This window comes from Meriones unguiculatus, chromosome 1 (genome assembly GCF_030254825.1).
Source record: "Meriones unguiculatus strain TT.TT164.6M chromosome 1, Bangor_MerUng_6.1, whole genome shotgun sequence".
Classification (NCBI taxonomy): domain Eukaryota; kingdom Metazoa; phylum Chordata; class Mammalia; order Rodentia; family Muridae; genus Meriones; species Meriones unguiculatus.
In genome coordinates this window covers 197885792-197957880 of record NC_083349.1, presented here as the reverse complement: position 1 = coordinate 197957880, position 72089 = coordinate 197885792, and the positions used below count along the sequence as shown (strand labels likewise).

General features: G+C 39.9%; 2 protein-coding genes and 1 pseudogene across 2 annotated transcripts; all 3 read left to right on the top strand.

Moving 5' to 3' along the window:
• The first annotated feature begins 8055 nt into the window (after positions 1-8055).
• LOC110544518 (vomeronasal type-1 receptor 4-like) lies at positions 8056-8983 on the top strand (annotated as a pseudogene).
• Positions 8984-21249: 12266 nt separating this feature from the next.
• Positions 21250-22179, top strand: LOC132655076 (vomeronasal type-1 receptor 4-like). The gene has a single exon (XM_060386267.1). The coding sequence runs from the start codon at positions 21250-21252 to the stop codon at positions 22177-22179; it is 930 nt and encodes a 309-aa protein (XP_060242250.1).
• A 25910-nt stretch (positions 22180-48089) lies between these two features.
• LOC110563184 (vomeronasal type-1 receptor 4-like) lies at positions 48090-49016 on the top strand. Its single transcript, XM_021660173.2, has one exon. The coding sequence runs from the start codon at positions 48099-48101 to the stop codon at positions 49014-49016; it is 918 nt and encodes a 305-aa protein (XP_021515848.2). The 5' UTR covers positions 48090-48098.
• The last annotated feature ends 23073 nt before the right edge of the window (positions 49017-72089 follow it).

Genomic DNA, 72089 nt, shown 5'->3' with positions numbered 1-72089 from the left:
AGGGAGGGTGGTATTGGGAGGGGATGAGGGAGGTAATTACATGGGGGAAACAGAGTGAATAAAGTGTAATTAATAAAAAAAAATTTAAAAAGATATTTAAATTAAGAATAAAAAAAACAAACATAAACAGAAAATTCTAAACAAAGGAATCTCTCATGTCCAAGAGACACTACAACCCACAGACCCAAAGGTGTTAAGTAATAAGGAGGGCCCAATGGAGGATGCTTGAGTCTCACTCAGAAGGACAAAAAAAGTAGGCATTAGAGGTAGATGGAGGGAACTGGGTAAAATAAGGGATACAGTCGGGAGCAGAGCAAGGAGAATAGAAGAGTGAGGAGAATAGAAGAGAGAAGAGGGCCAGGTGAGAGAGTAGAAATCAGAGCTGGGGGAATATGTGGAATGTGCCAGAAACCTGTGGCAGGGTAGGATATGGAAAAGTATATGGGCCACCAAAGCTGAGGCTCCTATAATGCAGCAATATGAAGCCTGATGTGGTTACCTACCATGGCCATTCAGGACTACAAGTGGAGGGATAAGGACATCAACCAAACTAAAATTCCTTTGATCCAAAATTTCTCCTGCCTACAAGATATGCAGGGACAAAGATGGAACAAAGATTGAGCCAACCAAGACAAGCCTTACTTGAGACCCATTCCTTGGGAAAGAACCAATCTCTGACACCATTAATGTTACTATGATATGCTTGTAGACAGGAGCCTAGCATAACTTCTCTGAGAGGCTTCACCCAGCAGCTGATGGAAACAGTTTCAGAGACCCACATCCAAACACTAGACAGAACTTGAAGAGTTCCATGAAAGAGTTGGGGGAAAGACTGAGAAAGCTGGAGGTGTCAAGGACTCCACAACAATACTACAGAGTCAACTATCCTGGGCCAATGGGAGATCACAGAGAGTGAACCACCAAACAAATAACATGCATGGACTGCTCCTAGGCCCCATGCATATATGTAGCAGATGTGCAGCTTGGTCTTCAAGTGAGTTCCTCAACAAATGGAGTGAGGGCCCGTCAGACTTTAATTCCAGCCTTTGGTTCCTGTTCCCCTAACTGGATTGCCCTGTTTGGCTTCAAGAGGAGAGGGTACTTCTAGTTCTGCAGCAACTTAATGTTCGAGGGCAGTTTGGTACCCATGGAGGATCTCTCACTTCTCTGAGAAGGAGAGGGCAAAATGGGAAGGGGGTGTGTGAGAGGGGACTGGAAGGAGAGGAATGGGGGTTGGAATCAGCATGTAATGTGTATAAATAAATAAATTAATGGAAAAAAATCAGGTACAGAGGTAAACGAAGAATTCTCAACAGATGATTCTTTAATGGTCAAGAAGCACATAAATAAGTGTTCAAAATCCAGAGTCATCAGGGAAATGCAAATTAAATCTACTCTGAGATTCCATCTTATGACCGTCAGAATGACTACGATCAAAAACTGAGACTCATTGCCAAACTTTGGAGAGTGTGCAGAGAATCTTATAAAAAGAAGGGGGAGTTGAAAGACCTGGAGGGGACAGGAGCCTATAAGGAGAGCAACAGAACCAAGAAATCTGGGCCAGTCTGAGACTGATACCTCAACCAAGAACCATGCATGGAGATAAACTAAAACCCCTGCAGAGATGGAGTCCATGCAGCTCAGTGTCCAAGTGGAGTTCCCTAGTAAGGGGAACAAGAGCTGTCTTTGACATGAACTCAGTGGCTGGCTCTTTGATCACCTCCCCCTGAGGGGGGCAGCCTTGCCAGGCCACAAAGGAAGACAATGCTGCCAGTCTTGATGAGACCTGATAGGCTAGGGTCAAAGGGAAGGGGAGGAGGACCTCTCCTATCTGTGGACGGGGGGAGGAGCATGGGAAGAGAAGAGGAAAAGGACTACAGCTGGGATACAAGGTGAATAAATTTTAACAAATAAAAATAATTAATTAATTAAAAACTAAAGTCACAGCACTTTTTGGCAAGTATGTGAAGAACGAGGAACACTCCTCCATTGCTGGTGGTAGTGCAAACTTAAACTATTTTGGAAATCAATCTGGCATTTTCTCAGAAAATTGAAAATAATTCTAAGTCAAGACCTAGCTATACCACTTCTGAACATATATCCAAAAGATGCTTCACAAAACTGTAAGGATGGTTGATCAATTATATTGATAGAAGCTTTATATAATAGCCAGAAACTGGACACAACATAGATGTCCTTTAGCCTAAGAATGGTTAAAGAAAATGTGATACATTTACACAATGTAATATTTCTCTGCCATTAAAAACAGGACATCATGAAATTTGCAGGCAAAAGAATTGAACTAGAAATATAATCCTTAGTTTGGTAATGCAAACTCAGGAAGATGAACATGGTATGTATTCACTCATAAATGGATATTAATCATAAAGAACAAGATAATCATGTTAAAATCCACAGACCCCAAGAAGCTAAGAAACAATGAAGGGGCACATGAATCTCATTGAGAAAGAGAAATAGATTAAATGTTAGGGGTGGTTGGTAAGTTGAGACTGGTTTGGGGAAGGGGTGGGGATGGCAAGAGGAGAGATGAGGTGGGGTGAAGATGGAGGCAGAGTACTAGAAGAGACAACTGGATAGAGTAGGCATTTCAAGGATGAGCTTGAAACCTAGGACAATGGAAACTCCCAAGAATCTATGACGTTGACCCTAGCTAAGACTTACAGCAGTGGGGGATATTTAACCTGATCTGGCCATCTTCTGTAACTTGGCAAGATTTAACATTTAATTTATTTCTCCTTTTCAGTGAGATTCATGTGCTCCTCTTTAACTTTCATCAGTGAGGCTTTACCCAGGATGGACCCACAGCTAAACATTAAGAGGCAATTACACAATCCTGAGTAACAGGGGAAGCAGGATTGAAGGAACAAGGGAGGTCAAGGACACTACAAGAAAACCAACAGAATCAACTAACCTTGGTTCATAGGGGCTCATAGAATCTGAACTCCAACCAGAGAGCATACATGGTATGGACCTAGGCCCTCTGCACATGTGCAACAGTTGAGGAACTGGGTCTTCATGTGGAACTCCTAAAGTAGGACCAGGGGCTGTCTCAGACTACATTTTTTACTTTGGGTCCCTTTCACTTAACTGGGGTGCTTTGTCTATGCTCAGTAGGAATTACCCATGAAACAGTTTTAATAGGTCTTTAGTATTTTTTAACTTCCTACATGTTCTCTTCTCTCTACTGTCTTTCTATCCCCTAATTATAATTGTCCTCATGTTCCATTTTCCTCTTTAATTTTGAAATGACTGTGTTCTAGTGAAAGGTTCTTATCCTTATGTCTTTTACTTAACTACTGGATTTTATATAGGTATTAAAACACACATAATTCAAGATTCAAAGCTAATGCCTACAAACCAGAGAAATAAGCAATATTTGTTTTAAGTTTTGCTTTATCATAGGCAGAATGATTGCTTTTCAGTGATCAATTTACCTGCAAACTTCATCATATCATTTTTCTTGAGAGATGAATAAATGGTATAAATGTACCCCATTATCATAATCCATTCATCACCTGATGGACATTTTGGGAGGTTGGTCTAGGCTGTGTATGCAAATAATAAATTCTGAACATCAGTTTCTGGTTGCTGCCCAGATGAGTGCATTTTCACATACATTGATCTTTGTTGTGTAAATTTTGATCCCCAACATTCTCTGATTGGTTAAAATAAAGAAAGGCTGGAGCCTGTAACTGGGCAGAAATAGCAGTAGGTGGAGCTTTGGTTCCTGAGTTGGAGGGTCTCAGCAGGGACTATGATGTGGAAAGCAGAGAAAAAGGAGAAGGAAGAAGATAGAGAAAGAGGACATGGCTTGATTTGCCAGATACAGCACAGAAAGGAAGACTTATTGAAAAGTAACCTCGGGTGCGAGGCTGAGAAATAGCAAAATATCATACAAGTTTGATATCTGTGCAGCTCTTGTGCTTCAAAGCTCACAAAATAAATAACAGTCTCTCTTGCTCAAATATTTAGGGAGCAAGCTTTGTAAAAAAATTAATTTCTTATTAATATTAATTTTTGATACAGACATTTAATGCACCAGCAATGAACATGGGTGGTTTTCTATATTAGTTATTGATTACTCAATCCATATTTTTGAACATCTTTACCTACATTTACAGAATTGATTCTTTACATATAAAATTCTATTCAAAATAGCACAAGCTGTTATACTTTTTATTATTATTTTTATTTTTATTAATTACACTTTATTCACTTTGTATCCTCCCATAAGCCCCTCCCGCCTCCCCTCTCAATCCTACCCTCCCATCCCCTTCTTCACGCATGCCCCTCCCCAAGTCCACTGATAGGGGAGGTTCTCCTCTCCTTCCTTCTGAACTTAGTCTATCAGATCTCATCAGGAGTGGCTGCATTGTCGTCTTCTGTGGCCTGGTAAGGCTGCTCCCCGCTCAGGGGGAGGTGATCAAAGAGCAGGCCAATCAGATTATGTCAGAGGCAGTCCCTCTTCCCATTACTATGGAACCCACTTGGACACTAAAATGCCATGGGCTACATCTGTGCAGGGGTTCTAGGTTATCTCCATGCATGGTACTTGGTTGGAGTATGGGTCTCTGGGATGATCCCTGTGTTCAAATTTCTGGTTCTGTTGCTCTCCTTGTGGAGTTCCTGTCCTCTCCAGATCTTACTATTTCCCAATTCTTACATAATATTCCATGCACATTGCCCAACAATTGGTCATAAGTTTCATCATCTGCTTTAATAACAAACGGTGCTGGTCTAACTGGATGACTACATGTAGAAAAATGAAAATAGATCCATACTTATCACCCTGCACAAAACTAAAGTCCAAGTGGATTAAAGACCTAAACATAAAGCCAGACACATTAAATCGGTAAGAAGAAAAAGTGGGGAATACCCTAGAACTCATTGGTACAGGGGACAACTTCTTGAAGCAAACACCAACAGCACAGGCTCTAAGAGCAACAATCAATAAATGGGACCTCATGAAATTGAAAAGCTTCTGTAAAGCAAAGGACACCGTCATTAAAATAAAACGACTGCCTACAGATTGGGAAAGAATCTTCACCAACCCTTTTTCTATTAGAAGGCTGATATCCAGTATATATAAAGAACTAAAGAAGCTGAAAAGCAGCAAACCAAGTAATCCACTTAAAAATGGGGAACAGAGCTAAACAGAGAATTCTCTGTAGAGGAATATCAAATGGCAGAGAAACACTTAAAGAAATGCTCAATATCATTAGCCATCAGGGAAATGCAAATTAAAACAACCCTGAGATTTCACCTTACACCCATCAGAATGGCCAAGATGAAAAACAAGTGACAATACCTGCTGGAGAGGCTGTGGAGAAAGGGGAACCCTCCTCTACTGCTGGTGGGAATGTAAACTTGTATAACCACTCTGGAAATCTATCTGTCGCTTTCTTAGACAACTAGGAATAGTGCTTCCTTGTACCCGAATCAGGTGGGGGGATCAGGTGGTGGAATCAGGTGGGGAGATCAGGTGGGGGGTGGTTCCCAGTCTCAGAAAGCAATCTATCCAGGTGGTCAAAGCTAATTGCAGCCTCCGGCGCCAACATCCCTCCTGACTACGTGCCTGGGATTCTTGGTCTCCGGCACTTCCTCAAGACCCTACCACTACCAAGAGCCATACCACTCCTAGGTATATATCCAAAAGAGGCTCAAGTACACAATAAGGACATTTGCTCAAGCATGTTTGTAGCAGCTTTATTTGTAATAGCCAGAAGCTGGAAACACCCCAATGCCCCTCAACTGAAGAATGGATGCAGAAATTGTGGTACATCTACACAATGGAATATTACTCAGCAATGAAAAATAAGAAATTTATGAAATTTGCAGGTAAATGGTGGGAACTGGAAAGGATCATCCCGAGTGAGCTGTCCCAGATGCAGAAACAAACACATAGTATATACTCACTTATATAGACATGTAACATAGGATAAACCTACTAAAATCTGTACATCTAAAGAAACTAATCAAGAGAAAGGACCCTGACTAAAATTCTCAATCCCCATCCCAAAAGGCAAAGAGGACGGACATCAGAAGAAGAAGAAAACAGGAAACAAGCTAGAAATCTGCCACGGAGAGCTTCTGAAAGGCTCTGCCTTGCAGACTATCAAAGCTGTTATCCTTTTAATAAGACTCCATGGTTATCTCAGAAATGTAGTCATAATTTATCTCAAAACACATGGGCACTGGAATAAGACAAGGACTCATGGATGAAACACTGGTTTTGGTTGTGTGATTTGTCAGATTAAAATATTTCATCCCACATGGGAAAATACAAGACTTGATATCACAGGTTAATGAGCTTTTGTGGAAGGATTTGATATCAATATGATTTCACAAGAATGAAAGCATAAGCTCTACTGCACCCCCTGGAAATTCACCTAACAAGTCCCTTGAATTCCCCTCCAGTGAACCTCTTCACATATGATGACAGCACCAATTTATAACTTAGATTCTCCCAAAGAAAATATGGAAAACTTCTAACTACTGTACAGCTACTCATTAAGATCTAACAAACTGTTGGGCATCATCATGAATTATCAGGAAGTGAAAATGATGATTTTCTCTAGGGATAAATGATTTTCTTTTCATTAGAGTGTTCCAACATCCCCATACAGACATTGTCAATAACACCACAGAGGACATAGTAATGGACTCTCTGAGGAATGCTAGGTCCACACAGTGTACCTTTATGATCTCTGAAATCTGGACACATTCAGTGCTCTGCACAGCACTTCACGGACAATATGAGACAGGTAGGAATTTCTTTGGATCTTTTTTAGGAAGCAGATGCCCAGAGAAGGTTTTCAAAGGCAGAGGAAGCGAGAGCTGTGTTTCTGCAGTAACTGTTCAGGAGCTGGACTTCATCCTTGTGAGCAACCCCATCCTTGCTATGCCTGGGCAGGTGAGATTCCTTCAACTGTAGATTTCTGCTGAAGTTCTCTTCTGCCTTCTACAATACACAATGTATTCTGAAGCCAACATTAATCATTGCAATGCTTTCATTTTTGTTTCCACAGTTTACCTAACTACATCAATGTTTTAATTATTCTAAGAAATGTCTATTTCATGGCTCAGTACTCTTCTGAAAATGTCTTTTAATGTAACAACTGTATGTGAAATTACCAGTTTTACCTGTGGATGGACCTGATTGTTCCTATGAAAAACAAACGAACAACTAAGTTGCATACTAAACATGAGCTTTTATTGAGTTTCAAATAACCTTCTTATGCTTATATGATGCTGTTTGTGGCTTGGGTAGATGAAACCAGGAAATGAGTCAGGTAGGTGCCCAGCAGTTTTCTTTTAAAACATTTAAAGTTCAGAAACTCATGAAAGAATGATATCTTTCAGTTCTTCAGATATTTTTGAACATAGATGATATTTGCATAAATAACACTTCATCTGTTTGAACAAAACACTAGTGACTTTTTCAGAAATAGTTTGTATTCCATTACTATGATGTGTAGTCTAAATGTATATCAAAATTAGATTGTTTATTTTGGGGAACATTCTTCAGTAATATTGTTTTATATAAAAAGTATAAATTTAAATTTGTATTATATTTTTTAAAGTTATGCTTATTTCATTTCAGGCATGCAGTGAGACAAAGTAGAATGGAGGGCATTTAATCCATAACAGTCTCTCAAAAAATATTTCTTTTCATAGTTTTACAACATGAGGAAAGACTGAATTCTCATAAAGTAAAAATATTCTCCTATGTATAAATATCATGTATAAGTATGCTATGCCTATAGTGTGATAAAATGTGTGTCATATTGTTGAGCAACAAAGATAAAGTTGCATCACACACAGAGTTTCATCATGAGGCAAGAGAACGTAAAATAAGTGTAAAGTTGATATTTTGGATTCATGTCCATGCAGTGTTTTCCACTTGTATCTCTTGTAGGGTGATAAAGTAGTGTTGCACTTCTTGGGAAAAGAAAAGACTCCAAATCACTGGAAAAGAGAATTGAGAACACTCTAGAGAAAATACCATCGAACCTTACTACATGGTTCAATGAAGCCTTGGCCATGTTGTCTCAGAATGATGCCCTCAAAACCAGGGAGGAGGTGGTTCTTCAGATCCTTTTGCTTTGCCAGGTTGGGGTTGGGACTGTGGCCAACTTTCTTCTGTTTGTGAAGAATTTCTCTCCAGTCTTGAATCACTCTCAACTGAGGCCCATACACGTCATTCTGGCCAACTTAGCTGTGGCCTGTGCCTTGATTCTCTTCCTCTTGGGATTCTTAAAAATTATGTCTGTTTTTGTTCCAAGACAGCCCCCGTCTGACCTCACATGTAAACTTGTCTACTTCTTATACCTGGTTGTCAGAGGCACAAACTTGTGCTCAACCTGTGTTTTGAGCACCTATCAGTTTGTCACTGTTGTTCCTGGTAACTGGGTTAGAGAGATACTCAGAGAAAGATCTCCCAAGATGGTGAGTTATTCTTGTTACAGTTGTTGGTTGTTCAGTGTCATAAATAATGTCTACATTCCAATGAAAGTCACTGGTCCACAGAAGAAAGTCAATGACTCTGACTCTAAAAGCAAGAGGGTCTGCTCCACCTCTGGTTTCAGGATAGGCATGGGCTTCTTGCGTTTTGCTTATGACATCATATTCATCAGTTTCATGGTCTGGACCAGTGTCTCCATGGTGATTCTTCTGAAAAGACACCACCAGAGACTGCAGCACATCCACACCTCCAGTCTGGACAACAGAGGCAATGCTGAGACCAGAGCCTCTCACACCATCCTGATGGTTGAAGCTCACATTTGTGAGCTTTTACCCTCTAGACTGTATCTGTACTTTCCTTCATATTTCCTTTGTGGACTCTCTTCTTTGGTTGAGGGAGGTCAAAGAGGTTTTAGCTGCAAGCTTCCTCACCATTTCTCCATTACTGTTGATCTTTAGGAATCCTAAGGATTCTTGTTTTGTGCTCTCCAGATGCTAAAAATCACAGTCCAAATGAAAAGAGAGAAAATAGCATTGGTAATATTCTATTAGCCATCAATATTCTATTCTATAAGATTATGTTAAATATCTTTCTTTATGAACCATGCATGGTCGCTCACTTCTGGTATCTCAGCACAGTGGATGTTGTGTGTGGGGGGTAGATTACCATGAACTCTAAAGCACCTCATACTAGACAGGGATGTCCACCTGACTGTGAGGCACAGAAACTGGCTTGTTCCTACCTGATCCTCGAGGAAAAAAATAGGAAAAAAGAAGGAAGCCTATCATCACAAAAATCAAATCATTTTAGGATGTAAGTGCTGTATTCTTGATGTGTTAGAGGATCAAATACACACCAAAAGTACAAAGTCTTGAAAATATTTTCCTTCTACTACTGAATGCTTTCAAACAAAATCATTGTAATTATTTGGAAGATTTCTAATATTTTTCCCTCACATGCATGAGACTAATAACCCATATGTAATTGGGAATTGGAAGATAGAAATTTTAGTTGTAAACAGAGAAGTGTGCTTGTCTGAGAGCAGCATAAGGTTTGTGAACAATAAATGTTGCTATCCTCTGTCTTGTGCCTTATGTCCACATATGTTACTCCCTAATGTTGGCATGTTTACTAGGAAAAATATCATGCAATGACAGATAGCTTCCAGTATATCTAGGTTCATTGACTTTGCCAAAGTCTTCCTGTACTTTAGAATAACGGCAAAGGCATGAGTTTTTATGTTTCATCATTGAAAATAAAAACTAACCCAAAGTTTTCCTTAGACCTATTTGTCTTTACCTATTTAGTCTGCCTTCCTCCTGACTGAATTTTTGTATCATCTTATTTGCGCACAAAATAGAACTTCCAATACTATAATTTTAATTGATGATATTTGTGTTTTTTTTCATATTTGATGAGCATCTTAGTTATTTTTATGGGTGTAAGATGGAATCTCAGATTCGTTTTCATTTGCATTTCCATGATGCCTATTAATGTTGAGTATTTCTTTCAAAAATTTATGAATTAATTCATTTATTTGTTCAGTACAATAGATCTATTTTGTATCCCAGTTGTAGGCCTTTCCCTCCTCTCTTTTCAGTCCTACCCACCCTCCCTCTTCTCCCTTTATGCTTCTCCCCTAGTCTACTGATAGAGGAGGACCTTCTCCCCTTCTATCTGACCCTAGCCTATCAGTTCTCTACAGGCCTTGTTGCACCTCTTCCTCTGTAGCCTGGCAAGGCTGTACCCCCTATGTAGGTGATAAAACAGCTGGGCACTGAGTTCTCATCAGAGTCTGCTCCTGATCTATTAGATTTCATTAGACAAGCCTTTGACATATGGGTTTTAGTATGTTTAGGAGAATGAAATAAAAATACAAAGAAAATCCAATATTCCCTACTTTTAGATAATGTTATCAATATGATTCTGTACTTAAGAAGCTATAAATACTCCTGAAAAATTCTTACCTATGATAAACTTAGTTATGTAATATCAAAAATATCACTCATATCAGTAGAAATGTTATTACTATAAAAATATTATTACCAATGAGAAGTGAGGGTGAGTGTGTGGGTGTGAGATAAGGACACATACACACAGAGAGAAAGAGGAGAAAGGTTAAAGAGAGAATGAGAGACAGTGAGAGAGAGTATCTAATGAAGTGGTTCTTAAATGATGTGTCCAAATGAAGTGTCCAAATATTGTGACCCTTTAATACAGTCGGCCTTAAGCCATAGCCTGTGTTTGTTATTTTCTTAAATGATCATGCTGTCAAATTGCCTTCTAGCTACAATGATTACAGTTACAGACCTATGCAGCTCTCAGCCTTGATCAGAGAAACATCTTTTTGCTCTGTGGCTAATGTCAGTGAAGAAAGGCATAACAACTCCTAGTGCTGAGAGGATGAGGCCATGAGTTCTCACGCTTAAATGTGATATGTGTTCCATATCACATATCCATATGTGTTCTCCTCACCCATGATCCAAAACACATTTTAAAATAAAGGTTATGTTTGCACTATTTATCAGTGCATTGAAGTAGTAGTGGACATTATATGCTTCTCAAATTACTCAACTTAGTAATGCTGGTATAATAAATCTGTAGTATGTACTCTTCTATACGTGTGAAGAAAATACACAAGAGAACAATTTGATGGGAAATTTATTTTTGCACACACTTGAATGCATGCTGAGGAGCAAACTGTTGCATGACAAGGTCCTTGTTTTTACATTATTACCACAATATTTTAATGCTATCATTAAAGGTAACATATTACATTATACAATGTGTTCTTGCTGCTTCCTGTAATAACTGTGGCACCATGTCTTTACTTTTACTGCTGGCTCGCTAGATATTCTTTTCACATTTGATTACTTCCTCTGCCTGTATGTGAAAATAGGGCAGAATAAATAGCAATGTAAAGTTAGGAAATAACTTGAGGACAACTAAGATCAATATCAATATCATCTCATGTTTAAAGGTCAATGATTTCTAGAGTGTTATATCCTAATGGTGAATATACCATTTACTTGAATCATGGAGCAGAGAGAAATAGGTGGAGGTCACCATGAAGCTTCCTCCTACAGGGTAGTTTTCTCAGAGTGTTGGATGTAATCATAAATTTTACCAAGTTTGAACTCTGAGAACTATAAAATTCCACAAGCCTGGTGAAATAGTGTCATGAACATCATGGGGTTAACCAACCACTTCATGACTGAGCTGAAGGCCCAATTCACAAGATGGAACCCATGCCTGGCACAAATATCAGGAAAAATAAGACTCTCCGGCTAAAGACTACATAGACCCCTTAGAAGAAATTGATATTATTTCAATGCTAAACGGATTTAGTAATAAAGTGTTTCTTATGCTCTTAGAGTTACATCAGGGATTACTGTATCTATCAATCCTTGTCAGGGAAGCTTCTATAGTGATTAGCACCGAGACTTACAATTATTCAAAGTGCTGAGAATGAGAGAGTGTGGAAGACCAGCTAAAAATGGGACATCTATGTCACACCTTTCCTTTCAGTGACTCAGTGATCATCATGGCAGTAGGAACAGAAAGTGTATAAGAACCAGATGTGGTAGATAATTCCAAGGAAACAGATTCTGTACAGACAGAAAAGGACACTTGCATATATGAATTCACTTGTTATATCACTATCACAAAGCTTTCAAAAGATCAAGTTAAAAAAATTCCAGCACCTTGGAGGGAATCAGGAGGTCCCACTTCTGGCAGAAGACTTATTGGCCAGAGGATGTGTCAGATATCTATAAGGACTCAACAGTTACAATGCCACCCATGTTTCCACAGATAACCCTGCACTAAGCACATAGTAGCATCACTAAGTAGACTCAGGGTTTGTTTTGTTTTGTTTGTCTTTATTTTAGGAAACATGTGAAAATACGACGGGGCAGTGGTGGGGGGATAAGAAATGAGCTGGTAAAGAGATAATAGGGGGTGACTAAAACAGTTATAAATGTATGAGATATTCAGAGAGCATTTAATTAGCAAATGTTCTAAATTCTCTTTTTAGTTTTCATTTTTTATATTAATTGCAGATTATTCACTTTGTATCCCTGCGGTAAGCCCATAGCTCATTCCCTCCCAATTCTACTCTCCTTCCCTCATCAACTCCCATTCCCCTCTCCAAGTCCACTGATAGGGAAGGTTCTCCTACCCTTCCATCTGACACTAGCTTATCAGTTCTCATCAGAACTGGCTACATTGTCATCTTCTGTGGCCTGGCAAGGGTTCTTGTTCCCCCCTCATTCGGAGGTGGTCAAAGAGCCTGCCACTGAGTTCATGTCAGAGCCAGTTCCTATTCCCCTTACTAGGGAACCCACTTGGACACTGAGCTGCCATGGGCTACATCTGAGAAGGGATTCAAGGTTATATCCATGAGTGGTCCCAGAGATGGCTCAGTGGTTAAGAGGATTGTTTTTTCTTTCAGAGGTACCGAATTCACTTCCCAGAAACCACATGGTGCCTCACAACCATCTGTACTGGGGTCTGATGCCCTCTTTGGGCATGTAGGTGAACACATAAATAGAGCACTCATAGTCATAAAATTCTTCTTAAAAGAACTAAGTTGACTTTTGTTTGAAGAAGTCAGCAAAGTCTGGGTCCAATGAGACATGGAGACTTCTGGGAATTTCTCATGAAAATGATCTCAAAGTTTCCGAGAGGTTCTTTAGCAGATACAGTCAGCCAACAGGCATCATGAAAACTTAACACTGTTTCTAAATGCATTTCCCCTTTGGAGACATTCAAGGGAAACTCCTAAGGATCATTATTAATTCACAATTGGAAAGAGTTTTCTAAATGAATTTCTCTCCCCAAAAGAATGCTGTCTGTCACTACAGAAAACATTAATTTGGATGAAATGAAAATTGATTCTGGAGGGAGGTGAGCTCATGAATTCACAAACCTTTATCTCAGTCTTAAGCTGCCTCACTCTCTCACAGTGCCGGTAATTATGAAGCCGGGATCTGTACACTGAGCTCACCATGTTGCAGAGGCAAGAAGTCAGGTGGGTACTTTATATTTACAAAACTAGCAATGAAAAGTGGCCAGAGTAAGTACTCATGTCTGGTAAAGGGGATATGGGAAAGAAACTGATTCATGGAAGAGACAGAGAAGGCAGAAGTAGAATTCCATACATAAGAGGTGAATTGGAAAGACAGAAGGGTTCTAACCTTGTACTAGTCACTGTTTTTCTTCTGTGATATAAGTCCCTGAGTGAGGGTGAATGTGGTTAACACCAGGGTGTTACAGCCCATCTGTGAAGATGCTGAAGGATGTTGGTGATAATTCTCCTTACCTTACTTGATGTGTTGCAGGTATTATAATTTATTACTATTACTATTATTATTATTATTATTCATGATGAAATCAGCACAGTTTCACATAATAGTAAATATATTAGAAATAAAAGAAACACAAAATCATGGGAGGTGAAGTATGTGATTATATTTCTAAGGTAAAATGTATTCTTAAGTATCAAGATATTTATACATCATACAGGTGTAACTGTGTCTGTTTGGAATGATATTTGGCACAATAACTGCTCGAAACCCTCTTCTTTAACTCAGGAAAGTAACAAAGAAAACTTGAAGTATGAGTATCAGGCCAAGTCCAAATGTTCTTGAGTTATCTCTCTAGGTTTGGTCATGCTCCAAGCATAAGCATAACCTGATGCACACCTTCTCTCAGTGTTTACTGTATTTGCTAACAGAATCCAGGGTCTTGTGCATGGAGGTACAGGGCTCTACTCCTCTTCCATGTTTGTCTTCACACTTAGTTCTTTATTTCACTTTGGAAGATATTTGGACTTTCACATTTTTCAGATTACTTTTTATGTATCTCACTTGTGTCTCCTTTTTATAAGTTCATCAACAGAAGTTTCAATTATACATAGAATAGAAATGAGACATTTTAGTAATGTTCTTGTCATGCTAGTTCTGCATGTTAGTATTTTATGCTGCAGTTTTTACAGATGATGGTGTCAGTAAATCATGTGTAGTTACGACTACAGCCTTTTCCCCTCAATGATAACAATGCATATTTCTGTGACATCATAAGCATCGGATTGATCTTGATCTTGTGAAATGGAAGTGGGAGGTGAGTCATCTTACTGCCATGTCAGACCATCCCAAGACACTGCTTTTTATTACAGTCTCCTCAAACTCCTTATTTGCATTTGTCATTGGCCTGAAGTAATCCTTTATGTCAAAATGAAAACTAATTTTTCAAAAGATTTATTTATTATCTGTTTTGATATTCTGTGCATGAATGTTTTCTTGCATTTATATATGCACACTATGAGAACGCATTGCCTGCAAAGGGCAGATGAGGAAGTGTGAAGGCCCTGGAAGTAGAGATACGGGCAATGTTAGCCACATGTGGGTGCTAGGAACCATATGTAGGTCCCCTGCAATAACAACACGTGTTTTTATTTGTTTGTTTGTTTGTTTGTTTTTTACCACTGAGACATTTCTTTTTTTTTAATTTGAATTTATTTGAGCTAAGACATCATCTTGCCTTGTCCTCACTCATACCTCAACAATTCTTGTTCCCAAGGCTTCAAACTCAAAACCAAATTATAGCACTGGCAAGTTGTGGGACATCTCATTTTCCATAGTTATCTGAGCCAATTCCAATAATTCATATATATATATATATATATATATATACACATACACATATACATATATTCTATGTATACATGCATATTCTTCCCAATTCTGCTTCTCTAAACAATTATAACTAACACATAGCATTTGTGTTATAACATCACCATCTAGTTCTGGAACATTCTCATCGCTCCAAAAGAAAAACTCTATAATTTTTAAGCAGTCACTCCTCACTCCTTCCTCTACTCAGCCCATGCCAATTACTAATATCATTTCATAAAACTCCACAGATTTTTCTATCATAAACAGGGGCTGGAGAGATGGCTCAGAGGTTAAGAGCACTGGCTGCTCTTCCAGAGGTCCTGAGTTCAATTCCCAGCAACCACATGGTGGCTCACAACCATCTATAATGAGACATTTCTCTAGTGTCTCCAAGTGAATACTCTGTACAGTTCAAAGTATATAATAAATACAAAAATGTGAACAAAATGTCAAGTGGGGAACACAACCTGCATAAGAGCCTCAAATATGTTGGAAAACATTCCTCCTGGCTTTGTGAGCAGACTAAGGTGACTTGTATCACACTAGCCATGTGCAAGAACTTCCATTATCCCGCTGGTAATAGATAGCTTGTGAGGTTAAAGAGTTTGTGTCTCTAAGTTCATGTCTTGATAGTGGAAGTGAAGCTACTGTCTACATCAGACATTATGAAGATTAAAGAAGATGACAAACTGATAGAACAGCTGTGACTCATAAATTGTTACCGCTGTAGGCCGTTTATATTTTTAATTAATAAAAAATGCAACTGCCATTTCTTATGAATTTCTGGACGCAAGAGGAGTGAGTACATAAGAGTCAGTGTGTAATAACATATATGCACACAAATGTATAACAACAATTGAAAACTGTAGTCTGAGGCAAGTATTTGAGAAGGTGTGTATGTGTGGATTTTGGAAAGAGTTGCGTGGAACAAAGGTGCATTGTTGTGATTATATTTTAATTTAAAAATTAAAGAGATGGAACTATATATTATTAAAAATACTTTGTGTAACACAAATACATTTTAATTATATAACATGTTTCTCATATTATTTAAATATTAAATAGAATATTGGAAAATAAAAGTGTGTTTATTGGTGTGTAGAGTTATGTTTACTGCACTTAGCCGGTGTGACCTTTTTTACAATATTTACACCGGCATTCACAGACATTGCAAGGGCATGACATTTTGGTTTAACAGCCATTGAAGCAGGACATTCTCCCCAAGCATGGTTGGATACCATAAAAAGCTAAAATGATACGCTCAGGATGCGAGGCTAAGCACTGCACTCAGGGTCAGCCGCTTTGGACCCAGAGAAGAGCATGTCTGATTGCATGCGGGTTGATGCCCCAGGTCCCGCCTCTGAGAAAAAGGTATCGGACGGGTCTGATGCTCTTTGGGTGGATGACACCTAAATGAACATCAGTACAAAGTCCCTATTTATTTCTAATATCAGAGATCAGACCTCTACTCTTGCCTGATGCGTCTAAAACAAAAAGGGGGAACTGTAGAGAGCTGTGGAATGCTATGCCTTAAAGATGGAGCTGGTTTCCGCCTTCCACCTTCCCGATGGTGAGTGCTCTCTGTCATGAACAATTCCACATTTGGCTAAGGCTGAGGATCTGGCTTGCTTCCATGTATGTGGACCTATCTGCATTGCCCCCGTGGCACGCCTGGGTTGGCTACCCAGAGGCTATTTAAGCTGTGGGCTGGCTTTCCCCGGGGTCCGAGGATTGTTCAATGTTCCTGAATAAACTGCATTGAAAAAAAAAAAGAAGTAATAATTTTCAAAATATTCATTGCAATTATACATGCAATGAAATGGAGTGTAAAAGTTTAAAAACAAGAAAGAAATGTGGCTTGCTCTACTTTTACATAATATACTTGACAATCTTTTGAAATTATTTTCTTCTCTCTGTTCTTTAAACTTTGCCTATTACTCTCTGTTGACAAAGAAAAGTAAAATAAATAAAACTTAATCCAACTTGAAAAAAAAAAAAAAAAAAAAAAGGACATCCAGATCTGGCATATTCACCATTGTATTACTTCATTTTATATTTTGTTTTGTTTTCTTATATTTTATTTGCTTACATTGTAAAGTTTTTTTTTTTTTTTTTTTTTTTTTTTTTTTTTTTTTTTTTTCAATGCAGTTTATTCAGGAACATTGAACAATCCTCGGACCCCGGGGAAAGCCAGCCCACAGCTTAAATAGCCTCTGGGTAGCCAACCCAGGCGTGCCACGGGGGCAATGCAGATAGGTCCACATACATGGAAGCAAGCCAGATCCTCGGCCTTAGCCAAATGTGGAGTTGTTCGTGACAGAGAGCACTCACCATCGGGAAGGTGGGAGGCGGAAACCAGCTCCATCTTTAAGGCATAGCATTCCGCAGCTCTCTACAGTTCCCCCTTTTTGTTTTAGACGCATCAGGCAAGAGTAGAGGTCTGATCTCTGATATTAGAAATAAATTGGGACTTTGTACAGATGTTCATTTAGGTGTCATCCACCCGAAGAGCATCAGACCGTCCGATACCTTTTTCTCAGAGGCGGGACCTGGGGCATCAACCCGCATGCAATCAGACATGCTCTTCTCTGGGTCCAAAGCGGCTGACCCTGAGTGCAGTGCTTAGCCTCGCATCCTGAGCGTATCATTTTAGCTTTTTATGGTATCCAACCATGCTTGGGGAGAATGTCCTGCTTCAATGGCTGTAAAGGCCTGAATGATCATGGCTGCATCACACTGTTGTGAGACTCTAATCTTGCATATATACCACAGGCAAACCAAGGAGACCAACACCAGAAGGCCTGCTAACACTCCCATGCCCGCCCATTCCTTCAGATGATTCATGGCTGCAGCAATCCATGTTGATAATCCTCTGGCTAGTCCTGCGTCCACTCTGGTAGAATTTACTGTGACAATGGCCACTCTCAGCTGCTCCATCATAGTATCGAATTCTCCAGTCCAATTACCTAAAATATAGCTCGACAATTGTTTAGACAGATTTGCAGCGCAGGAAAAATTCTCATGTTGTATGCTAGTGACACAAAGTCCAGCACACTTTCATTGGCAGCCAGGTTGAGCGATTTGCCATAGGGTATCAATTTGCTCCTGCAAGAGGTCAATCCTCTGATTGAACACCATCAAGCTTCCTTTTAGTTGAGCATTAATTCCTTTATGTACAACTAAACTAAGGCATGAGCTACATTGGCTAAATGATTATTCAGGGTTTGAGCAGTCTGCCCAGTATGACTCATGGCTAATGCCCTGGTGGTAGCTCCAACAGCCGTCAATGAGATGGTAGTAACAATGGTGGCTGTAGTTCCAAGATCCCTTTTCTGTCTGAAGAGAGTCATAGCGTGAGGGGCATCAATGGGCATAGGCACCCAGTGAGGCATGCGAGTAACCAGGGCATACCTAACTTTACTAGCATTCCAGCATTGGGCAAAAAAGCAAGTATCATTACCACAATTACTTGGCTCTATCTGGCTAATAATGAATAAAAATGGGGGATATAGACAAACAGGTGTGGGCTTATAGGAAATATTATGAGAAGCCTTAACTCCTCGTTGGAACATCCTGCGTCAGTTCTAGAACTAGCAGTGGTGGTGTCCGAGGTCTGAGTAGGTTCAGGAGACCATTGCCCCCAGGGGCGAGACGTGCTCCATGCCAATTGACTAACTCCATGTTTTCCTCCAATTTTGAAAGTCATTTAAGGTTCTTAAATTACTTTTTTCCCTTTTTTTCTTAAATTTTTCATCAATTACACTTTATTCATTCTGCATCCCCCCATAAGCCCCTCCCTCCTCCCATCCCAATCCCACCCTCCCTCCTCCCTCTGCTTGCATGCCACTCCCCAAGTCCACTAATAGGGGAGGTTCTCCTCTCCTTTCTGATCTTAGTCTGTCAGTTCACATCAAAAGTGGCTGCATTGTCCTCTACTGTGGCCTGGTAAGGCTGCTCCCCCCCCCCCCAGAGGGAGGTGATCAAAGAGCAGGCCAATCAGATTATGTCAGAGGCAGTCCCTCTTCACATTACTATGTAACCCAATTGGACTCTGAACTGCCCTGGGCTACATCTGTGCAGGGGTTCTAGGTTATCTCCATGAATAGTCCTTGGTTGGAGTATGAGTCTATGGGAAGTTCCCTATGTTCAAATTTCTGTATATGTCTTTCTAAACTTGTAATATGTTACTTAACAGAGTAGATTCTCTTTCTGCCGCACTCATTCCTTATAGTGGTTTACCGTGCCAATCTACAGGGAAGCAGTGTGTAGCTATCTGTAAGTCTTATGGTCTCATCTGATCTACCCACTGTGCTTAAACTTCTTCAGATCCCAGGAATCACTGACAAGCATTTCCCAGTCCTTGACAGTCTGCCTGTGTGTCACTTCATGGATGATTAGTTTTAGGGACAATAATTCCATTCCTTAACCATGCTTGGTTTATCCTGTGGCTAACTCGACTTCTACAAGGGGATCTCAGCCAACTTCAGAAAAGGTTTCCAGACACATTCTCTGACAGGAATAGAAATCATGTCCTGAGGATTTATCTGTTGCACTGCACTGATGTGCTACCAAACACACTGCATTCTTCCCTGCAATATTTACCCTGAGCTTCTGACTGGTGTGTGATTACTCCAGAAAATCTTCCAATAGACACAGTAAACATTTCTGTAGTATCTAGCATTCATGAGACATTACCCGTCTCCTCACTGTTCCTGCTGGTGTTATTTTGCTTATTTTTATTCTTTTGTGCATTAGGTGAGATTACATCACACCAGATGTTTCCATTCCCCAACAATTTTGGCCTTAGTGTACATCCATGTATGTGTTTGTGTGTGTGTGTTTCTCTGTGTGTGTTTGTATTAATGTGTGTGATTTTTCAAAATAGCTAGGTCTTAACTGATTTTGTTTAAGTTGTCACATGAACCAATATTCTAACACATTTTGTGCTTTTAATACATTTTTCTTATGTAAGACTGTTGTGGGAAGGGCCCCAAGTCCACCAAACCCAACAAAAGTCAACATTTTTATATTGCTTTTATCAGGTGGTGACTGCCAAGAAAAATACTTCCCACACATCAGGCTGCAATGCATTTTATGTGGAATTTTTAGATGTGAACAACCCAGAAAATCTACATAACACCTGACAGATGGCAGGGGAAAGCAAAGAAAGCACAGTTTTACAGAATATGAAATCATGCAGTTTATGGGACATTTTGAGCCCCACCATCTAGGATGGATTTAGGGACATTCCTACAGGACATTTTATTGAGGGGGGTAAAAGCAGAGGTTCAATTCTGTGTTGAACCAAAGATGTCTCCAAGTGAGAAAAGACAGAATACCTGTTATGAGTCTATAGATATATTGTTAGTGATGTCACACATTTCTCATTGCTTATCTTTGCATTTTAGATGGGCCATGAATTAATAATTGCTTCATTAAAGAAAACAGACCATGATCCACTGAATATATTGGTAACACAATTTGGACTTGATATTTTAAAAATTTTTCTTCTTATTTTCTCTTGGGGAAGCTACAAGAGGGTGCCAGGAAGATGAGAAAGTGAATGTAATCAGGGTGTATTATGGGAAACTCCTAAATCATCAATAAAAACAATATGTTGACAAAGAATTGCTTTATTTTTACTTTTATGCTTCTCATTGAAGTTGATTTCTTTTACAATATAAATAACAAATTTCAGTATATTTTGAAGGTTTTACATTATATTTGTTTGTTTATATTGTCTGTCACTTTTACTTGTTTCTCATGGACCAACATTACATCAACCTGAGTGCAGTCTATTTGAGGAAACTTGATGGCTTTCCTTCTGTCAGTATATGCATTGTGAGGTATTGAGAAATGTTAGAGGATCAAACATAGAAAGTAACTAATCCTGTCTAAATGTTTAGAATGAGGCTTTATTATGTGGTCAGTGATGGACTTGTACTCCTGAGTTTAAAAGAGTCCTATCTTTAGCCTCTTTTTAATTCAATAGGTAATAACATCTTTTTTTTTTTAACCAGGCTAGAATCAATTTCTAGTATTCATTTGACTAGAGAAATAAGGGGATATCTTCTAGTAGAAATTGTGATGAATCAAAGAATGGACTTCTGGAATCTGGCAATCAGAATTATTTTCTTATCACAAACTACAACTGGAATTTTTGGAAATTTCTCTCTTTTGTTCTACTATCTAATTCTATACCATAAAGAATGCATACTAAAGCCCACAGATTTGATTCTCATGCACCTAATGGCAGCCAATGCCTTGATTGTTCTCACTGCAGGAGTACCCGAAACAATAGCAGTTTGGGGCTTGAAGCAGTTCTTGAATAACTTTGGGTGTGAGCTCCTATTGTACATTCAAAGATTTGGGAGAAGTATGTCCATTTGTACCACCTGCCTCTTGAGTCTCTTTCAAGTGATGACCATCAGTCCCAGAAAATCCTGTTGGCAGGATCATAAAGTGAAAGCTGTAAAGTACATTGGCTGTTCCATTTTCCTCATCTGGGTATTGTACATCTTGATACATTTTATTTTCCTTCTGTACCCATTTATGAAAATGAAAAACACAAATGTGACAAGAATACGTGATTTTGGATACTGCTTGGTTGCAGAGGATGAAAAAATAACTGATTTACTCTATGCAGCATTGGTGATGTGCCCTGAATTTTTCTTTTCTGTGCTCATTGCCTGGTCCAGTGGCTTCATGATTGTCATTCTGTACAGACACAAACAGAGGGTTCAACACATCAGGAGCTCTCATGGTTCCAGCAGAAAATGCCCTGAGTTCAGAGCCACCCAGAACATCCTGACCCTTTTGTCTACCTTTCTGGCTTTTTATACTCTCTCCTCCATCTTAAGAGGATGCATTGCTCTTTTGTATAATCACAGTTGGTGGCTGATGAACATCAGTCGTCTCATTTCTCTGGGTTTTCCATCTTTTGGACCTTTTGTTCTTATGAATCATTACTCCAATGTGGTCTGGATAAGAAATAAAAGTCACTTAATATTATTTTAAGTGATATATTTTATTCTCGTGCACCTAATGGCAGCCAATGCCTTTATTTTTCTCACTGCAGAAGTGACCCAAACAATAGCAGTTTGGGGATTGAAGCAGTTCTTGAATAACATTGGGTGTGAGCTCAAAGATGTATTTTGGTTGGACTTTCAGTTTCAGAAAAGACCCCTGGGCACAGATTTTTAGGTTCTGTTTCTCTCCTTGTGGAGCTCCCATCCCCTCTAAGTCTTCCTATCGCCCCCTTCTTTCGTAAGATTACCTGCACTCTACCCAAAGTTTGGTTATGAGTCTCAGCATCTGCTTTGATACACTGCTGTGTAGAGTCTTTCAGAGGCCCTCTGCGGAAGGCTCCTGTCCTGTTTCCAGTTTTCTCCTTACAATATTCAACCATTTGTATTTCTGAGTGAGGACTGATCATCTTACCCAAAGTCATCCTTCTTCCTTAGCTTCTTTAAGTGTACAGATTTTGGTATGTTTATCCTATATTATATGTTTAATATCCACTTATAAGTGAGTGTATACCGTGTGTATCTTTATGCTTCTGGAATACCTCATTCAAGATGATATTTTCTAGATCCACCATTTTCATGTAAATTTCATGATTTCCTTGTTTTTCTTTTCTTTTTTTTCTGAGTATTTTCTCATTGTGTAAATGAACCCCAATTTCTGTGTCCATTCCTCAGTTTAGGGACATCATAGTTGTTTCCAGTTTTTGGCTATTAGGAATAAAGCCACTAGAAACATGATTGTGCAAATGTCCTTATTGTGTACTTGAGCATATTTTAGATATATGCCTCATAGTGGTATATTATATATGCCTCATAGTGGATATTAATGAATCACTATTCCTAATTGTCTGAAAGTTAGGATTTGATTTCTGAAGTGGTTGTACAAGTTTTCATTCCCACCAGCCATGGAGGATGGTTCCCCTTTCTCCACAACCTCTCCAGCATGTGTTGTCACTTGAATTTTTGATCTTAGCCATTATGATGGGTGTAAATTGAAATCTCGGTGTTTTTGATTTGCATTTCCATGCTGACTAAGGACTGTGAGCATTTCTTTAAGTATTTCTCTGCCACTCTATATTCCTCTACAGAGAATTCTCTGTTTAGCTCTGTACCCCATTTTTAACTGGATTACTTGATTTATAGCTTTTTAACTTCTTTATATATTCTGGATATGAGCCCTCTGTCAGATACATGCTTGGTGAAGATCCTTTCCTTGTCTGTAGGCTGTCGTTTTGTTCTGACACTGTACTCTCCAGGCTCAGGAGTCTCAGTGCCTGGTGCGCCCAGCTTGTATGGCAGGTCTTCTGTTGTTTGGTGGGTATATAGCATATTATCTGTCGCTGAGGGTTTGGGTGGGCCATACAGTCAGTGGCTGAGAGGCCCTGCAGAGGTGGTGTGGCGGCCAGCAGACCTGGACCCTGGGAGGATGGCGCCATGGATCTGAGACGCCAAGACTAGTACAGCTGCTTGTTGCCCCTAAGTGGCTAGAAGTGACGCCTCAGCTTCTACAGATCCCAGACACTTTACTCCGGGCTGAGAATCTAGGTGAGTAGGCTGTGCCCAGGAGGAGGAGGAGGGTTGTCCAAGAAAGGGGTGTGCCGGGAGATCAAAGGATTGTTTCTCTCCTTTCACAAAAAAGTCTGCGGGTGACCTGAGACCAAAGTTCTCACCTTGTGGGATGTTCCCTGTCGTTTAGAAAGCCTAACCGTTATTTCCCTCGTTCCGGAAGTCCTTCCACTCACCAACTCATGCATTCAGCATTTCCACCACTCAGAAACTGTGTGTGCTAGTCACCATCTTGGCTCCACCCTCCCTTTATTTTTATATTTCATATTTTCATGGTGTCCTTGATTTCTTGGATGTTTGGGGTTTGTAACTTTTCCAATTTTACTTTCTTTGAGAGAAGTATCAATTTCTGCAAGTGTGTCTTCAGCATCTGAGATTCTCTCATCCATTACTTGTATTCTATTGCTGATACTTAACTCTGTGGTTCCTGATCTTTTCTCTAAGTTCTCCTTATCCAGGGTTTTTTTCTGTTTGTGTTTTCTTTATTGATTTTCATTCTGTTTTCATGCCTTGTGACATTTCCTTCATCCGTTTGAATATTGATTCTTGCCTTTCCATGATGGCCTTTATTTTGTTGTTGTTTTTCATTTCCTCTGTATATGACACTAATTGTGCCTGTTCTGGTGCCTCTATTTGTTTGGCTGTATTTCCCCATATTTCTTTGAGAGCTTTGTTTGTTTCTTCTTTATTTGCCTCCATTTGTGTATCTATTTTCTTTGAGATATTTGTTAATTTCCTCTTTATGTGTCTCTAATAATGAGATAAGCACAGCTTTAAAATCATTTTCCATGTTTCTGAAAATCGAAATATCCATTGATTTTGGAGGTTGCTGGTGAAACCATGATATCCTGATGTTTGTTGGATATGTTCTTCCACCAACCTCTGGCCATTTGCTTCTCCGTTACCTCCACTGTTTGTTCCTGGAGTTTGTACTTCATACTGGGTCCATCTTTCTCTGGTATCTGGAGCATTCTTCAGGTAAATGAGAGAGGTCCACTGGTTTGATATTGTGCATTGGTATTTCAGCATTATCTAAGGGAGGAAGCTCGCAGCCGGGGGTGTACAAGTGTGGGCGAGCAAGTGTGTGTGCGAGTGTGTGGAAGTGTGCCTTGAAGGACAGGGTGCTAGAGAATGTATATGCCTGGAATGTGGGGCAGGGAGGTGTGCAGGCGCAGGAAGGGATTCAGGCACTGGTGTTATTTGTGGGGTGTAGGTTCCCTGAATACCTCACTGACCTACAGGTCTGTTATACTGTTCTTCTGGTATTCAGATCTGTCTGGGCTCAAGGTATTTCTTGCCTAGACTCCACTTGTAGACCAACAGAACAGGGCCTGCAATGTTGTGAATGCTGTCCCCCAAATCCCTATGTTGCCCACAGTTGGGCTGTTGGTGGGAGGGTTTCAGTGTCTGGATCCCTAGCACAGAGGGACCCAAGATCTGGGGCTCTGCATGCACTCACTTGAAGGTGCACTCACTCTCTAGTAGGCCTAATTGGAAGGCAGGGGGGTTCCCCCCTGTTCTCTATTCTCAGATTTGGGTAAGCAGGGGCAAGCGAAATTGTAGGAGATCTGTCAGATCAGCGGTGCTGCAGCTGCAGAACTGGGAGGCTGGTATAGTGGCCAGCTGGGAGTCCAGCCGCAGCTCCATAACAGGAGGCAGGTGCAGATGCCTGCCGGGAGGCCCTGGGGAGTCCATACAGCTGCCTACTGACCTGGGTGGCTTGGAGCAGCTGGGTGGCCTATACAGCTGGCTGCCTGCCACTGAGAGACAGGGAGGCCTGTACAGTTGCTGAGTGGGAGGTGCTCTGGAGCCCATAAAGTTGCTTGGGGAAACAAGGCCTGGGATGCAGCTAGTCACTGAGGGACTGTGAGGCCCACCTTCTCTGTCTCAGATACCAAGCAGAGACTTCTGTGCTAGGGGCAGCGAGCACTGTGGGCCACCTCCACTGAGGAGGGAGGCCCAACAAGGGGAAGTGCAGGCAGATTGAGTATTTGCCACTCTCATTCCCTGAAGAAGTCTGCAGGTGACCTGGATCCAAATGATCTCAGCTCACAGCTTGTCTCCTCTTGCTGAAGAAGCCTCAGTGTTAATATTCTGGCTTCAGATGACCCTCCACTCACCAATTTTGGTATTTCAGATCTTCTCCCTCTCAGATATGGTGTGTGCTGGTAGCTGCCATCTTGGATCCACCTCTATCTTGTAGATTATCTTCGAAGTATTATCATTTAACTTACCATGCTTTCATGCCACAGAAAACTTAATGGAAATAGAAGAAGCACAGAAACCTGGGAAATACAAGATGTGACTATGTTTCTAAAGTTAGAAGTACTCATAAGTGACACTTTATCTAGGATCTTGTTGTAGAAGCAACAATATGTTTTGAATGCCCATTGGTTCAATAAATAGTTTGAGGCCACTACCTCTTTATCTTTAGAAAGCAGCATGAAATAGAAGTTAATAGTAGTTAAAAAAAAAAGAAGAAGAAGACCCCCTAATGACATTCTGCTATACACATAGTCTTGCTCATTCATCATCAGAGACGCTTTTTCTTATAGCAAAGAGAAATAAAAACAGATATCCAAACCCAAATATTATTCACAAATAAACAATCTTAGAACTTTGGTCCTAAATCGGATATCTCAATCAAATGCCTCCTCTAAGAGTGCTGGGAAACTTACAGAAGAAGAGATGTAAAGAGTATAAAGTCAGCAAACCAAGTAATCCAATTAAAAAATGGGGAACAGAGCTAAACAGAGAATTCTCGACAGAGGAATATCGAATGGCAGAGAAACACTTAAAGAAATGCTCATCCTCATTAGCCATCAGGGAAATGCAAATCAAAACGACCATGAGATATCACCTTACACCCATCAGAATGGCCAAGATGAAAAACTCAAGTGACAACACATGCTGGAGAGGTTGTGGAGAAAGGGGAACCCTCTTCCACTGCTGGTGGGAATGTAAACTGGCACAACCACTCTAGAAAGCTATCTGGCACTTTCTAAGACAATTAGGAATAGTGCTTCCTCAAGACCCAGCTATACCACTGCTAGGTATATACCCAAAGTTTGCTCAAGTACACAAAAGGGATACTTGCTCAACCATGTTTATAGCAGCTTTATTTGTAATAGCCAGAACCTAGAAACAACCCAGATGTCCATCAACGAAAGAATGGGTACAGAAATTGTGGTATTTCTGCACAATGAAATACTACTCAGCAATCAAAAAGGAGGAAATCATGAAATTTGCAGGCAAATGGTGGGATCTAGAAAAGATCATTCTGAGTGAAATATCCCAGAAGGAGAAAGAAAAACATGGGATATACTCACTTATATAGACCTATAAGATATGATAAACATAAGGAAATCTATACACCTAAAAAAGATAATCAAGAGAGCAGACATGGGGTAAGATGATCAATCCTCGTTTAGAAAGACAGATGGGATGTGCATTGAACGTATGACAGGAGTCTATTGAGCGCATCTGAAAGACTCTAACTAGCAGTGTTTTCAAAGCAAAGACTCATGACCAAACCTTTGGCAGAGTACAGGGAATCATAAGAAAGAAGGGGAGTTAGTCTGATGAGGAAAGGATAGGAGCTCCACAAGGACCCAATATATCTGGGCACAGGGTCTTTTCTGAGACTGACATTCAACCAAGGACCATGTATGGATATAACCTAGAACCTCCGCTCAGATGTAGCCTGTGGTAGCTCAGTAACCAATTGGTTTCCCAAAGTGAGGGGAACAAAGACTATTTCTAACAGGAACTCAATGACTAGCTCTCTGGCCTTTCAACCCCCAAGGGAGGAGCAGTCCTGTTAGGCTACAGAGGAGGGCTTTGCAGCCAGTCCTGAAGATACCTGCTAAAACAGGATTAGATGAATGGGAAGGAGGTCCCCCCCTATCAGTGGACTTGAGGGAGGGAGGGAGGGGCTGGGAGGGAATGAGGGATCAGGACACAGCTGGGATATAGAATTAATAAAATGAAACTGATAAGAAAAAAATAAAATTAAAAAAAGAAATTCAGTAAAAATCAAAACAAAACAAACCAACCAACCAAACAAAAAAAGAGTATAAAGTCTTGTCGGAATGGAGTACTCCAAGAGAATATCAAAACTCATATGAATTCACACAGCTGAGAGCAGCAAACACAGAGCCCAATAAGACCTGCCCCAAAGCCTCTGCAGATGTGCCTTGGGATCCAGCTGAGTGATTTGTGGGATTTCCCAGTGGGGGAATGAGTGAATCTCAAATTCTAATGTTTTTTTCTAAGATTGTTTTCTTTCTTATTGTCTGGTTCAACTCCAATATGTTAGTTTTTTAGTTTTTTCTTATCTTATTTTATTTTAATTATCCTTTAGAGGTCTGTTTGTTTTCTAATGGAAGACAGAGCATGAGTATTCCCAAAATGAAGGGGAGTTGGGCAGAACTGGAAGAAGTAGAAGGAGGGGAAGCCATAATCAAGATGTATTATGTGACAAAATATATCTATTTTCAAATAATTTCAAATATACATAAACATAGACATTTAATGCAAGTCTTATCAAAGTTTTGCAGTCATAATTTACAGGTTGGAAAAAAAACTCTCAGAATTAATGTGAAACCCCCTAATACAACAAATGGTTAGAAAATACAGGAAGGGCAAGATCAGCCACATTCAGGGTGCTGTGGAGATAAAATTTCATGTCTCTGAAGAATGAAAATGAAGAAGATATCAGAAGAAGGAAAGATCTCTCATGCTCATGGAATCATAGGATTAACATAATAAAAATGGCTATCCTACCAAAAGCAATCTACAGATTCAATGACATTCCCACTAAAGCATCAACACAATTCTTTTAGTATGTTTATCTTATATTATACAGGTAATATCTGCATATATAGGAGTATATATTATGTGTATCTTTCTGGTTCTGAGTTACCTCACTCAAGATGCTCTTTTCTAGGTCCATCCATTTGCCTGCAAATTTCATGATTTCTTTGTTTTTAATTGCTGAGTAGCATTACATTGTGTAAATGTACCACAATTTCTGTATTCAACGTTGAATACAGAAAGACCAATTCTTAACTTCATATGAAAAAGCAAATAAAACAAAATAAAAAACAGAATATCTAAAATAATCCTGTACAATAAAAGATCTTTTGGTGGTATCTCCATCTCTGATATCAAGCTGTACTGTAGAGCAAGAGTAACAAAAACCTGTATGGTACTGGCATAGAAGCAGACTGGTAAATCAATGGGATCAAATTAAAGACCCAGAAATGAACTCAGACACCACAAACATCTGATTTTTGAAAAAGAAGTCAAAACCATACATTGTTAAAAACAGCATCTTCAACGAATGGTCCTGGTCTGACTGGATGTCTATATGAAGAAAAAATACAAACAGAATCATATTTATCACCCTGCACAAAAGCAAAATCCAAGTAGATCAAAGACCTCAAAATAAAACTACTCCTGATGAGATCTGATAGACTAGGATAAAGAAGAAGGAGAGGAAGACCTCCCCTATCAGTGGACTTGGGGAGGGGAATGGATGGAGAAGAGGGAGGGAAGGTGGGATTGGGAGGGGAGGAGGTTCATGGGGGGATACAAAGTGAATAAAGTGTAATTAATAAAAATTAAAAGAAAAAAGAAAAAAAACTTAGGCTCTATCATCAACATCAATAAACTGGACCTCATAAAACTGAAAAATTTAGAGAAGCACAGGACACTGTCAACAGAACAAAATGACAGTCTACAGACTGGGAAAAGATATTCATCAATCTGTCTGTGGGTTAATATACAGAAAATATAAAGAACTCAAGAAATTAAACATGAACATACCAAACAATTGAATTAAAAAGATATTCCACTATACAAAAAATTGCACAAACATGTTCATAGCAGCTTTATTCATAATAGCCAGAATCTGGTAACAACCCAGATGTCCCTCATCCGAAGACTGAATACAGAAATTGTGGTGTATTTATACAATAGACTACTACTCAGCAATTAAAAACAAAGAAATCATGAAATATGCAGGCAAATGGATGGACCTCGAAAGAGCATCTGGAGTGAGGTAACTAAGAACCAGAAAGACATTCATAGTATATTCTCCTATATATACAGATATATAAAACAGATTGCCTGTTTTATATAGGGTAAACATACTAAAATTTATCTACCTAAAGAAGTTAAACAAGGAGTATCCTAGAAGGGACACATAATTCTTATTCAGAATGGCAAACAGGATAGATATAGGAAATGATGGAAGAGAGGGAATAGGATGGGTGCCTACCACAGATATGCTCTATGTGAATACACTAAGCAGGGAATCTAAGCAGATGCAGATACTCACAGAAAAACTTTGGGCACAGTGCAGGGAGTCTCTTGGAAGAAGGAAGAGATAGAAAGATCCAAAGGAACAGGAGCTCCATAAGGAGATCAACAAAATCCAAAAATCTAAGCCTAGGTGCCTTGAAGAAACTGATACATCAACCAAGGATCATGCAAAGAACAGATGTAGACCCCCCTTCTGAGATGTAGCAGCTCAGTCTCCATGTGTGTTCCTTAGTAAGGGGATCAGAGACAGCATTTGAAATGAACTAGCTTGCCTGATCTTTGATCACTTCCACTTGGCTGGGTGGCTTTACCAGGCCACAGTGAAAGGGGGATCCCAGAGATCTTGATGAGAATTAGATAGGCTAGGATCAGAGAGTAGGGGAGGAGGATCTCCTCCTATTAGTGAACTAGGGGAAGTGGATAGAGGGAAAAGGAAGGGAGAGTAAGTCCAGGAGGAGATGAGGTATCTTTACTATAAGTAAAGATACAAAGGAATAAATTGTAAAAAGTAGTAAAATACAATAAAAGAAAAAAATTAATGAATGGATAATAAAAGAAAAAGAAAAAAGAAATAAAGAAAATCTGAGAAAGATGGAGCATCTGGACAAAGCAAGAAGTTCACAACACTTGTCCTCAAATTAAACTACAAAGTTATAGTGATAAAAAGTTAGTCATTGTCAACACAAATATGTCACACACACACACACACACACACACACACACACGTCAAATGCATGATAAAGAACAGAGAACCTGGACATAAATTGTTAGCAGTATGGCAACTTAATTTATGAAAAAATCGAAGCAGTAACTTTTTTAAAAATTTCAAGTAAAAAGAACGCATGTCCAGTTTGAGTCACAGCACAAATCTTTTTTTTTCTTTTCCATAATTTTATTTTTCTCATTAGTTACATTTTGTAATTCTGTATCCCAGCTGTATCCCTCATTCCCTCCCCAATCCCACCCTCCCTCCCTCATCTCCTCCCTGCCCCTTTCCAAGTCCACTAGTAGGGGAGGACCTCCTCCCCTTTCATATGACTCCCTTTTGTCAGGTATTTTCAAGACTGGCTGCAAAGTCCTCCTTTGTGGCCTTACAGTACTGCTCCTCCCTTGGGAGGTGGGGAGGTCAAAGAGCCAGTCATTGAGTTCCTGTTAGTAATAGTACTTGTTCCCCTTACTATGGGAAACCAATTGATTACTGAGCTATCACGGGTCACATCTGAGCAGAGGTTCTAGGTTTTATCCTCTCATGGACTTTAGTTGAGTGTCCATCTCAGAAAAGACCCTGTGCCCAGATACGTTTGGTCCTTGCGGAGCTCCTATCCTTTCCACATCAAACTCCCCTTCTTTCATATGATTCCCTGCACTCTGCCGAAGGTTTGGTTTTGAGTCTTAGTATCTATTTTGGAGCACTGCTAGGTAGAGTCTTTCAGATGCTTTCTGTGGTAGACTCCTGTCATACGTTCAATGCATATCCCATTTATCTTTCTAAATGAGGATAGATCATCATACCCCGTGTCCGCTTTCTTGATTATCTTCTTTAGGTATACAGATTTCATTGTGTTTATCCTATCTTTTAGGTCTATATAAGCGAGTATATTCCATGTTTGTCTTTCTCCTTCTGGGATACTTCACTCAGAATGATCTTTTCTAGATCCCACCATTTGCTTGCAAATGTCATGATTTCCTCCTTTTTGATTCACAGCACAAATCTTAAACGCATTCTAAGAACAAACACCAATATCACCCAAGTCAGTGTAAATGAAAAACATAAAAGAAAATAAAAATTTTACACAGGTTTGATGAAAACGGTATGACCCATATACTAAAACGGAGTAAATACACAACAGAAGAGAACATTTTAGACCAGTCTCCCTTCAGAACATTGATGTGAAAATTCACAAGAAATTTCAAGTAAAAAATTCAAGATCACAACATCAAATTGGTTTTTGTACAAAAGACAGGAATTGATTTTTAAATAAGGTACAAGAGGTATGAATCAAATTTTGTACAAAGTATAAAAGATATTATTAGCTTTTTTATTTTGCTAAGTGGAGAGGGAGGTGTTCTTCTTTCAAGGATTTGTTAAGGACTGTTGGTAAAGGTTCTGAGCATTACGACAATACTTTTTTTTCTTAGATCAAATGCATGCAGGGTATTATGACTGAAGCAGATTTCTGGAACTGGTTCAGGCCAAAGCAGTTGTGACTGGACCAGGGACTCTTGAAGCACAAGTTTATTGTCTTCCATAGTTCAGGTTTCTTTACAGTTAGAATATAGCACACTTGCTCTGTAAAATCACCAGCTAGCTAAGATGCCCTGACAGGATGTTTGCCACAAGAAGGGTAGCTTTACTGGCAGTGTGTTTCCTAGAATCTTTGCACATCAACTGAGCAAGAGAAAGGCTCTAGTAGCTGTAAGTTGAAAGGTGCAATGAGCCACACATCTTATGATCAGCTCATGTAAGCTGCTAATTTAATCAGTTGATAAAACTCTCAAACTCATTTTGGTTTATCTCTCACAGAAAATACTTAACTTTCTTTACTGGAAATTTGAGGAAGATGGGTGAGAAAATATTGGATAACACACGAAACATATCATTCACATACTTAAAAGAAGATTAAACAGTTTTTTATCCCTGATTTAGAACAAAATGAACCTGCACACAATGGAACAATCATCCATAAGAACAGAAGGTCTGAAAGATAGAAAGCACAGAGAAGTGAGAAAATTACTGTTCACCAGCCACCAATAAGGATTATAAGAAAGAACACTGCAGCCCTGTAAGACAGAGGAGAGAGTATCAAAAGTCAGAAAGGCAGACAACTGGACTAGAATGTTCTGTGTGACTCTGGACTTAGTGGGATTCTTCCGTATTCTCGAGAGCTTCAAATGTGTTGAAACTCTGCTTGTGTCTCTAGAGAAGGACAGTCATCAAGCCCCAAGGTCAGGTCATGAGCACAGCAGTGAAGTCTTCATGGCATATCAGCAATGCTGCATAGAATGAGTCACCGATTTTATAAGGCCCTAAGATACACAAGTATTCAAAATCTCATTGCCTTGTCACAACTGAACATTCCATGTCAGTATACTGTTCTTTTGGAATGTATACAATTTACCCTTGTTGGTTCAAATGTTGATTTCTCTATGCCCCTTTCTGGTTTCAATCCAGACATGGCATTGTGTGTTCTAGGTTATATACTCACTTATAAGTGGGTACCAGACCTATAAGATAGGATAAGCATACTAAAATCTGCACACCTAAAGAAGATAAATAAGAAAGATGACATAGGTGATCAATCATCACTTAGAAAGACAAATGGGATGGACATTGGAAGTAGGAGAAAACAAGTAACAGGACATGGAGCCTACCACAGAGGGCCTCTGAAAGACTCTACCTAACAGTGTATCAAAGCAGATGCTGAGACTCATAACCAAACTTTGGGCAGAGTGCAGGGAAACATATGAAAGAAGGGGGAGTTAGTATGACCTGGAGAGGACAGGAGCTCCACAAGGACCAAATATATCAGAGCACAGGCGTCTTTTATGAGACAGTTTCTCCAGCCAAGGAACAGGTATGGATATAACCTAGAACCCCTGCTTGGATGTAGCCCTTGGTAGCTCAGTCTCCAAGTGGGTCATCCTAGTAAGGGGAACAGGGACTGTTTCTGACCTGAACTCAATGGCTGGCTCTATGATCTCCCCCACCCCCTGAGGGAGGAGCAGCCTTGCTGGGCCACAGAGGAGGACATTGCAGCCAATCTTGAAGATACCTGGAAAGCTAGGGTCCAATGGAAGGGGAGGAGGACCTCCCCTATCAGGGGATTTGGGGAGGGGCAGGGAGGAGATGAGGGAGGGAGAGTGGGATTGGGAGGGAATGAGGGAGGGGGCTATGGCTGGGATACAAAGTAAATAGTTTGTGATTAATATAAATAAAATAAGAATTATAAAAAATAATAAATCCTAGTGTCTGTCTAGTGACTTGGTATGCAGCTGGTTTAGGAATAACCATTGATTAACTGGAAGATAAGTCAATAGTAAAAATAAATATCCCACAACAAATGGTGCCCAACTACTCTAAGTATTCACACCTTTTAAATCATACTTTAACATAATTTGGTGGGGTGAATAAGCTCCAGTGATACAACCCAAATTTAAAACCTAAAAACTACCAGGTCAAATGCTGTATCTTTAGGAGAGACTCTTTTGTTTTGTTTTGTTTTGCAATTTATTTATTTTTATTCATTTTACATCCTGGTTATAGCCTCATCTCTCCTGCCCTCTGATATATACTTTCCTTCCCTTCTTCCCTCCCACCACCTCTTACTCAGAAAAGGGGAGCTCCCTTTCCCATCCACCCCAGCTCATTAAGTTGTATCAAGACTGAGCATGTCCTCTTCTGCTGTGTCCTGGTAAGGCAGTCACACCTAGGAAAAGTGATGAAAAAGCTGGCAAGTGAATCTGTGTCCAATGATGTCCCCACTTCCATTACTAGAAGACCCACATGAAGCCTAAGCTGTCCATCTGCTACATCTTTGTAGGGGGCATAAGTCTAATTCAAGCATGGTCTTTGGTTGATGCCTCAGTCTCAGCAAGCCCCTGAGAATGAGGGAATATGCAACCATGCCTGGCCCAACCAAAGACCTACCCTTTGGGAGAGTGCTAACACCTGACACTATGAACAATACTCTGCTAAGCTTGCAGACAAGAGCCTGACAGAGCTCTATCCAGCAGTACCTCAAAACAGATGCCAAGACTCACAGCCAAACATTGGTTGATGCTTAAGAGGTCTTGTGAAAAAGTGGAAGGAAAGAGAAAATGACCTGAAGGCTATAGGAGCTCCACAAGAAGACTAACATAGCCAACTAACCAGGGCCCACAGGGGTCTTATTTTGTTTTGTTTCTGCTTAGAATTACTGGTCCAAGTTTATAATTGATCAGAAGCACAGGCAGGAGCTTGAAATAGGTCACATGAAAACCACAGTCAAGAAGGACAAATGTATGAAAGTTGTTTACTTGTATGTGTGCTCAGCTCAACTGTCCCACTCTTATACAGTTCAGAAGCCCTCCCTGTGAAATAGCACTACTCTCAATAGGCTGAATCTTCAAATATCAGTTAAGACAATCCTGATCTAATTTTCAAAGTTGCTGATTAATATGATTAATATGCTTATTGATTTTAAAAAAATTGTCAGATTAGTGTTAGCCTGAGATTTGGACAAGATTTCCAATAATGTCCAAACTGTTTTAAAACAGAAATATCTTTAAACATATTTCTGTCTTTTTGTACTGGATATTTATATGATCCAGTGTTCTTGACAGTCACATGTACGAAGTCAAAAACATTGACCAACATGAGGGAAAACGTACTTTCTCTTTCAAATTACACTTAATTTTTCATGTAAAAATAGTCAAGCCCATTCATCTCTTTAGTATGGATAAATGATAAAACTATAACAATACTAAAAGATTTTGAAATATAAAATTCTTTATGAGTTATAATCTGTAAATATTCAATATGTTTGCCTATCTTATATTCCTGGGTTCATGTAAAAATGTCTCAGACAGAAAGTGGTCTTGGAAAAGTTTAGCCAGCTCTGATGGAGACTACGTGGGAATGCTAGAAAAGCAGCTGATCTGAGAACTATAGAGCTGCCTTTCTGTGATGGTTAGCTTTAACTGTCAACTTGACATAACCAGAACTACCAGTCAAGAGGCTCTCAGTGAGGAATTATCTAAGAGAGACTCTTAAGAAGGTCCAGAAGCAAAAGACAGCTTACTGTGGACAGATCTAAGACTTAACATAAGAAAACTGGCTGCTGCTACAGTCTAACAGGATGGGAGAAACAATAAAACAGACTTCTTGGAGCTTGGCTGATAATCTCTTCTGCAGTTTTAAGACAGAAATAAAGGAAAGTTTAGAAATTATGACTATGCTTACATTCATAGTCCTCAATTTAACTTAAATCATTAGAGTAGGTTTTTATGTCTTCTCAAAGGCAAAGTATTTAGAAAAGATACTGGAACTACACAAAGAACAAGTAAAACAATATAAAGAAAAAATGAAGTTGGAAACAGGGCAAACAACAAGACATACAAAACTTACAGAACAGAATAAAAAAAGAAAATAGTCAGGCAGAGGCAAATATAAAAATAAAGCCAACCAATAATGGTTAGAAAACAAACATTAGCTTATCCAGTCAGTATACAACAAAGACTAGCAGATGATGATCATCTACAGAGTCTTCATGAAGCTGAATGGCACCCTATGGAAGTGCTAGATCTGAGGAAATTTAAGGAAAGTGTCACTAATTTTGGAATCCATTCATCACTTGTAAAACAAATGCTGACTTCCTGGTCAGTCAGAAGTAGAGTAATCCCAAAGGAATGGGAGGATATGGCAAAGGCAATATTAGATCCTGGGCCATATTTACAATGGTTATCATGATGGAGAGAAGAGGCTAGAGAGATAGCACACAAAACTAGAACCAAAGGTGTTGCTGTTTCTAAGGAACAGCTGTTTGGTGATGGCCAATATGCTGCCACAGTGATACAAGCTGTATATAATGAAGAAACCTTAGAATTATGTCACCTATCAGCCTTAAATGCCTGGGACAAGGTTGAGGAATCAGGAAAAATGCTTTAGCCATTCTCTCAGGACATACAAGGTCCAAGCAAAACATTCACTAAGATTTTGCAAAGATTGACCTCAGTTGTGGATAGAAGTATATCAGATCCACTAGCTAGAAAAGCACTAATAGAATCTTTAGCTTTCGGAAATGCTAATACTGAATGCAAAGAGGCAATAAGGTCATTAAGAGCAAGATCTGCACCAACAGACAAATGGTTTAGAAATATGATTGACATCAGACCTCATTCACCCAATGTGCCCTAAGGCTTTGTTTGTTATTCTCAAATAATGTTAATTTTAATTCTGGTATAGGATTTTGTATACTGATGCAAAAAATTAAGTCTATATTTGATACATTGGTATAAGCTTTAGAATGTTGATACAAATTCAACTTTCAATACTTTTAAACTGCTATTAAAAACTGTTGAGGATAGAGTCTTTCAGATGCGCTCAGTAGACTCCTGTCATATGTTCAATGCACATCCCATCTGTCTTTCTAAACGAGGATTGATCATCTTACCCCATGTCCACTCAATTGATTATCTTTTTTAGGTGTATAGATTTCATTATGTTTATCATATCTTATAGGTCTATATAAGTGAGTATATCCCATGTCTAGCAGTGTTTTCAAAGCAAAGACTCATGACCAAACCTTTGGCAGAGTACAGGGAATCATAAGAAGGGGAGTTAGTCTGATGGGGAAAGGATAGGAGCTCCACAAGGACCAAATATATCTGGGCACAGGGTCTTTTCTGAGACTGACATTCAACCAAGGACCATGTATGGATATAACCTAGAACCTCCACTCAGATGTAGCCTGTGGTAGCTCAGTAACCAATTGGTTTCCCAAAGTGAGGGGAACAAGGACAATTTCTAACAGGAACTCAATGACTGGGTCTTTGGTCTCCCCACCCCCGAAGGGAGGAGCAGTCCTGTTAGGCCACAGAGGAGGGCTTTGCAGCCAGTCCTGAAGATACCTGATAAAACAGGATCAGATGAATGGGGAGGAGGTCCCCCCATCAGTGGACTTGGAAAGGGGCACGGTGGAGATGAGGGAGGGAGGGAGGGACTGGGAGGGAATGAGGGATCGGGACATGGCTGGGATACAGAGTTAATAAAATGTAACTGATAAAAAATAAATAAATAAATAAATAAATAAAATAAAAAAGAAAAAAAACTGTTGAGGATATTAAGTAATGCAAGTTAATTGCTAGTTAATCAACTCATAGTCATGTCAGACACTAGTCTAATTTCTCACAGGAGTACACATCCTAGGTTTAACAAATAGATATGATTTTGTAGACAGATCACTTACATAAATATAGGTAGTCTTCAAAAACTTCAAAGACCTACAGAATATGGCATTTAAAAATGTCTTTATTAATTTAAAGATTCATTGACCATGAGACAGGTCATCTCCTGGCAGTACCCCACCCACCTCAAAGAAGATGATGAGCATTGAAGAACCTCCATATGGAGATGGCTTCAAATGTGGCAAATGAGCCACCTAGGCAATAAGAAAGTGCTCTCATTTCACAACAGACAGAATTGGGCAAAAAAATGGGCAGGCTTAAATGCAGAACAAGTCAACTGCCAAACTCTGCCAAGACTGGGTAAGCAAGTCCTAAATAGTTCCTTCTTCACCTATATGTCTGTCAAATATTCTGAGCCAGAAGGCTGAAGATGATGCTACAGTGTTATAGAGTTATGGATCACTATTCAGGCAGCAAACTGTCTTTGTCAATCTTTTTTATTTTTTGGAAGCTGATAACATGCACTTCCAATTTACTCCAGTAACTAATTTTATTCCTTCTCAAGTCTCTGATGGGGTTGAAGACCAAATAGTTATACTTCCACAATTAAGCTTAAGTTGTTTAGAATTTAAGAAAATGTTTTCATGTAGACAATACCAATAAGGATAAGAGTTAATATAGGTATAAAACTCTAAACTTGTCAAGACAGGATAAAATCTTACCTAATAGTTTTCATAACTTTTATTATTATTATTATTAATGCATTGAAAGAAAAAGAGCCCTCTATTGGCCTTAAAGGGGGGAAATGTTGGTATAATGTTCTTTTGGAATGTATACAATTTACCTTGTTCATTCAAATGCTGATTTCTATACCCAGATATCTGGTTTTAATCTGGACATGGCATTGTGATGCTTATTCTAAACATCGCCTATCTCAAGTTTGTGTATACATGCCACCATTTGTTTTCTATATTGTCAATTAAACAACCAGCCAGCTAGTGCTGTGCAATGGTGAGTACGATATGGGACATCCTGGTCTGGAGGGGAGAGATTGGAAGTAGGAGGGGGGGAGCAGAGGATCTGCGGTAGAGGACTTGGAACCACTTGGAAAGTTGAGGCAGACCTAACATATGACTAAAACCAAGTATAATGGCTGAAATCTGAATGTTAGGAAACTATGTGGGCTTGGAGGATTAGGATGGAGTAACTACTGCTCAGCATTGTGCTCCAGGTTAATTAAATAAATCCTACTCTGTGTGGTGATTTGGGTATACAGCTTGTTTAGGAATAACTTGATTAAGGAAAAGATAAGTCAATAGTAAATATAAATATCCCACACAATTCCATTTGACAAATGTGCACACAAAGAAAAGGAAATATATTCACATGTCAAAAAACAAGTAATGACACAAAGTCCAGCATACTTTCATTGACAGCCAGGTTGAGCGATTTGCCATAGGGTATCAATTTGCTCCTGCAAGAGGTCAATCCTCTGATTGAACACCATCAAGCTTCCTTTTAGTTGAGCATTAATTCCTTTATGTACAACTAAGGCATGAGCTACATTGGCTAAATGATTATTCAGGGTCTGAGCAGTCTGCCCAGTATGACTCATGGCTAATGCCCTGGTGGTAGCTCCAACAGCCGTCAATGAGATGGTAGTAACAATGGTGGCTGTAGTTCCAAGATCCCTTTTCTGTCTGAAGAGAGTCATAGCGTGAGGGGCATCAATGGGCATAGGCACCCAGTGAGGCATGCGAGTAACCAGGGCATACCTACAACATGAGAATTTTTCCTGCGCTGCAAATCTGTCTAAACAATTGTCGAGCTATATTTTAGGTAATTGGGACTGGAGAATTCGATACTACGATGGAGCAGCTGAGAGTGGCCATTGTCACAGTAAATTCTACCGGAGTGGACGCAGGACTAGCCACAGGATTATCAACATGGATTGCTGCAGCCATGAATCATCTGAAGGAATGGGCGGGCATGGGAGCGTTAGCAGGCCTTCTGGTGTTGGTCTCCTTGGTTTGCCTGTGGTATATATGCAAGATTAGAGTCTCACAACAGTGTGATGCAGCCATGATCATTCAGGCCTTTACAGCCATTGAAGCAGGACATTCTCCCCAAGCATGGTTGGATACCATAAAAAGCTAAAATGATACGCTCAGGATGCGAGGCTAAGCACTGCACTCAGGGTCAGCCGCTTTGGACCCAGAGAAGAGCATGTCTGATTGCATGCGGGTTGATGCCCCAGGTCCCGTCTCTGAGAAAAAGGTATCGGACGGTCTGATGCTCTTTGGGTGGACGACACCTAAATGAACATCTGTACAAAGTCCCAATTTATTTCTAATATCAGAGATCAGACCTCTACTCTTGCCTGATGCGTCTAAAACAAAAAGGGGTAACTGTAGAGAGCTGCGGAATGCTATGCCTTAAAGATGGAGCTGGTTTCCGCCTTCCACCTTCCCGATGGTGAGTGCTCTCTGTCACGAACAACTCCACATTTGGCTAAGGCCGAGGATCTGGCTTGCTTCCATGTATGTGGACCTATCTGCATTGCCCCCGTGGCACGCCTGGGTTGGCTACCCAGAGGCTATTTAAGCTGTGGGCTGGCTTTCCCCGGGTTCCGAGGATTGTTCAATGTTCCTGAATAAACTGCATTGAAAAAAAAAAAAAAAAAAAAACAAGTAATGAATTAGCCAAACTACTTGGCAGCTTTGACATTTTGATTCTTCATACAGAATTTCTTGGGACTAATTGTCCTGGTCTGGAATATATTCAAGAGGCAGGTTGAATATATGGAACACACTTTGGCCAAGTGCTTTAAAATATATTAGAAACTTGAATCCAAGATCACTCAAGAACTGCTTCAACCCAGAAGTTGTCATTGTGTGGGGCACTCATCCATGGAGAGTGATCTGGACACTGTCTCTATTAAGGTGCATGAAAATAAAATTGGTGTACCTTTTTTGCATTTTTAATATAATATTTTTATTTACTACAATTTATTCACTTTGTATCCCAGCTATAGCCCCCAACCTCATCCCCCTATTCCTCCCCTCATTCCTCCCTCATCTCCTCCCATGCCTCTTCCCCAGTCTACTTCCTTTCCAATTTGCATCCTCTTGATCTCCTTTAGTTGGCTCATTGCTCTAGCTAGGACTTAGAGTACTATGCTGAGAGATAGGGAGAGAAAGTAGGCAGTCTTTCCCTGTCAATGATTTCAGTGGGGTTGATTTATATTTCTCTCCATTTAGTTTGATGTTGGCTATAGGCTTGCTTTATATTGCCTTCACTGTGTTTAGGTATGTGCCTTATATCCCTGATCTCTTCAAGACTTTACACATGAATGGGGGTTGGATTTTGTCAAATGATTTTGGGGCATCTGAGGAGATGATCATGTTTTCTTTTTTCCTTCAGTTTGTTTATATGGTAGATTACATTGATTGATTTCCATATAGTAAAACACTCCTGCATGACTGGGATGAAGCTTACTTGGTCATGATGAATGATATCTTAGATGGGATCTTGAATTCAGTTTGCAAGTATTTTATTGAGTGCTTTTGTGTTAAATCTAAAAAGTTCCTGACACAAACCATCTAAGAAATCAAGGACAACATGAAAAGACAAGACCTAAGAAAAACAGGAATAGAGGAAAAAGAAGATTCCCATCTTCCAAGGTCTGGAAAATATTTTCAACAAAATCATAGAAGAAAATTTCCCCAACTTAAAGGAGAGACCTATAAGCATACAAGAGGCCTACAGAACCCCTAATAAATTAGACCAGAAAAGAAAATACTCCCACCACATAATAATCAAAACAGTAAGTAAACAGAACAAAGAAAAATACTAAAAGCTACAAGGGAAAACTGTCAAGTAACCTACAATGACAAACTCATCAGAATCATACCTGACTCCTCAACAGAGACTATAAAAACCAGAAGGGCCTGGATGGATATCATGCAGACTCTATGAGAACACAGATGTCACTCCAGGCTACTATACCCAGCAAAACTCTCAGTCATCATAGATGGAGAAAACAAGCTATTCAATAAAAAAAAATTTAAACAATACTACCTAGAAATTCAGCATTACAGAAGATACTAGAAGGAAAAAATACAACTCAGGAAACCTAACTACAGTCAGGAAAACACAGGAAATAAATAACTTTATTACAGTAAAATTAAGAGTAGACAGACACACAAACACACTACCATAACCAACAGCAAAATCAAAGGATCTAATAGCCATTGGTCATTAATCTCTCTCAACATCAATGGACTCAACTCTACAATAAAAAGCACAGACTAAGAGAATGGATGCGCAAACAAGACCCAACAGTCAGTGATACAAGAAAGATGCGTAAGTCACAAAGATAGACATTGCCTGAAAATAAAGGACTAGAAGATGGTATTCCAAGCAAATGGCCCCAAGAAGCAAGCAGGAGTAAAATCTGTGTAGCTTAATATGCATTCTCTGCAGTAAATGACTATGCAATAGTGTACAAGAAAGGAATGTCATGAAATTCCATTTGTAGTTTGTGATAAGAAAATTTTCTGATGGCTAGGTTCCACAAGTTCATTCTGTGGTCATCACAATTTCCCTTATAATATGCCACACTATTTATCTGCTCAAAATTAATAATGACATGATTGTATCTTCAGGTGGAGGAGGACACCTTTAATCCTTGGAGCTACAGAGAAGTTGTAACAACAGTTGGTTCTTTAGCTCAAGAAGTCCATCCTAGACCCCTTAAAAATACCTCACTCTCATTCTTCTCTCTCTCAAATCCTTGCATGACAACCAAGAGCTGCTTCCAATGAGCCTAAATTTATATACTTTAATTTACCTTATAAAAAGCAGCCCAATCTTCCCATTTTTTAATTATAGAAAAAGGGAGGAATGTTAGTATTTTGGAACACAACCTGCTCCTGGGTTACCCAGCAACTTATGATGTCATCATGTGTTGCAACCCAGATGGCCACACTTGGAAGGCATGGTTACCTTGCCCCTTAAAGGGCCAACCCCAACACATGGTGTGTGTGTCTCTCTCTCGCTCTCACTTGTTCTTACTCTCTCTCTACCTCTCTCTCATGCTCTCTCTCTCTCTCGGGGCACCCCCTTTCTCATTCTCTCACTCTCCCCACCATGTCCTATTCTACCACTCCCTCCATACCCACTTAATAAACCTCTTGCTTAGGAAAAAAATACCTCACCCTCAAACTTTGACAAAAGTATTTTCTTTCTATGTATATTTCGTTGAGACTAAGCAATACTTCAGAATGCACATAGTGATGGAACTGGAGCCAAGTTTCATACACAATACAGAATTGAAGAAGATGTGATAGGGGAGGCATTTCAGGGGTAAGCTTGAAACCTAGGACAATGGCAACTTCCAGGAATCTATGAGAGTGACCCTAGCTAAGACTTACACAGTGGGGAGTATTTATCATGAACTGGCTATCTTCTGTAAGCAGGCAAGATTTCCAATTGATGAATTGGGACACCAACCAAAAATCTTAGACCTAAAAATTTTCCTGCCTACAATATGTACAGGCATAAAACATAGAGCAGAATTTGATGGAAAGGCCAAATTATGATTGTCCGAGATTGAGACCCATGCCTTGAGAAGGATACCACCACTCACACTATTAATGATATTCTGCTATACTTGCAGAAAAGAGGCTCCCTCTCTAGTTGTCTCTTCTAGCATTCTATCCCATCAACTTCACCCCACCTCCTCCCGCCATACCAATCCCTTCCCCAAGCCAGTCTCAACCTACCATCGACCTCTAACATTTAATCTATTTCTCCTGTTCAGTGAGATTCATGTGCCCGTCTTTAACCTTTGTCAGTGAGGCTTCACCCAGTATGCATCCTCAGCCAAACATTAAGTGGAGAATACACAATCCTGTCTAAGAGGGGAAGAATGATTGAAGGATCAAGAGAGGTAAAGGAAACTACAAACAAACAAACAAACAAACAAACAAACAAAAAAACCCAAATGTATCAACTAACTTTTGTCCATAGGGGCTCATAGAGTCTGAACTCCAACCAGAGAGCATACATGGTCTAGACCTAGGTCCTCTGCACATATATAATATTGAGCTACTGGGTCTTCATGTCAGACTCCTAAAGTGGGACCAAGAGCGGTCTCTGACATTTTTTTCTTTGGGTCCCTTTCACCTAACTGGGATTCTTTGTCTACTCTCAGTAGGAGACTTCCATGAAGCATTTTTAATAGGACTTTAGTATTTTTTAACTTCCCATATACTCTCTTCTCTATACTGTCTTTCCATCCCCTCAATTACAATTTAAATCTCCATATTCTATTTTCCTCTTTATTCTTTGAATCAGCTGTGTTCTAGTGAAAGGCCCTTATCCCAATATCTTTTACTTAACTCCTGAACTTTATATAGGTATTGAAACACACATAACTCAAGATTCAAAGCTAAAGCCTACAAACCAGAGAAATAAGCAATATTTGTTTTAAGTTCTGCTTTACCATAGGCAGAATGATTGCTTTTCAGTGATCCATTTGCCTGCAAATTTCATCATATCATTTTGCTTAAGAGGTGAATAATTCCCCATGGTATAAATGTACCCCATTATCATAATCCATTCATCACCTGATGGACATTTTGGGGGGTTGGTCTAGGCCTGTGTATGCAAATAATAAATTCTGAACATCAATAACTGGTTGCTGCCCAGATGAGTGCATTTTCACATTCACTGATCTCTGTTGTGTAAATTTTGATCCCCATATTCTCTGATTGGTTAAAATAGAGAAAGGGTGGAGCCTGTAACTGGGCAGAAATAGCAGTAGGTGGAGCTTTGGTTGCTGAGCTGGAGGTCTCAGCAGGGGCTATGATGAGGAAAACAGAGAGAAAGGAGATGGAAGAAGATAGAGAAAGAGGACATGGCCTGATGGCACAGATACAGAACAGAAAGGAAGACTTATTGAAAAGTAACCTCAGGTGTGGAGCTGAGAAATAGCAATATATATCATACAGGTTTGATATCTTGTGCTTGATATCAGCTCTTGTGCTTCAAAGCTGATAAAATAATTCAGTCTCTCTTTCTTGGTCAAATATTTTGGGAGCAAGCTTTGTAAAAAAATGTTGCCTTATTAATTTTTTGATTCAGACATTTAATGTAGCAGCAATGAAATGGGTGGTTCTCTGTATTAGTTACTGATTACTCAATCCAAATTTTTGGACATCTTTGCCTTTATGTACAGAATTGATTCTTTCCATATAAAATTCTATTCAAAATAGAACAAGCTGCTATACTTTTTTTAACTTTTAATAGTTACACTTTATTCACTTTGTATCCTCCCATAAACCCCTCCCTTTTCCCCTCCTAATCCCACATTCCCTCTCCCTTCTTTACACATGCCCCTCCCCAAGTCCACTAATAGGGTAGGTCCCCCTCTCCTTCCTTCTGATCTTAGTCTATCAAAGCTCATCAGGAGTGGCTGCATTGCCATTTCTGTGGACTGGTAAGGTTGCTTCCCCATTAGGGGTAGGTGATCAAATAGCAGACCGATCAGTTTATGTTAGAGGCAGTCCCTCTTCCCATTACTATGGAACCCACTTAGACACTGGACTGCCATGGGCTACATCTGTGCAGGGGTTCTAGGATATCTCCATGCATGGTACTTGGTTGGAGTATGAGAAACTGAAGCTTCTGTAAAGAAAAGGACACCATCATCAAAAAACAAAACAAAAACAAACAAACAAACAAAAAAACAATGAAAGCATTGCAAAGCGTGCAGATTGGGAAAGAATCTTCACCAACCCTCTATCTGACAGAGGGCTAATATCTGGTATATATAAAGAACTAAAGAAGCTGAAAAGCAACAAACCAAGTGATCCAATTAAAAGATGGGGAACAGAGCTAAACAGCGAATTTTCGATAGAGGAATATCGAATGTCAGAAAACACTTAAAGAAATGATCAACCTCATTAGCCATCAGAGAAATGCAAATCAAAATGACCCTGAGATTTCACCTTATACCCATCAGAATGGCTAAGATGAAAAACTCAAGTGACAACACATGATGGAGGGGTTGTGGAGAAAGGGAAACCCTCCTCCACTGGTGGTGGGAATGTAAACTTGTACAACCACTCTGGAAATCAATCTGGTGCATTCTCAGACAACTAGGAATAGTGCTTCCTCAAGATCCAGCCATACCACTCCTAGACTGTTATATTTCTAATAAGACTCCATGGTTTTCTCAGAAAAGTAGTCATAATTTATCCCAAAACAAATGGGCATTGGAATAAGACAAGGACTCATGGACAAAACACTGGTTTTGGTTGTGTGATTTGTCAGACTAAAATGTCTCATCCCACATGGGAAAATACAAAACTTGAGGTCACAAGTTGATGGCCTTTTGTTGAAGGATTTGATATCCACATGATTTTGTAAGAATGAAAGCATAAGGTCTACTACAACCCCTGGAAATACACCTAACAAATCCCTTGAATTCCCTTCAAGTGCACCTCTTCACACTTGAAGGCAGCACCAATTTATAACTTAGATTCTCCCAAAGGAAACATGGAAAACTTCTAACTTCTGCACAGCTACTCATTAAGATCTAACAAACTGTTGGGCATCATCATGAATTATCAGGAAGTGAAAATGATGATTTTCTCTAGGGATAAATGATTTTCTTTTCATTAGAGTTCCAACATCCCCATACAGACATGGTCAATAACACCACAGAGGACATAGTAATGGACTCTCTGAGGGATGCCAGGTCCAGACAGTGTACCTTTATGATCTCTGAAATCTGGACACATTCAGGGATCTGCACAGCACTTCATGGACGATATGAGACAGGTAGGAATTTCTTTGCATCTGTCTTATGAAGCAGATGCCCAGAGAAGGTTTTCAAAGGCAGAGGAAGCGAGAGCTGTGTTTCTGCAGTAACTGTTCAGGAGCTGGACTTCATCCTTGTGAGCAACCCCATCCTTGTTGTGCCTGGGCAGGTGAGATTCCTTCAACTGTAGATTTCTGCTGAAGTTCTCTTCTGCCTTCTACAATACACAATGTATTCTGAAGCCAACATTAATCATTGCAATGCTTTCATTTTTGTTTCCACAGTTTAACTAACTACATCAATGTTTCAATTATTCTAAGAAATGTCTATTTCATGGCTCAGCACTCTTCTGAAAACATCCTTTAATGTAACAATCATATGTGAAATGACCAGTTTTACCTGTGGTTGGCCCTGATTGTTCCCATGAAAAACAAACAAACAATAACTAAGTTGTAGACTAAACATGAGCTTTTACTGCTTTTCAAATAATCTTCTTATGCTTATGTGATAGTGATAATGTTTGTGGTTTTGGGTGATGAAAGCTGGAAATTAATCAAGTAAGTGCTCAGCAGTTTTTTTTTGAAAACATTTAAAGTTCAGAAACTCATGAAAGAATATCTTTTAGTTCTTCAGATATTTTTGAACATAGATGATATTTGTATAAATAACACATCTGTTTAAACAAAACACTAGTGACTTTTTCAGAAATAGTTTGTATTCCATTACTATGATGTGTAGTCTAAATGTATATCAAAATTAGATTGTTTATTTTGGGGAACATTCTTCAGTAATATTGTTTTATATAAAAAGTATAAATTTAAATTTGTATTATATTTTTTAAAGTTATGCTTATTTCATTTCAGGCATGCAGTGAGACAAAGTAGAATGGAGGGCATTCAATCCATAACAGTCTCTCAAAAATATTTCTTTTCATAGTTTTACAACATGAAGAAAGACTTTGAATTCTCATAAAGTAAAAATATTCTCCTATGTATAAATATCATGTATAAGTATGCTATGCCTATAGTGTGATAAAATGTGTGTCATATTGTTGAGCAACAAAGATAAAGTTGCATCACACACAGAGTTTCATCATGAGGCAAGAGAGCGTAAAATAAGTGTAAAGTTGATATTTTGGATTCATGTCCATGCAGTGTTTTCCACTTGTATCTCTTGTAGGGTGATAAAGTAGTGTTGCACTTCTTGGGAAAAGAAAAGACTCCAAATCACTGGAAAAGAGAATTGAGAACACTCTAGAGAAAATACCATCGAACCTTACTACATGGTTCAATGAAGCCTTGGCCATGTTGTCTCAGAATGATGCCCTCAAAACCAGGGAGGAGGTGGTTCTTCAGATCCTTTTGCTTTGCCAGGTTGGGGTTGGGACTGTGGCCAACTTTCTTCTGTTTGTGAAGAATTTCTCTCCAGTCTTGAATCACTCTCAACTGAGGCCCATACACGTCATTCTGGCCAACTTAGCTGTGGCCTGTGCCTTGATTCTCTTCCTCTTGGGATTCTTAAAAATTATGTCTGTTTTTGTTCCAAGACAGCCCCCGTCTGACCTCACATGTAAACTTGTCTACTTCTTATTCCTGGTGGTTAGAGGCACAAACTTGTGCTCAACCTGCGTTTTGAGCACCTATCAGTTTGTCACTGTTGTTCCTGGTAACTGGGTTAGAGAGATACTCAGAGAAAGATCTCCCAAGATGGTGAGTTATTCTTGTTACAGTTGTTGGTTGTTCAGTGTCATAAATAATGTCTACATTCCAATGAAAGTCACTGGTCCACAGAAGAAAGTCAATGACTCTGACTCTAAAAGCAAGTGGGTCTGCTCCACCTCTGGTTTCAGGATAGGCATGGGCTTCTTGCGTTTTGCTTATGACATCATATTCATCAGTATCATGGTCTGGACCAGTGTCTCCATGGTGATTCTTCTGAAAAGACACCACCAGAGGCTGCAGCACATCCACACCTCCAGTCTGGACAATAGAGGCAATGCTGAGACCAGAGCCTCTCACACCATCCTGATGGTGGTGGTCACATTTGTGAGCTTTTACCTTCTAGACTGTATCTGTACTTTCCTTCATATTTCCTTTGTGGACTCTCTTCTTTGGTTGAGAGAGGTCAAAGAGGTTTTAGCTGCAAGCTTCCCCACCATTTCTCCATTACTGTTGATCTTTAGGAATCCTAAGGATTCTTGTTTTATGCTCTCCAGGTGCTGAAAATCACAGTTCAACTGACAAAAAGTGAAAATAGCATTGGTAACAGCCATCAATATTCTATAAGAGTATGTTAAATATCTTTCTTTATGAACCATGCATGGTGGCTCACTTCTGGTACCTCAGCACAGTGGATGTTGTGGGGGGGTAGATTACTATGAACTCTAAAGCACCTCATACTAGACAGGGATGACCACCTGACTGTGAGGCAGAGAAACTGGCTTGTTCCTTCATGATCCTTGAGGAAAAAAACAGGGAAAAAGAAGGAAGCCAGTCATCACAAAAATAAAACTCTTTTAGAAAGTAAGTGCTTTATTTTTTATATGTTAGAGGATCAAATACACACCAAAAGTACAAATTCTTGAAAATCTTTTCTTTCTCCTAGTGTGAGTGTTCAAACAAAATCATTCTAAATATTTGAAGGCTTTCTAAATGTTTGCCTCACATGTATGAGTCTAATAACCCATATGTAATTGGGAATCGGCTGACAGAAATTCTAGTTGAAAACAGGGTAGTGTGCTTGTCTGAGAGCCACATAATATTCTTGAAAAATAAATGATGCTATCTTCTGTCTTGTGCCTTATCTCCACATTTTTTACTCCCTAATGTTGGCATATTTACTGGGAAAAATATTATGCAATGACAGATTGCTTCCAGTATATCTAGGTTCATTGACTTTGCCAAAGAAAGTCTTCCTGTACTTTAGAATAACGGCAAAGGCATAGGAGTTTATTTTCTCGGAATTTTCATATGAGTTTTTATGTTTCATCATTGAAAATCAAAACTAACCCAAAGTTTTCCTTAGACCTATTTGTCTTTACCTATTTAGTCTGCCTTCCTCCTGACTGTATTTTTGTATCATCTTATATGTGCACAAAATAGAACTTCCAATACTATAATTTTAATTGATGATATTTGTGGTTTTTTTCATATTTGATGAGCATCTTAGTTATTTTTATGGGTGTAAGATGGAATCTCAGATTCGTTTTCATTTGCATTTCCATGACACCTATTAATGTTGAGTATTCCTTTTTATTTTTTCCTTTTTTTAATTTTATTAATTACACTTTATTCATTTTGTATCCCCCCATAAGCACCTCCCTCCTCCCCTCCCGATCCCACCCTCCCTCCCCTTTCTGCATGCATGCCACTCCCCAAGTCCACTGATAGGGGAGGTTCTCCTCTTCTTTCTGATCTTAGTCTATCAGTTCACATCAAAAGTGGTTGCATTGTCCTCTACTGTGGCCTGGTAAGGCTCCTCCCCCCTCAGGGGGAGGTGATCAAAGAGCAGGCCAATCAGATTATGTCAGAGGCATTCCCTCTTCCCATTACTATGTAACCCACTTGGACACTGAACTGCCATGGGCTACATCTGTGCAGGGGTTCTAGGTTATCTCCATGAATAGTCCTTGGTTAGAGTATGAGTCTCTGGGAAGTTCCCTGTGTTCAAATTTTCTTGTTCTGTTGCTCTCCTTGTGGAGACCCTGTCCTCTCCAGCTCTTAATATTTTCCACTGATTACATAAAATTCCATTCACTCTGCCCAAAAGTTGACCATCAGGCTCAGCATCTCCTTTGATAGTCTGTGGGGCAGAGGTTTTCAGAGGCCGTCTGTGGTAGGTTCCTAGTTTGTTTCCTGTTTTCTTCTTCTGGCTTTCAGAAGCCCTCTGTAGAAGGTTCCTAGGTTGTTTCCTGTTTTCTTTTTCTTCTGATGTCCATCCTCTTTGCCTTTCCAGATGGGGATTGACCATTTTAGTTAGGGTCCTCTCTCTTGCTTAGTTTCTTTAGATGCACAGATTTTAGTGGGTTTGTCCTATGTTGTATGTGTATATGAGTGAGTATATACCGTGTGTGTCTTTTTGCTTCTGGGATAACTCACTCAGGATGATCCTTTCCATGTCCCACCATTTTCCTGCAAATTTCATGATTTCCTTATTTTTCATTGCTGAGTAATACTCCATTGTATAGATGTACCACAATTTCTGCATCCATTCTTCAGTTGAGGGGCATCTGGGTTGTTTCCAGCTTCTGGCTATTACAAATAAAGCTGCTACAAACATGGTTGAGCATATGTCCTTTTTGTGTACTTGAGCCTCTTTTGGATATATGCCCAGGAGTGGTATGGCTGGATCTTGGGGAAGCTCTATTCCTAGTTGTCTGAGAAAGCACCAGATGGATTTCCAGAATGGTTGTACAAGTTTACATTCCCACCAGCAGTAGAGAAGGGTTCCCCTTTCTCCACAACCTCTCCAGCATGTGTTGTCACTTGAGTTTTTCATCTTGGCCGTTCTCATGGGTGTAAGGTGAAATCTCAGGGTTGTTTTGATTTGCATTTCCCTAATGGCTAATAAGGTTGAGCATTTCTTTAAGTGCTTCTCTGCCATTCGATATTCCTCTACAGAGAATTCTCTGTTTAGCTCTGTTCCCCATTTTTTAAGTGGATTACTTGGTTTGCTGCTTTTCAGGTACTTTAGTTCTTTATGTATACTGGATATGAGTCCTCTATCAGATAAAGGTTTGGTGAAGATTCTTTCCCAATCTGGAGGCAGTTGCTTTGTTTTGATAACGATGTCCTTTGCTTTGCAGAAGCTTTTCAGTTTCATGAGGTTCCATTTATTGATTGTTGCTCTTAGAGCCTGTGCTGTTGGTGTTCTGTTTAAGAAGTTTTCTGCTGTACCAATGAGTTCTAGGGTATTACCCACTTTTTTTTCTAGCCGATTTAAAGTGTCTGGTTTTATGTTGAGGTCTTTGATCCACTTGGACTTCAGTTTTGTGCAGGGTGATAAATATGGTGATAACTATTTTCATTTTTTTACACGTAGACATCTAGTTGGATCAGCACCATTTGTTGAAGATGCTATCTTTTTTCCATTGTATGGTTTTGGCATCTTTGTCAAAGATCAGGTGTCCATAAGTGTGTGGGTTTATTTCTGGGTCCTCTGTTCGGTTCCAATGATCCACCATTCTGTTTCTATGCCAGTACCATGCAGTTTTTAAAACTGTTGCTCTATAGTACAACTTAAGATCAGGGATGGAGATACCTCCAGAAGATCTTTTATTGTAGAGGATTGTTTTAGCAATTCTGGGTTTCTTGTTATTCCATATGAAGTTGAGAATTTTTCTTTCCAGGTCTGTAAAGAATTGTGTTGGTAATTTGATGGGAATTGCATTGAATCTGTAAATTGCTTTTGGTAAGATGGCCATTTTTACTATGTTAATCCTTCCAAGCCATGAGCATGGGAGATCTTTCCATCTTCTCATATCTTCTTCTAATTCTTTCTTCAGAGACTTGAAATTTTTTTCATACAAGTCTTTGACTGGCTTGGTTCGGGTTACTCTGAGGTACCTTATGTCATTTGTGGCTATTGTGAAGGGTGTTGTTTCCCTAAGTTCTTTCTTAGCCCTTTTGTCTTTTGTATACAGGAGGGCTACTGATTTTTTTAGAGTTAATTTTGTATCCAGCCTCTTTGCTGAAGGTGTTTATCAGCTGTAGGAGTTCCGTGGTAGAGTTTTTGGGGTCACTCACGTATACTATCATATCATCTGCAAATAGTGATAATTTGACTTTCCAATTCCTTTCCAATTTGCATCCCCTTGATCTCCTTCAACTGTCTTATTGCTCTAGCAAGGACTTCCAGCACTATGTTGAAGAGATATGGAGAGAGTGGGTAGCCTTGTCTTGTCCCTGATTTTAGTGGGATTGCTTTAAGTTTCTCTCCATTCAGTTTGCTGTTGGCTATAGGCTTGCTGTATAGCACCTTTACTATGTTTAGATATGTGCCTTGTATTCCTGATCTCTCCAATACTTTAAACATGAATGGATGTTGTATTTTGTCAAATGCTTTTTCAGCACCTAGGGAGATTATCATGTGGTTTTTTTCTTTCAGTTTGTTAATATGGTGGATCACATTGATGGATTTCCGTCGATTGAACCACCCCTGCATACCTAGGATGAAGCCTACTTGGTCATAGTGGATGATATCTTTGATGTGTTCTTGTATTCGGTTTGCGAGTATTTTGTTGAGTATTTTTGCATCAATGTTCATAAGGGAGATTGGCCTGAAGTTCTCTTTTTTTGTTGGGTCTTTGTGTGGTTTAGGTACCAAGGTGACTGTGGCTTCATAGAATGAGTTTGGTAATGTTGCTTCTGTTTCTATTTTGTGGCATAGTTTGAAGAGAATTGGAGTTAGCTCTTTTTTGAATGTCTGGCAGAATTCTGAGCTGAAACCATCAGGTCCTGGGCTTTTTTTGGATGGGAGACTTTCGATGACCGCTTCTATTTCCTTGGAGGATATAGGACTATTTAATTGATTTACCTGGTCCTGATTTAGCTTTGGTAAGTGGAATCGATCAAGAAAATTGTCCATTTCATTTAAATTTTCAAATTTTGTGGCAGATAGACTTTTGAAGTAAGTCCTAATTATTGTTTGAATTTCCTCAGTGTCTGTAGTTATGTTCCCCTTTTCATTTCTGATTTTGTTTATTTGGATGGTGTCTCTCTGCCTTTTAGTTAGCTTGGCTAAGGGTTTGTTGACCTTGTTGATTTTCTCAAAGAACCAGCTCTTGGTTTCATTAATTCTTTGAATTGTTTTATTTGTTTCTACTTGATTGATTTCAGCCCTGAGTTTGATTATTTCCAGCTCCTTATTCTTATTTCTACTCCTTTTTGGTATGTCTGCTTCTTCTTTTTCTAGTGTTTTTAAGTGAGCCATTAAGTTGCTTGAATGTGCTGTCTCGAATTTCTTCTTGAAGGCACTTAGTGCTATGAACTTTCCTCTTAGCACTGCTTTCATTGTGTCCCACAGGTTTGGGTATGTTGTGTCTTCATTTTCATTGATTTCTAGGAAGATTTTAATTTCTTTCTTTATTTCTTCCCTGACCCAGCTGTCTTTTAGTAGCAAGTTGTTCAGTTTCCATGTGTGTGTAGGCTTTTTGCTATTTCTGTTGTTCCTGAGGTCCAGCTTTATTCCATGGTGATCAGACAGGATACAAGGGATTATTTCAATTTTCTTGTATCTGTTGAGGCTTGCTTTATGACCAACTATGTGGTCTATTTTGGAGAAGGTTCCATGAGGTGCTGAGAAGAAGGTAAATTCTTTTGTGTTTGGGTGTAAGGTTCTGTAAATGTCTGTTAGGTCCATTTGATTCATGACCTCTGTTAGAGATATTGTTTCTTTGTTTAATTTCTGTTTAGTTGACCTGTCCTTTATTGAGAGTGGGGTGTTGAAGTCTCCCACTATTAGTTTGTGGGGATCTCTGTGTGGTTTAAGTTTTATCAATGTTTCTTTCACAAATGTGGGTGCCCTTTATTTGGGGCATAGATGTTCAGGATTGTGATGTCTTCTTGGTGGAATTTTCCCTTGATGAGTATGAAGTGTCCTTCCCCATCTCTTTTTATTAATTTTGGTTGAAAGTCTATTTTATCAGATATTAGAATGGCAACTCCTGCTTGCTTCTTGCATCCATTTGCTTGGAATGCCGTCTTCCATCCCTTTACCCTCAGGTAATGTCAATCTTTGTGACTTAGGTGTGTTTCTTGTATACAACAGATTGCTGGGTTTTGTTTATACATCCATTCTGTTAGTCTGTTTCTTTTTATTGGAGAATTAAGTCCATTGATATTGAGAGAGATTAATGACCAGTGGCTGTTAAATCCTTTGACTTTGATGTTGGCTGTTGTCATACAGTTGTGTGCTTGGTTGCTTTTTGTTTTAATGTAGTGGGGTTATTTATTTCCTGTGTTTTCTTGGATGTAGCTAGTTTTCTTGGGTTGTATTTTCCCTTCTAGTGTCTTCTGTAATGCTGGATTTGTTTGTAGGTATTGTTGAAATTTGTTTTTGTCATTGAATATCTTGTTTTCTCCATCTCTGAGGACTGAGAGTTTTGCTGGGTATAGTAGCCTGGGCTGACATCTGTGTTCTCTTAGGGTCTGCATGATATCCGTCCAGGCCCTTCTGGCTTTCATAGTCTCTGTTGAAAAATCAGATGTGATTCTAATGGGTTTGCCATTATATGTTACTTGGCCTTTTTCTCTTGCAGCTTTTAGTATTTTTTCTTTGTTCTGTATACTTACAGTTTTGATTATTATGTGGCGGTAGGATTTTCTTTTCTGGTCTAATTTATTGAGTGTTCTATAGGCCTCTTGTATTCTTATTGGCCTCTCCATTAAGTTGGAGAAGTTTTCTTCAATGATTTTGTTGAAGATATTTTCTGGGCCTTGGAGAAGGGAATCTTCTTTTTCCTCTATTCCTATTATTCTTAGGTTTTGTCTTTTTATGTTGTCTTGAATTTCTTGGATGGTCTGTGTCAGGTTTTTTTTAGATTTAACATTTTCTTTGACAGATACATCTATTTCTTCCATTGTATCTTCCACACCTGAGATTCTTTCTTCCATTTCTTGTAGCCTATTGGTTATGCTAACCTCTGTAGTTCCTGCTTTCTTCTCTAAGTTCTTTCCACAATTTCTTCCATTTGTGTTTTTTTTTTTTTTTAATTTTTCCAATTCTATCTTCAGGGCTTGAGCTATTTTGTTGTTTTTCTTCACCTGTCTGACTGTATTTTCATGTTTTCCCGTCAATTCCTTCAGCTGTTTGTTTCAACAATCCACTGTTTCTTTTATTTCATTCAGTGATTTAAGCATTTCCTCTCTAAAGGCCACAGACTGTTTGGTGCAGCTTCCTCTATTTCTTTTCATATTTTATTTGTTTCCTTTGTTATCTTCTTCATGAGCATAGATGTTAGGTCATCTCCTTGAATTTCATTTATGCTGGAGTGTCTAGGGCTATTTGCCCCTGGATAACTGGGTTCTGGAGATGCCATAATGCTCTGGCTTTTGTTGGTTGAACTTTTACTCTGTCCTCTATCCATTGGGCTACCTTAGTTGTTTGAACTTAGTTTCTGGTTGTTCCTGGACTCTTGTAGTGGAGAGAATCTCTTTGGCAGGAAGATGGTTTTTCCTGAAGGAAGCCTTCTCTGCTTTTTGGGATGGCCGGTGTTTTTCAGGAATTGTTATAGCTCACCTCAGGCATAGAGACCTGGGTGGTAACTGTGGTCCTGATTAGTCAAGAGGGCTCTCCTCTCACTGGGAGAAGTCCTGGAGACAGCTGCCCTCCTTTTGGGTTTCTTGCTGTAAATTTAGTGATCAGCTGCTGTAACCTGTGTGTCCGGTGGTTTGGTCGGTTTTGTCAGGGATAACTGGTTGTCCCTTGGAGCAGTATCTGGAGGTTGATCTCAGGGTTCCCAGTCTTTTGTAGGTCTGAGGTTGGGGCTCTCTGTGCCCCAGAACCCAAGAGGTAATCTGTGGCGGGTGAGTGCTGCTCTCCTGGTAACAGCAGGCTATCTGGGGCACAGCCGTTCCCTGGGTTGGGCCAGTCTGTAGGACCTTTTCTGGGGATATACTGGGTTACCTAAGTCTGTCCCCTTTGCTTCGTTCCTTGTTCCTTGTTCGGGTTTCTCCAGACAGTGACTCTAAGACTCTGGTGTCTTGGGGCACACAGTTCTGTCTGTATGGAGTAGTTGGTACAAAGCAGGCCTTTGGGCTGGCGGAGCGTGTGCCTGCCTGGTAGTCTGCAGGGGCTAGGTTCCCAATATCTCTGTGCTCCCTGCTTGGGCCCAGATCTGTGATGGCTAGGCGTACTCGCCTGTTTGTGATCTGCAGTCTGCTAGACTTTCCCCAGACAAAGTGCTGCTGGTGACCCCAGCAGCACGGTTTCTTCCTTCTCTGTGGGGCCCTCTCTGGGCAGGGGTTCCCAGTCCCTGTTGCACTGGGGTGTGCGGCTCGTCTGTACTGGTGAGCTGGGCACAGAGCTCTCCACGTGGCGGCAGCTCAGTTGTGATGGCGGCAGGGGGTACCAGTGGTCCCTGAGACCTTCTAGGGAAAGACTGGGTGACCTGTGATCAGACTCGCAACTTTGCTTTCCCGTGGGGTTTTCTTGTGACTGGGACCCCCAGTCTCTGGCACCCTTGTGCCCACCGATCAGACTGGGAAAGTGATCGGGCCATGCAGGCTTGCGGCTCCAGCCGGGAGACCCTGAGTATTCCGTTTTAAAATATTATAATTATTTATTTATTCACATTGTGTCCTAGAAGTAGCACTCTCCCTTCTCTCTTTCCAGTCCCACCCACCCTCCCTTTTCTCCCTTTTTTCCTCTCCTGTATTCCACTGATAGCAGCGGACCACCTTCCCTTCTATTATACCCTACCTTATAAGGTCTCTTCAGGGCTGGTTGCACCTGTTCCTCTGTGGTCTGGCAAGGCTGCAACACCCAGGGAGGTGATCAAAGAGCAGGACACTGAGTTCTTGTCAGAGACAGCCCCTTATCTATTATATTTCATTTGATAAGGCTTTGACATACAGAATTTAGTATGTTTAGGAAAATGAAATAAAAATACAAACAAAATCCAATATCTCTACTTTTAGATAATATTATTAATATGATTCTATACTTAAGAGGCTATGAATACTCCTGCAAAAATTCTTAGCTATGATAAACTTACAGTTAAGTAATATCAAAATTAACACACATTTCAGTAGTATTGTTATTACTATGAGAATGTTATTACCAATGAGATATGGTGTTGAGTGTCTACATGTGAGATAAATACACACACACATAGAGAGAGAGAGAGATAGAAACAGAGTAGAGCGAGATTAACGAGAGAGAGAGTGAGAGACAGTTAGAGAGAATATCTAATAAAGTGGTTCTCAACTGTCCGAATGCTCTGACCCTTTAATACAGTCAGCCTTATGCTAGAGCCTGTGTTTGTTAATTTCCTAAGTGATCATGCTGTCAAATTGCCTTCTAGCTACAATGTTTATACCTACAGACCTATGCAGCTCTCGACCTTGATCAGAGAAACATCTTTTTGCTTTTTGGCTAATGTCAGTGAAGAAATGTATAACAATTCATACTGCTGAGAGTATGAGGCTGTGAGTTCTCAGCCCTAAATGGGACATGTGTTCCACACTCTCTTCACCCATGATCCAAAACACATTTTTAAAACAAAGGTTATGTTTGCACTATTTATCAGTGCATTGAAGTAGTAGTGGACATTATATGCTTCTCAAATTACTCAACTTAGTAATGCTGGTATAATAAATCTGTAGTATGTACTCTTCTATACGTGTGAAGAAAATACACAAGAGAACAATTTGATGGGAAATTTATTTTTGCACACACTTGAATGCATGCTGAGGAGCAAACTGTTGCATGACAAGGTCCTTGTTTTTACATTATTACCACAATATTTTAATGCTATCATTAAAGGTAACATATTACATTATACAATGTGTTCTTGCTGCTTCCTGTAATAACTGTGGCACCATGTCTTTACTTTTACTGCTGGCTCGCTAGATATTCTTTTCACATTTGATTACTTCCTCTGCCTGTATGTGAAAATAGGGCAGAATAAATAGCAATGTAAAGTTAGGAAATAACTTGAGGACAACTAAGATCAATATCAATATTATCTCATGTTTAAAGGTCAATGATTTCTAGAGTGTTATATCCTAATGGTGAATATACCATTTACTTGAATCATGGAGCAGAGAGAAATAGGTGGAGGTCACCATGAAGCTTCCTCCTACAGGGTAGTTTTCTCAGAGTGTTGGATGTAATCATAAATTTTACCAAGTTTGAACTCTGAGAACTATAAAATTCCACAAGCCTGGTGAAATAGTGTCATGAACATCATGGGGTTAACCAACCACTTCATGACTGAGCTGAAGGCCCAATTCACAAGATGGAACCCATGCCTGGCACAAATATCAGGAAAAATAAGACTCTCCGGCTAAAGACTACATAGACCCCTTAGAAGAAATTGATATTATTTTTCAATGCTAAACGGATTTAGTAATAAAGTGTTTCTTATGCTCTTAGAGTTACATCAGGGATTACTGTATCTATCAATCCTTGTCAGAGAAGCTTCTATAGTGATTAGCACCGAGACTTACAATTATTCAAAGTGCTGAGAATGAGAGAGTGTGGAAGACCAGCTAAAAATGGGACATCTATGTCACACCTTTCCTTTCAGTGACTCAGTGATCATCATGGCAGTAGGAACAGAAAGTGTATAAGAACAGATGTGATAGATATATCCAAGGAAACAGATTCTGTACAGACAGAAAAGGACACTTGCATATATGAATTCACTTGTTATATCACTATCACAAAACCTCCACAAGGTCAAACTAAAAAAAATTCCAACACATTGAAGGGAATCAGGAGATCCCACTTCTAGCAGAAGACCTATTGACCAGAGGATGCGTCAGATATCTATAAGGACTCAACAGGTACAATGTCACCCGTTTCCACAGGTAATCCTGCACTAAGTACATAGTAGCATCACTAAGTAGACTCAGGGTTTGTTTTGTTTTGTTTGTCTTTATTTTAAATAACATGTGAAAATTAGATGGGATAGTGGTGGTGGAATAAGAAAGGAGCTGGTAAAGAGATAATAGGGGGTGGACTTGACTAAAACACTTATACATTTATGAGATATCCAGAGAGCATTTAATTAGTATATGTTCTAAACTTATTTTTGAAAGAACTAAGTTGATTTTTGTTTGAGGAAGTCACCAAATCCTGGGTCCAATGAGACATGGAGACTTCTGGAATTTCTCATGAAGATGAACTCAGAGTTTCTAGCATGTTCCCAGCAGATACAGCCAGTCAACAGGCATCATGAAAACTTAGCACTATTTCCAAACACATTTCCCCTTTGGAGACATTCAGGAGAAACTCCTAAGTGCCATTAGTAGGAATTGGAAAGTGATTACTAAATGAGTTTGTCTCCCAAATAGAGTGCTGTCTGTCATTATCATTCTGGTAGAAATGAAAATTGATTTTGAAGGGAGGTGAACTCACAAATTCACAGACCTTTATCTCAGTCTTAAGCTGCCTCACTCTCTCACAGTGCTGGTAATTATGAAGGCAGGATCTGTACACTGAGATGGCCATGTTGCAGAAGCAAGAAGTCAGGTGGGTACTTTATATTTGCAAAGCCAGCAATGAAAAGTGGCCAGAGTAAATGTCTACTAAAGGGAATATGGGAAAGAAACTGATTCATGGAAGAAACAGAGAAGGCAGAAGAATAATTCCATTCCTAAGAGGTGAATTGGAAAGACAAGTGTTCTAACCTTGTGCTAGTCACTGTTTTTCTTACAGTAAATTACATTACAATAATGTAACTCTCTGACTGAGGGTGAGTGTGGTTAGCACCAGGGTGTTACAGCCTATCTGTGAAGATGCTGAAGGATGTTGGTGATAAGTCAATGTGATAATTCACCTTACCTTACCTGATGTGTAGACTAACTTTGGAGGTATTATAAATTATTATTATTGTTGTTGTTGATGAAAGCCATATACTTTCACATAATAGTAAACATTATATTAGAAATATAAGAAACACAAAATCATGGGAGGAGCAGTATGTGAATATACTTCTAGTTATCCTTTTTTTGAACTTTTACTAATTATACTTTATTCACTTTGTATCCTACCAGAAACTCCTCCCTCCTCCCCTCCTAATCCCACCTTCTCTCCCCCTTTTTCACACATGCTCCTCCCCAAGTCCACTGATAGAAGAGGTCCTCCTCTCCTTCCTTCTGATCTTAGTCTATCAAATCTCATCAGGAGTGGCTGCATTGTCATCTTCTGTGGCCTGGTAAGGCTGCTCCCTCCTCAGGGGGAGGTGATCAAAGAACAGGCCAATCAGTTTATGCCAGAGGCAGTCCCTCTTCCCATTACTATAGGACCAACTTGGACACTGAACTGCCATGTGCTACATCTGTGCAGGGGTTCTAGGTTATCTCCATGCATGGTACTTGGTTGGAATATGAGTCTCTGGAAAGAGCCGTGTTCAAATTTTTTAGTTCTGTTGCTTCTCTTGTGGAGTTTTTGTCCTCTCCAGATCTTACTATTTCCCAATTCTTTCATAAGATTCCATGCACTTTGCCCAACAGTTGGGCTAAGTCTCAGCATCTGCTTAGATACCCTGCAGGGCAAAGCCTTTCAGAGGCCCTCTGTGGCAGGTTCCTAGCTTGTTTTCTGTTTCTTCTTCTTTTGATGTCCATCCTCTTTGCCACTCAGGATAGGGAATGAGAATTTTAGTCAGAGCCCTCCCTCTTGATTAGTTTCTTTAGATGTACAGATTTTAGTAGGTTTATCTTATATTATTTGTCTATATGAATGAGTATATACCGTGTGTGTCTTTCTGCTTCTAAGACTGCTCACTCTGGATTATCCTTTCCAGGTCCCACCATTTACCTGCAAATTTCATGAATTCCTTATTTTTCATTCCTGAGTAATATTCCATTGTGTAGATGTACCACAATTTCTGCATCCATTCTTCAGTTGAGGGGCATCTGGGTTGTTTCCAGCTTCTAGCTATTACAAATAAAGCTGCTACAAACATGGTTGAGCAAATGTCCTTATTGTGTACTTGAGCCTCTTTTGGGTATATGCCTAGGAGTGGTTTGGCAGGATCTTGAGGGAGTGCTATTCCTAGTTGTCTGAGAAAGCACCAGATTGATTTCCGGAGTGGCTGTGCAAGTTTACATTCTCACCAGCAGTGGAGGAGGGTTCCCCTTTCTCCACAGCCTCTCCAGCATGTGTTGTCACTTCAGTTTTTCATCTTGGCCATTCTGATGGGTGTAAGGTGAAATCTCAGGTTCATTTTGATTCACATTTCCCTGATGGCTAATGAGGTTGTGCATTTCTTTAAGTGTTTCTCTGCCATTCGATATTCCTCTGTCGAGAATTCTGTTTAGCTCTGTTCCCCCTTTTTTAATTGGATTACTTTATTTGTTGCTCTTCAGCTTCTTTAGTTCTTTATATATATTGGATATTAGCCCTCTGTCAGATAGAGGGTTGGCGAAGATTCTTTCCCAATCTGTAGGTGTTCGTTTTGTATTGATGACAGTGTCACTTGCTTTACAGAAGCTTTTCAGTTTCATGAGTTATTCTTAAGTGACAAGTTATTTATAAATTATACAGGCAATAACTCTATCTGTATGGAATGATATCTGGCACAATAACTGGTTTGAAACTCTCTTTACCTGGGGAAAGTAATACTGAAGAAAATTTGCAGTATGAGTACCAGGCCAAGTCCAAATGTTCTTGAGTTATCTCTCTAGGTTTGGCCATGCTATGAGGATGAGCATAACCTGATGCAAGCCTACCTTCAGTGTTTACTGTTGTTGCTAACAGAATCCAGGGTCTTGTGCATGTAGGTACAGGGCTCTACTCCTCTTCTGTGTTTGTTTTCACACTTAGTTCTTTATTTCACTTTGGAGGATATTTGGACTTTCACATTTTTCAGATTACTTTTTTTTAGGACATTCTTTTTTTAAATTTTTATTTTTATTAATTTCACTTTATTCACTTTGTATCCCCCATAAGCCCCTCCCTCCTCCCCTCCCGATCACACCCTCCCATCCCCTTCTCCACTCATGCCCCTCCCCAAGTCCACTGATAGAAGAGGTCCTCTTCTCCTTCCTTCTAATCTTAGTCAATCAGATCTCATCAGGAGTGAATGCATTGCCATCTTCTGTGGCCTGGTAAGGCTGCTCCCCGCTCAGGGGGAGGTGATCAAAGAGCAGGCCAATCAGTTTATGTCAGAGGCAGTCCCTCTTCACATTACTATGGAACCCACATGGACACTAAATTGCCATGTGCTACATCTGTGCAGGGGTTCTACGTTATCTCCATGCATGGTACTTGGTTGGAGTATGAGTCTCTGGGAACACCCCTGTGTTCAAATTTCTGGTTCTGTTGCTCACCTTGTGGAGTTCCTGTCCTCTGCAGATCTTACTATTTCCCACTTCTTACAGAAGAGTCCATACACACTGCCCAACAGTTGGCCTTAAGTCTCAGCATCTGCTTTGATAATTTTCAGGCCAGAGCCTTTCAGAGGCCCTCCGTTGTGGGTTTCTAGCTTGTTTCCTGTTTTCTTCTTCTTCTGCTGTCCTTCCTCTTTGCCTTTTGGGATGGGGATTGAGCATTTTAGTCAGAGTCCTCCCTCTTGATTAGTTTCTTTAGATGTACAGATTTTAGTAGGTTTATCCTATAGTATATGTCTATATGAATGAGTATATACTGTGTGTGTCTTTCTGCTTCTAAGAAAGCTCACTCTGGATGATCCTTTCCAGGTCCCACCATTTACCTGCAAATTTCATGAATTCCTTATTTTTCATTCCTGAGTAATATTCCATTGTGTAGATGTACCACAATTTCTGCATCCATTCTTCAGTTGAGGGGCATCTGGGTTGTTTCCAGCTTCTAGCTATTACAAATAAAGCTGCTACAAACATGGTTGAGCAAATGTCCTTATTGTGTACTTGAGCCTCTTTTGGGTATATGCCTAGGAGTGGGATGGCTGAATCTTGAAAAAGTGCTATTCCTAGTTGTCTGAGAAAGTGCCAGATTGATTTCCAGAGTGGTTTACATTCCCACCAGCAGTGGAGGAGGGTTTACCTTTCTCCACAGCCTCTCCATCATGTGTTGTCACTTCAGTTTTTCATCTTGGTGATTCTGATGGGTGTAAGATGAAATCTCAGGGTCATTTTGATTTGCATTTCCCTGATGGCTAATGATGTTGAGCATTTCTTTTAGTGTTTCTCTGCCATTCTATATTCTTCTACAGAGAATTCTCTGTTTAACTCTGTTCCCCATTTTTAAATTGGATTATTTGGTTTGCTGCATTAAATCGGTTAGAAGAAAAAGTGGGAAAGACCCCAGAACTCATTGATACAGGAGACAAGTTCCTGAACAGAACAGCAACAGCCCAGGCTCTAAAAGCAACAAACAATAAATGGGACCTCATGAAACTGAAAAGCTTTTGTAAAGCAAAGGACACCGTCTTCAAAACAAAATGACTGCCTAGAGATTGGGAAAGAATCTCCACCAACCCTTTTTCTGACAGAGGGCTGATATCCAGTATATATTCAGATTACTTTTTATGTATCTCATTTGCATTTTCTCTTTACAATAAGTTAATCAACAGAAGTTTCAATTATATACAGAATAGAAATGAGATATAACCTAGATAACCTAGAACCTCTGCTCAGATGTAGCCCATGGCAGCTCAGTATTCAAGTGGGTTCCCTAGTAAGGGGAAAAGTCACTGTCTCTGTCATAAACTCAGTGGCTAGCTCTTTTATCACCTCCCCCTGAAAGGGAAACAGTCTTTCCAGGACACAGAGAAAAACAATGCAGCCAGTCCTAATGAGACCTAATATGCTAGGGTCAGATGAAAGGGGAGGAGGACCTCCCATATCACAGGACTGGGAAAGGAGCATGAGTCTATTATCCACTTCTAAGTGATTATATACCACATGTGTCTTTCTGCTTCTGAGATACCTCACTCAGGATGATCTTTTCTAGAACCTATTATTTGCCTGCAAATTTCATGATTTCCTTGTTTTTAATTGCTGAGTAGTATTCCGTTGTGTAAATGTACCAAAATTTCTGTATCCATTCCTCAGTTGAGGAACATCTGGGTTGTTTTTCACTTCTGACTATTACAAATAAGGCTGCTATGAATATGGTTGAACAAATGTCATTTTGGTATACTTAGGCATATTTTGGATATTTGCCTAGGAGTGATATAGCAGGAGGAAGCACTATTCCTCATTGTCTGACAAAGCACCAGATTGATTTCCAAAGTGGTTGTACAAGTTTACATTCCCATCAGCAATCGAGGAGGTTTCCTCTTTCTCCACATCCTCTCCAGTATGTGTTGTCACATGAGTTTTTATCTTTGCCATTCTGATGGGTGTAAGTTGAAATCTCATGGTTGTTTTGATTTGCATCTCCCTGGTGACTAAGAACGTTGAGCTTTTCTTTAAGTGTTTCTCTGCCATTCTATGTTCCTCTACAGAAAATTCTCTGTTTAACTCTTTACCCAGTTTTTTTAATTGGATTACTTGATTTGTTGCTTTTTAACTTCTTTAGTTCTTTATATATTCTGGATATTAATCCTCTGTCAGATATAAGGTTGGTAAAGATCCTTTCCCAGTCTGTATGCCGTTGTTTTGTTCTGATGACAATGTCCTATGCTTTACAGAAGCTTTTCAGTTTCATGAGGCCCCATTCGTTGATTGCAACAATAATGTAAAAAGCATGTACTGTTTTAGACGCATCAATGGGCACAGGCACCCAGTGAGGCATGCGAAACAAAAAAGGGGGAACTGTAGAGAGCTGCGGAATGCTATGCCTTAAAGATGGAGCTGGTTTCCGCCTTCCACCTTCCCGATGGTGAGTGCTCTCTGTCACGAACAACTCCACATTTGGCTAAGGCCGAGGATCTGGCTTGCTTCCATGTATGTGGACCTATGTGCATTGCCCCTGTGGCACGCCTGGGTTGGCTACCCAGAGGCTATTTAAGCTGTGGGCTGGCTTTCCCCGGGGTCCGAGGATTGTTCAATGTTCCTGAATAAACTGCATTGAAAAAAAAAAGCATGTACTGGCATAGAAACACCCTTCACAATAGCCACAAAGGACATAAAGTACCTTAGTGTAACTCTAACCAAGTAATTCAAACACTTGTATGAAAAAAAAAGGAAACTTAAGTCTTTAAAAAACTTAATTCCTAAGTTTCTAAAACTTAAAGTCTCTAAAGAAAGAAATAGAAGAAGATATCTGAAGATGGAAAGATCTCCTATGCTCATGGATCAGTAAGATAAACATAGAAAAAAATGGCCACCTGACCAAAAGCAATCTATAGCTTCAATGCAATTCCCATTAAAATACCAACACAATTCTTTACAGATCTTGAAAGAAAATTTCTCAACTTCAAATGGAACAATAAGAAACCGAGATTTGTTACAATAATCCTTTACAATAAAAGATCTTCTGGAGGTATCTCCATCCCTGATCTCAAGCTGTACTATAGAGCAACAGTAATAAAAACTGCACGGTGTTGGTATAGAAACAGAATGGTGGATCAATGGAATCAAATAGATGACCCAGAAAAAAAAAACCACACACTTATGGACACCTGATTTTTTGACAAAGAGGTCAAAACCATACCATGAAAAGAAGACAGCATCTTCAACAAATGTTGCTAGTTTAACTGCATATCTACATGTAGAACAGGCAAATAGATCCATATTTATCACCCTGCACAAAACTAAAGTCCATGTGGATCAAAGACCTCAACATAAGACCAGACACAATAAATCGGTTAGAAGAAAAAGTGGGGAAGAGCCTTGAACTCACTGGCACAGGAGACGACTTCCTGAACACAACACCAACAGCACAGGTTATAGAATCAACAATCATGAAATGGGACCTCATGAAACTGAAAAGCTTCTGTAAAGCAAAGGACACTGTCGTCAGAACAAAACGACAGCCTACAGATTGGGAAAGGATCTTCACCAACCCTATATCTGACAGAGGGCTAATATCCAGTATATATAAAGAACTAAAGAAGCTGAAGAGCAACAAACCAAGTAATCCAATTAAAAGATGGGGAACAGATCTAAACAGAGAATTCTCGATAGAGGAATATGGAATGGCAGAGAAACACTTAAAAGCTCAGTGTCCTTAGTCATCAGGGAAATGCAAATCAAAATAACCCTGAGATTTCATCTTACACCCATCAGAATGGCTAAGATCAAAAACTCAAGTGACAACACATGCTGGAGAGGTTGTGGAGAAAGGGGAACCCTCCTCCACTGGTGGTGGGAATGTAAACTTGTACAACCACTCTGGAAATCAATCTGGCACTTTCTCAGACAATTAGGAATAGTGCTTCCTCAAGATCCAGCTAGACTACTCCTAGGAGTATATCCAAAAGAAGCTCAAGTACATAATAAGAACATATGTTCAGTCATGTTTGCAGCAGCTTTATTTATAATAGCCAGTAGCAGGAAACAGTCCAGATGCCCCACAACTGAGGAATGCATACAGAAATTGTGGTACATCTACACAATGGAATATTATTCAGCAATAAAAAACAAGGAAATCATGAAATTTGCAGGCAAATGGTGGGAGCTGGAAAAGATCACCTTGAGTGAGGTGTCCCAGAACAAAAAGACACACAGGGTATATACTCACTCATAAGTGGATATTAGACATATAATATAGGATAAACCTGCTAAAATCTGTACACCTAAAGAAACTAATTAAGAAGGAGGATTCTGGCTAAAATGCTCAATCCCCATTCATAAAGGCAAAGAGGATGTACATCAGAAGAAGGAGAAAACAGGGAACAAGTCAGGAGCCTGCCACCGAGGGCCTCTGAAAGGCTCTACTCTGCAGGATATCTAAGCAGATGCTGAGACTTATGGACAACTGTTGGGCAGAGTGCAGGAAATCTTACAAAAGAAGTGGGAAATAGTAAGATCTGGAAAGGACAGAAGCTCCACAGGAGAGCAACAGAACCAAAAATCTGGGTCCAGGGGTCTTTTCTGAGACTGATACTCCAACCAAGTACCATGCATGGAGATAACGTAGAACCCCTACACAGATGTAGCCCATGGCAGTTCAGTGTCCAAGTGGGTTCCATAGTAATGGGAACAGGGATTGTCTCTGACATGAATTGATTGACCTGCTCTTTGATCACCTCCCCCTGAGTGGGGAGCAGCCTTACCAGGCCACAGAGTAAGACAATGCAGCCATTCCTGATGAGATGTTATAGACTAGGATCAGAAGGAAGGAAAGGAAGACCTCCCCTATCAGGGGACTTGGGGAGGGTCATGAGTGGAGAAGAGGGAGGGAGGGATTGAGAGGGGAAGAAGGAGGGAGCTACAGGGGGGATACAAAGTGAATAAAGTGTCAGCAATAAAATTTTTTTAAAAAGATCAACTAACATATAAAGCAGAAATATTAGAATATCACCTGGTTTCATAATGGAGACACTAAAACCTAGAAGGGCTTGAATAGGTATCCTACAAACTTGAGAAATGCTACAAACTCCAAGAGACCATAGATGCAAGCCCAGATTGCTGTGCACACCAAAACTTTCAATCACAATAAATGGAGAAAATAACTCATTCCATAAAAAAAAAAAAAAAAAAAAAAAACTAGAGGAGGAAGGGCAAGATGGCGGCGCCGGGAGGACTCTCATTCTGAGCAGCAGCAGCAGGATCAGCACAGTGACCAGTAATCAGAACTCGCGGCCATAAAACACAGTCATTGTGTTTCCCAGCTGAGAGGATACCCCACGGTGGGGGATTCAATCAGCTTTTAACTCACCCGGCTAAACCTCAGAAGAGATCCCTGTTCCCAGATGCTTGGCTGCTGGCCGCCAGCCCCAGCCCCAGCCCAGAGCCACAAGCCAGTGTCTCTGGTCAAGGTCCCAGACTGAACCGTGTGCACCACACTATCAGAGACAGGAATTTTCAGTTGAGAGATAACCCCAGGGTACAGGAAACGATTGGGACCAGCCTTAGGTCACCCAGACATCCCCTGGAAAAGACTTGGGTTCCACGGGCACCCCAGGAGCCAGCCCGGAGCCAGAGCCAGGGACCCAGGCTCCAGCACAGAGGCCTGCCTGCCTGCGTGCCTGATTTGCCACCTGAGATGGAACTGTGGGCACCAGGGTACCAGCGAATGAGTTTCACTGTCTGGTGCAAACACACAGGGAGGGAAACGGCTGGTCTCAAGAAAATTACCCAGCTTAGGGAGGCACCCAGGCTCCCAAAGGCCACAAAGGCAGACACAGGCAGTTTCTGTGCACCAGACAGCAGGCAGAGACTGAGCCGCCATCACTCAGCTGTGCTCCAGGCACAGGCAGTTTCTGCTGCCAGCCAGCTGGCAGACACTGAGCAGTGTGCACCAGGGCAAAAAAAGACACTGGGAGTCCCTGTCTACAGAGAATCCACAGGGAAGGAAGGAAACTGTACTGACTTAAATCACCCAATCCTTTGCTAGAAAAAGTCTAACAGACCAGCAGGGGCTGAGCCGCCATCACTCAGCTGTGCTCCAGACACAGGCACAAACAGTTGCTGTGTGCCTGATGTCCAACTGGGTCACAGCAGCTGATCATTAAATTTACAACAAGAAACCCAGAAACAGGGCAGCTGCCCTCAGGACTTCCCTGGGTGAGAGGAGAACCCTCTCGACTAAGAAAGACCACAGTTACCACTCAGGTCTATATCCCTGAGGTAAGCAACTCCTGAAAAAACACCAGCCATCCAGGGACTATACCCAAAAAGCAATTTGGCAATTTGATGGGAATTGCATTAAATCTGTAGATTGCTTTTGGTAAGATGGCTATTTTTACTATGTTAATCCTGCCAAGCCATGAGCATGGGAGATCTTTCCATCTTCTCATGTCTTCTTCTAATTCTTTCTTCAGAGACTTGAAATTTTTTTTCATACAAGTCTTTGACTTGCTTGGTTAGGGTTACACCAAGTAATCCACTTAAAAAATGGGGAACAGAGCTAAACAGAGAATTCTCTGTAGAGGAATATCGAATGGCAGAGAAGCACTTAAAGAAATGCTCAACCTCATTAGCCATCAGGGAAATGCAAATCAAAACAACCCTGAGATTTCACCTTACACCCATCAGAATGGCCAAGATGAAAAATTCAAGTGACAACACATGCTGGAGAGGTTGTGGAGAAAGGGAAACCCTTCTCCACTGCTGGTGGGAATGGAAACTTGTACAACCACTCTGGAAATCAATCTGGCGCTTTCTCAGACAACTAGGAATAGTGCTTCCTCAAGATCCAGCCATACCACTCCTAGGCATATACCCAAAAGAGGCTCAAATACACAAAAAGCACATTTGCTCAGCCATGTTTGTAGCAGCTTTATTTGTAATAGCTAGAAGCTGGAAACAGCCCAGATGCCCCTCAACTGAAGAATGGATGCAGAAACTGTGGTACATCTATACAATGGAATATTACTCAGCAATGAAAAATAAGGAAATCATGAAATTTGCAGGTAAATGGTTGGACCCAGAAAGGATCATCCTGAGTGAGTTGTCCCTGAAGCAAAAAGACACACACGGTATATACTCACTCATATAAACATACAACATAGAATAAACCCACTAGAATCTGTACATCTAAACATACTAAGCAAAAGAGAGGACCCTAACTAAAATGTTCAATCCCCATCTTGAAAGGCGGAGAGGATGGACATCAGAAGAGAGAGAAAACAGGAAACAACCTATGAACCTGCTACAGAGGGCCTCTGAAAGCCTCTGCCATGCAGACTGCGAAAGCAGATGCTGAGCCTTATGGCCAACTGTTGGGCTATGTAAGAAGTGGGAAATAGTAAGAGCTGGAGAGGACAGGAACTCCACAAGGAGAGCAACAGAACAAGAAAATTTGAACACAGGGAACTTCCCAGAGACTCATACTCCAACCAAGGACTATTCATGGAGATAACCTAGCACCCTGACAATGCAGCCACTTCTGATGAGAACTGATAGACTAAGATCAGAAAGAAGGCGAGGAGGACCTCCCCAATCAGTGGACATGGGGAGGGACATGCGTGCAGAAAGTGGGGAGAGGGTGGGACCTGGAGGGAGGAGGGAGGGGCTTATGGGGGGATACAATATGAGTAAAGTGTAATTAATAAAAGTTAAATAAAAAAATTCCTTCCTAAAAAAAATTAAAAAAAAAAGAAAGCTTTCACACCTGTGGAAACTGAAAAACTCCCTACTGAACAAAAAATTGTTCAAAGTAAAAATTAAAAAATAAATAGAAGACACTGAAGCATTTAATGAAATTTCCTACACAGCATACCAAAACTTATAAAACCCAGTGATGGTTTTAAGGGGCAAGTTCACAGCATTAATGCCAATATTTAGGGGGGGAAAGTGCAATCTCATATTGGTAACTTAATACCACACCTGAAAGATCAGGAACAAAATGAAAACATGCTTAAAAGGAATAGAGAATAATAAATATTCAAACTCAGCGATGAAAGTAATGAAATAGAACAACCAAAACAACAACAACAAAAATCGACGAAACAAAATGCTGGTTCCTTTAAAATATCAATAAAATTGACACTTAACCAATGAATTAAAAGACACATGGGAAAGTATGAGCTTGGATGAAGGCAGAGGAAAGGGTTGATTCAAACAAAACGCTAAGTGTAGAAGTCCCTTAACGATACTTGCAATTTTTTTGAAGACAAGGTTTCTCTGTCTTGAAACTGGAACTCATTCTGTATATCAGGATGGCCTGAAACTCAAAAATATCTTCCTTTGCCTGCCCCACAAGAGCTGTGATTAAAAGTGTGGGGCCTAAGAGATAGCCTGGTGGTTAAGAGCATGCATTTACTGGATCATAGGGTCCCTACACATATGTAGCAAATGTACATCTTGGTCTTCATGTGTGTCTCCTGACAGCTGGAGACAAGCCTGTCTGACTTTGTTTCCTGCCTTCAATCCATTTCCCTTAGCCAGGCTGCCTTGTCTGGCTTCAGTGGGAGAGGATGTGCTTAGTGCTGTTGCAATTTAATGCACCAGGGAGGGCTGTTACCTATGGAGGCCTTCTTTTCTTGGAGGAGAAGGTGAGTGGGATGATAGGGTAAAAGGGTAGAATTTGTATAGGAAGGAAGGGTCTGGAATCAGGATGCAAAGTGAATAAATAAATTAATGGACAATTAATTAACAAATCCTTTTTGTTAATTCTTGGTGAATTTCCTATCATGCCCCCAAATCCCACTCATCTTCCTTTGCCTCCATATCCATGCTCTATCCTTACAACCTTCCATCAAAAACAAACAAATTTTGTTGTGCAAAATGTGGTGTGTCAAGTTGTGTCATGAACTATACACTTTTGCCCAAACAGCTTTTCTTTTAAATATTCATTGCAGTGGGTCATTACTGTGATTTCAGGCCTCTGGCCTCTGCTGCATTATGAATGCTGGATCCTCACTGAGATTCCTCTGATATCCTGTTCTTGCCCTGTGTCATGGAGATCTTGCATCTTTGGTTCTGGAGGAAGAGCCACTTTATTCTCCCCAGATATTCATAGTTGGTGTAAATGTTGGATTGGGGCAATCCCAAGCCCTAGATCTGGACCTGGGTTGTAGTTGAGCTGGTCAGCCTTCCAGCTCTCCTGCACCCATGTAACCTGGGCCAGCTCTACTCTGCTTCCCAGAAAAG

Coding starts and splice junctions, on each gene's coding strand:
- LOC132655076 (XM_060386267.1), top strand. CDS start 21,250: ATGAATCAAAGAATGGACTTCTGGAATCTGGCAATCAGAATTATTTTC.
- LOC110563184 (XM_021660173.2), top strand. CDS start 48,099: ATGTTGTCTCAGAATGATGCCCTCAAAACCAGGGAGGAGGTGGTTCTT.